Source organism: Psammomys obesus, unplaced genomic scaffold (assembly GCF_907164565.1).
Source record: "Psammomys obesus unplaced genomic scaffold, mPsaObe1.curated_primary_1811, whole genome shotgun sequence".
In the NCBI taxonomy this organism is placed as follows: domain Eukaryota; kingdom Metazoa; phylum Chordata; class Mammalia; order Rodentia; family Muridae; genus Psammomys; species Psammomys obesus.
This window is the reverse complement of record NW_026587032.1, coordinates 2343166-2410051: the sequence shown is the minus strand read 5'-3', so window position 1 is coordinate 2410051 and position 66886 is coordinate 2343166. Positions and strand designations below refer to the sequence as shown.

General features: G+C 45.3%; 2 protein-coding genes across 3 annotated transcripts in view; both read left to right on the top strand.

The window, feature by feature from the left end:
• Slc22a4 (solute carrier family 22 member 4) overlaps positions 1-14588 on the top strand; it is a 45731-nt gene extending 31143 nt beyond the window's left edge. Inside the window, exons 5-10 of one of the 2 annotated variants that reach the window (XM_055602903.1) lie at positions 1748-1874; positions 3386-3480; positions 4654-4868; positions 6254-6436; positions 8939-9074; positions 14069-14588. In XM_055602903.1, the coding sequence (XP_055458878.1) occupies positions 1748-1874; positions 3386-3480; positions 4654-4868; positions 6254-6436; positions 8939-9074; positions 14069-14144 (832 nt within the window). In that variant the 3' untranslated portion in view covers positions 14145-14588. Of the gene's footprint in view, positions 1-1747; positions 1875-3379; positions 3481-4653; positions 4869-6253; positions 6437-8938; positions 9075-14068 lie in introns of both variants that reach the window. The other variant, XM_055602902.1, reaches the window with a different exon arrangement.
• A 2359-nt stretch (positions 14589-16947) lies between these two features.
• LOC129673164 (solute carrier family 22 member 21-like) lies at positions 16948-44510 on the top strand. The gene is made up of 10 exons (XM_055602868.1): positions 16948-17464; positions 22700-22803; positions 26108-26262; positions 27199-27370; positions 28517-28643; positions 30608-30708; positions 31758-31972; positions 33698-33880; positions 43528-43663; positions 43975-44510. Exons 1-10 carry the CDS (start codon positions 17072-17074, stop codon positions 44084-44086), a joined length of 1698 nt encoding a protein of 565 aa, XP_055458843.1. The 5' UTR covers positions 16948-17071; the 3' UTR covers positions 44087-44510.
• Positions 44511-66886: the final 22376 nt, after the last annotated feature.

Below are 66886 nucleotides of genomic sequence, written 5' to 3'. Positions count from 1 at the left end.
GTGTGTGTGTGTGTGTGTGTGTGTGTGTGTGTGTGTGTGTGTGTGTGTTGTCCTGGAAAAAAAAGATAATTGTTTTTCGGCAGTCTCCCGTTATTCTTGGCCTGCCCTGGACTCCTCAATATGAGCTAAGGATGGCCTTGTACTTCTTCTCCTTGTGTTTGCCAGCACACGGGGCTTATGCAATGTTGGGGATGAGCCCTGAACTTTGCATGCTAGGCAAGCATACCCTGAGTTATATTCCCAACTCCCCAAATAAGCTGTAAAGGAGGTGTTTTTTTTCTCCTATGGTAGCTTGCCAAATGGGAGCATTCTTTCTAAGAGGGAGAGTGAACCTAGGGCCCCGCACATTCTGGGAAAGCGAGTGGTATGTCACCGAGCTGAACGCCCTCAAATGGTTCCCCAACCTAGTTTTCCAATGGCAGTTGTAGGAATATCAAAGTTTGGAGATTCGCTGCTAAGTCTTACCATGGGATAACTGGAGGCTTTGGGAAGAGACCAGATTTTAAAAAAAATAAAAATAAAGTTCTAGCCACAGCCCCCTCTTCAGAATTTCCCTTCTTTACTTTTTCTTATTTAAACAAGACAAAAGGAGATTCCTGGCTGTTATTCATTTCCTCTGTCTCTAATTCATCTTGGTTTTATTTTGTTTTACCAAAATCCACTCTTCTAGAAATAACCCTAATTACATGACTAGGCTAATAAAGGTGGTTTTGGTCAGCTTGTGGAATTCGAAGTTTAGCCCTCTGGGTTGGCCTGTGACACCTGCCCGGGAAATGGACTTAGAAAGACCTTCATCTTTTCTGCAGCTGTCATGCAGCCACGGGAGCTGACAAGTGTCCCCTTGGCTCAGCTGGCCTCCTCCAAGCTCTACTTGCTTTTACCTCCCAGGCTGCTGTGGTTTTTACCAGCAGAAATATTTTAGAGTAAAGTGTGTATGAAGATTCAAGTGGAGTTTGTATTCAGGGGGAAAAAATATCTTTTCTGACTTGTTTTGCTTTATTTCTTATTTTACTGGAGTTTGAAAGATAACTTAATTTTTCTTAAATTTTATGTATGTGGGTGTTTTGTCTGCATGTGTCTGTGTACCATGTTCATGCAGTGTGTGGGACAGCCATTAGAGGGCCTCGGATCCCTTGGAGCTGGAATTACAGACACCTGTTAGCCACCATGTGGGTGCGAGGAATTGAACCCAGGTCTTCTGCAGAAGCAGCCAGGGCTCTTGACCTACTGGCCCTTGGAAGACAGCTTTGTAAGAGATAGATATTGTGCTGATTTATCTGGAAGTTTCCTCTGGAACTCAGGATGAGGGTCAATAAGAAACGGCAGGCCGGGCTCCACACAACTCTGTGCCCAAGAGAACCTCTGTGGTAGTTAGTTTCCCTGTTGCTGTCTCAAAAGTCCTGACAAAACCACCTCAAGTAGGAAGGGTTTGCCCTGGCTCAGAGTTTAGGGGTACAGTCCATCACTTCGAGGAAGCCATGGCAGGAAGCGGAGAGCGATGATGGCTGGTGCTCAGCTCCCCTTCTCTTTTTATTCAGGCCACATTAGGCTGTGCCTTCCCACCTAGGTTGACTCAACCTGCAAACTCATTACAAGCTCGCCTGGAGATTTGATATAAATTGATTGAAATGTCACACTGTATCTTAGAAATATAGTTTATGTGCTGATTAACATTTTGCTATATGTATTTGCTAACACCAAATCCTATGGCTATGAAAAATTACAAACCACTGCAAATGAATTCTAGGTTTATTCCAGAATCTCCCCGGTGGCTGATTTCCCAGAGGAGATTCGATGAGGCAGAGCACATCATCCAGAAAGCTGCAAAGATGAACAGCATTGTGGCGCCAGCAGTGATATTCGATCCTCGGGAGGTGAGTGAGTGTGTGTAGGCGTCCCTTTTGCGATCAGCTCTGCGGCCTTTCTTTTATGGAACTTAATGGAATGCTCTGTTAGGTTCCCGCAGTGCACCAGGCGATGCGCTAGGCACTGGGCTGCGGTCATGACGGCTGTGTCAGGAGTAAACCTTGGGAGGCCCGGTGCGTCCTGTCGTCCACCCTTCTCAGGAGGTGAAAGCCGGAGGGCTTGCTTCCTAAGCCCAGGCACTTAGGGCCAGCCTGAGTAACATCTCTCTTTCTGAAAAAAAATCTACCTAAAGGACTATTTATAAATTAGGAACAATGTTAGACATTTGCCTTTCTTTCTTTTTTCTTTCTTCCTCATTCTTTCTTTCTTTCTCTTACTTTCTTTCCTTTCTTTTCTTTATTTCTCTCTGTCCATCCAATTCATATGCCCAGTTGTTGGTTGGCAGTTTTAGCCTCTTAGTAATTAACTGGTGTGATTCTTTGTGAATTCTGTATATCTGCTGACAAAGAACTTCTCCCATTCACTGAGCTGTTGCTCTGTAAATGTTTCCTTTGCTGTGTGGAAACTTAATTTTTTGTTGTCCTAGCTGCTGGTACTTGGGCTTTTCCTGTGATGGAGAGACTCTTGAAAAGTCTTCCTAACCCCAATGTCTTGACGAGTATTCCTTATGTTCTCTTCTGGAAGTTTTAGCGTTTGGGGTTTTTAACTAAGACCTTTGATCCATTTTGAGTTGATTTTTGAATAGGTGGAAGATAGGAATGTGATTTCCCTCTGCACAGGTGGCTATCCAGTTTGCCGCACCATCTGTTGAACGGGCTATCTTTTCTTTTTGCAAGTTCCCAACTTTGGGTTGGCATGTGTGCCTAACCATTACAAGGGTACGTACGGATGGTTTTTAAGCTACCCACCGTACCTGGAAAAAGTGTGTCTGAGGGTTGGTCAATCCTCAGTTCCCATTGTATCCCGAATTACACCAAAACCTGCTAGGGAAGCGGTACTTGTCTTCAGTGGGTGTGTCTGGCATGTCCAAGGCCTCAGTAGTTGAGGGCACAGGCACAAGGCTCCCCTTCTTGAGTGGAGGTGACCATGAGGAAAGCTGATATACCATGGGTTTTGCTGCACATTGTAAGGGTGAGGACTTTGGGGTGTCTGTCATGTGCTGGCTCTTAGAGGAGACAAGAAGGCTAAGACATGGCTCCCACACTAGCTGAAGGAGGCAAGAGGAGTTGATCTGAAGGAAAATGGTCACACAGGAAGGAGATGCTGAGGTCCCCAGGGAATTGACAGGGCTTCTCTGTGTAGCCCTGGCTGTCCTGGAACTCTCTTTGTAGACCAGGCTGGCCTTGAACTCACAGAGATCCGCCTGCTTCTGCCTTCTCAAGTGCTGGGATTTCAAGGTGTGCACCGCCGTGCCCGGCTAAATTAAATTTTTAAAAAAGAGCTGTGTGCCCATGTTTTTCCCATCGGTCCTTCCTACCTGCCTCTTCCTCGTGTTTTATTTATGTTGTTTTAGCTGCAGGAGCTGAACTCCTTGAAGCAACAGAAGGTCTTCATTCTGGACCTGTTCAAGACTTGGAACATTGCCACGATAACGGTGATGTCTGTGACGCTGTGGTAAGCAAAGGGTGCGCGGGGTGTGCATTCACGGGGCACCCAAGGGGGCAGCTGATCTCCTCTAGCTCAGAGGAGAGCGACAAAGCCTAGGCTCCCCCACAGCTAAAGGAGAACCATGGAGCTCTGAGCTCTGTAGTCATGTCTCAGGTCAATTGATTGGTGGGACTAAATACGGGGACAGTTACAGGTAACAGTAAGTCTGCAGTATGGGGACCCCACCATGTGGAAGGTGATGGGCTTGAGGCTGCAGATGCCCCTGGGGACCAAGGCAGAAGTGTTAAGTCTCCCCACCGGCCTCCCGGAACTGAACAGTGGAGTTCATGTCACCTGTCTCCACATGAGTTTAAGACACAAAAGTAATGACCTGAGCTTATTAACTAGATTAGTAACAAATCTTCAAAGAAATAAGGACAAAAATAATAACAATAATAACTACCCCATAAATAACAACACACACACACACACACACACACACACACACACACACACACCCCACAGAGAGACTGAGTACCAGAACTGGCAGACGCTATTTTAAAACCACGCTGTTTTACAATTAGAGAAATATCAGTGTGGAATATCCTGGCCCATACCCTCTGTCAGCTGTCTTCTTCTTAGCTGTCTGCACACATCCCTCATGCAATGTATTCCAATCAATGGCACTAGGGAGCCAGTCATCACCGACCCCTAGCCCCATCCATGCTGCTCTTACACAGGCACGTGAGCATCACCGAATCACCACAGCAATAACGTTTCCTTTTTCATGAGCTGGCTTGTTTGTTTGTTTGTTCTGGATTAGTCCTGTGTCCCTGGTCTAGTAGCCAGAGACCCACCGTGTCTCTGAAAGCCTCCTTCAGAGATGAGTGTTCTCCAGTCATGCTCAGATGTCCGCACTGTTGACTAGTGGTTTGTTCAGAACGCCATTGTTCCACAGCACTTTCTGAGAGACAGAAATGTTTGGGATCCATTTGTCCATCACAGTAGCCTCCAGACTTATGCAGCTACTAAGCACATGAAGTGCCGTTCCAACTGAGAAACTGAACTTGTAATCTCACTTTAATGTAGTTCCATTCAAATAGTCCCACATAGCTAGTGCTCACCTAGAGGACACAGGACCTAGACCAACTCGTGGCCGTGGCCATCTTTTTGTGATTGGATCATTTGTCTTTCTTTCAGGATGCTAACTTCAGTGGGTTACTTTGCTCTGTCTCTCAATGTTCCTAACTTACATGGAGATGTCTACCTGAACTGCTTCCTCTCTGGCCTGATTGAAGTTCCAGCTTATTTCACAGCCTGGCTGCTCCTTCGAACCCTGCCTCGGAGATATATCATAGCCGGGGTGCTGCTCTGGGGAGGAGGTGTGCTTCTCTTGATCCAAGTTGTGCCTGAAGGTAAGAAGTCAGCCCAGGCGAACAGCATCCCAGAAAAGCTGGCTGCATTAATGGCCTAGAGCATCGGCACAGGTCACTACCCCCCTGTACCGATGACCCCCGACCGTCATCAGTCAGATAGGCAGAAGAAGGCTGACTATGACATGTCCTGTGTTCCCAACAACTGTCTCAGCAGGGTATGGTGGCCCATCCCTATAACCTCAGCGCCTGGGAGGTGGAGGCACGAAGACCAGTTCAAAGCCAGCCTCAGCTGTGTAAGCCACTGTCTCAAAACAAAAACAGCAAGGCAGTGCAAACAGTGGGTAAAGGTGCTTTTCACCAAGCCTAAGACCCCAGCTTCCCTCTTTGGAACCTGAAAGGAGAGGACTGACCCCACACACGTGCTCTGACACACACTTGCCCATAGACAGAAACCAGGAACTAATAAATGTGGGGATGGTGCAGAAAGACTAAACAATAACAAAAAACTCCAAAGCTAAAAAGAACACAAAGGGGCACACATTTCCTTTTCCTATTGTGTCTGACTTTCTCCTATTGTTAAACTACAAGTTTGATATATTATGAATACATTGTAACATACAGATAACACTGTTTCTATTTGTCTTTAACTTTTTAACCTCTGCAGTACTAAGGCTTAAACCCAGGGTCTTGCACGAGCCAAGACCTCCCTACCATGGAGCCATATCCCCAACCCTTTATTTTTATGTAGAAGCAAGGTCTTGCTAAGTGACCCAGCCTGACCTTGAACTCATTACATAGCCTAGGCTAGCCTTGCATCTGTAACTTCCCTGCCTCTGTCAGTCACGTATTAATAGCTGGGATCGTTAGCATGCACCAGGAGCTGGGGGGATGGCTCAGTGGTTAAAGTGCATGAGGAGCGGAGTGCAGATCCCCCAACCCACGTAAACGCTGGGCCGGCACGATGGTTCGCCTGTGGTTCTAGCCTTGCATGGCTACACACAGGCAAAAACATGCAAACAGTATATACACGAGCACATCACACCAAAAAAAAAAAAAAAAAAAGAAAAGAAAAAGATTTTTTTTTAAAGCATGCGCCACTGAGCCGAAATAGAACCATATTTCTTAATAATAAATCAGGAAGGAAATGACTGGCCCCCTCTCTTTACAAATCAGATTTAACTGTGTTTAACATCTAACAACTCACTATGAAACACTTGTAACAACACGTACGGGGGTCACAGGATGCATTAACAATCCAAAACTAAAAGTAATGAAAAGTCCAAGGCCACCCATGACCTTCCATCTTCAACCATCTTGTCTGGCAGTGCTTTGTGTGTGAACTACCGTTTGACAGCAGTAAGGATAATAAAATAATTAGGTGTTGATTCTAGGAGGGCCCTGTTTGAAACGAGCCTCTTTTCCAGATTATAGCTTCGTGTCCATTGGCCTGGTGATGCTGGGAAAATTTGGGGTCACCTCTGCCTTCTCCATGCTGTACGTCTTCACCGCAGAGCTCTACCCAACCCTGGTCAGGAACATGGCCGTGGGCATCGCCTCCATGGCCTCTCGGGTGGGCAGCATCATTGCTCCCTACTTCGCTTACCTGGGTGAGATGCTTCTTGTTCCGTCTTTAAATTATTATTTTTTTAATTCTGTGTGTATTTTGCATGTGGGTGTATGTGCGTTGTATGTATGACCTCCTTTGGGCAGTCCCTTCATGTGAGGAGTTGGTTTGGGTCCTGTGCTGATCATACTACAGCTGAATCCCTCTCCATGCTCTGGCTGCTCAGCCCCAATGCAGGCACACTTCTTTTTAAAGCCCTCACTGGTTTCTTTTCGTAATCATTCTCAATGACTCCTTGGGTCTTCTCCTGTGTCTCTGTTGGATTCTCTCTCTCTCATTAGATTTAACAAGTTTTGTATTTTTTTATAACACTATTTTATCTGAATGTGAGTGTAGCACTTTTGTACCTGGTGTCCAGGGAGGTCAGAAGAGAATATCTGAAGTTGTAGAAGGTATCAGCCACCATGTGGGTGCTGTGAATGGAACTTGGACCCTTGGCGAGAGCACCAAGAGCTCTTAACCACTGAACCAGCTCTTTAGGCCTGAATTCCTCTGTGGATAGCATCCTTGGTGTGAACTGGAAGGGGTGGAAAGAGCAGAGGTTCTAACTAGTGGACATGAATTAGGATTTCTTGTTCTTGCTGGAACCTGACTTTGGAAGGGCTGTGAGAGCAGGGAGACAGACACAGTGCAAGGATGAACGGGGCTCAGGGGTGCTGCTGAGTCCTCCTTAGTGGTTCAGTGGCTAGGCTCAAATTTTCTTTGGGATGTATGTGTGTGTGTGTATGTGTGTGTGTGTGTGTGTGTGTGTACACACACACACATATATATGAGTTCTTTATAGTGCAAGGAAGTTAGCTGTTAGCCTTCTCTACACATTTTATAAATATTTTCTAAATAATCATTTACATTTCACTTTATGTTTGTTTTTTGTTTTTTTGTTTTTTGTTTTTTGTTTTTTGGCAAGGCAGAAATTTTTAGTTTTTGTAGAATCAAATTTACCAGGCTTAAGTAATATGCAAAGGGGCTTTAGTGGGATGTTGTTCAGTGTCTGAGCCTGGGCTTCATTAGCACTTGACTGGAATGAACACACCTCCTTATTTTTCTTCCTTATATGTTGGTTACCTACTAGTTCAAACACACATGTGTGCTTACATGCAAGTGTGCATACCTCAGAGATGAATTCTTGGAAAAGGTACACTCTAAGTCCACACAGAGAAAGAAACACATTTTCCTAATTCTAACACACCCTCCACAGCTGCTCTGAGCACAACGGCCCTGAGCACACCGTGACAGCAGGCTGTATAGGAGGAAGCCATGTCTCCTTAGACTTCTCAGCCACACTTAGACGACCCAGGGCTGGACCACTGGTTCACGAGAAGCAGATCCCAAAAAAGAGCCCTGAGTCTAAGAAGCTGTTCCTTTTAGCAACACAAGGCCACAGAGAAGCCCCAAGAGCAGTGTTTTCCTTAACGGGGAAAAAAAAAAAGTATTACATACATGGGTGTATTGTTTTTCTATCCTCTCTGTGTGCAGAGAAGCAGAACAATGAGGGTTCTTGTTCTTCTCTCTCAGTAGCCCCATAAAGAGGAGCAGGCTAGGGCCCAGCATGTGCTCAGTCAGTATGGTCTTGCCTACTAAGCAAGCACAAAGCCTTGGGCTTGAGCCCCAGCATTGCTTAAACCATGGATGGAGTCACAGAGGTAAGGGCAAGAAAACCAGATGTTCAAAGTCATCCTCTGCTACCTAGCTAAGTCCTCTCGCCACCCATGTCAAGTTACCTCCACCCAAAGGAAGATTTGATAGTGAAGACTTGTAGCCAAGAAACATGTCATGCACAGTTGGCAATAGCTTAGAACCTAAGAGTGCGCTAATGTGCAGAAGGATTATTAATAATTAATATTGACTCATATTATTAATAATGCAGCAGTAACTCTTTAACCAGCTATTTACCCAAATAACCACACAGAGAGAACTAAGGTTTGTTTCATTAACCTAGAGAACAATCCTTAGCACTAATTACTCCATCCTAAACCCCCAAGCTAGTATAGCTTCCCTCCCATTCGGATTTCCCTTGTTATATTTGCTTTTTAATCATTTCCTAGGTCTGATTCACTTCTCCTCGTGCTTCCTGGTCCTCTCCTTTTGTAGAATGGGAGGAAGATATGCTAGCTTGGAGGTTTAGAATGGAGTAATTATTGCTCAGTATTATAAGCTCTAGGCTAATTAAATAAATCCGAGTCTCTCTGTGTGGTTATTTGGGTAAACAGCCAGTTAAAGAGTAACTGCTGCATTACTAATAATATGAATCAACATTAATTATTAATTAATAATCTTTCTACACTAATGTACAACCAGGGGGTAAATAATTTTAGGGGAGCAGGCTGTGGCATCCCTCCGCAATAACCCAAGGTATCTTGCTGACTTTCCTTCCTCTAGAAGAGGTTTGCTTAAATCTGCTCCCATGGCCTGTCTGCACCTTGGCAACGTGAGTCCAGGAGCACGCTCGCAGCTGATCGATGTTCTCCTGTTCGGTGCTTCACAGGTGCTTATAACAGACTCCTGCCCTACATCCTCATGGGCAGTCTCACTGTCCTGATTGGAATCATCACGCTTTTTTTCCCTGAAAGTTTTGGAGTGACTCTACCAGAGAACTTGGAGCAGATGCAGAAAGTGAGAGGGTAAGGAGCAAAGTGACTGGAAGAAAGTAAGAATGACTGGAAGAGTAAACACAGTGTCTAACGTGGGTCTGAAGAGTGTTGAGAGATCAGCAGAGGGGTACTGTTGAGACTACTGTTGAGCAAGGCTATCTAAAGTGGCAGGGCAACGGCGTAGAAACAGAAACCCATGGAGCAGGATGGAGCTTCAGGATGAAGCCCGAGAAAATAAGAGAATTCAGAACATGGTTTAAAAAAACAAGTCACTTACCAACTTAAAATCCATTGTGAAGGTCAGGGCACATGGAAAGGTGGGAGGTCACATGAGTCCAGGAGTTCAAGACCATCCTGAGTCACATAATGAACCCCCTCAAATTCCAATCATCCATATATACATGCATGCATACATATGTAAAAATAATCAGTGGGCAAATTCAGTTATCCTGTAAATAGCTGTTAGAATATTCAGCTAGAAATGGTGGGAACTGGAAGAGATCATCCTGAGTGAGGTATCCCAGAAGCAGAAAGACACACATGGTATATACACACATATAAGTGGATAGTAGACATATAATATAGTCTAATCATACTAAAATCTGTACATCAAAAGAAGCTAAGCAAGAAGGAGGACCCTGGGCAAGATGTTCAATCCTCATTCAGAAAAGCAAATGGGATGGACATCAGAAAAGGAAGAAAATAGGGAATAGGATAGGAGCCTACCACAGAGGGCCTCTGAAAGACTCTATCCTGCAGGGTATCAAAGCAGAGGCTGAGACTCATAGCCAAACTTTGGGAAGAGTGCAGGGAATCTTATGAAAGAAGGAAGAGATAGAAGGATCTGGAGGGGACAGGAGCTTCACAAGGAGAGAAAAAAAATTCGGGCACAGGGGTCTTTTGTGAGACTGATATGCCAACCAAAGACCATGCATGGAGATAAACTAGAACCCCTTCACAGATGTAGCCTGTGGCAGCTCAGTGTCCAAGTGGGTTCCCTAGTAAGGGGAACAGGGACTGTCTCTGACATGAACTCAGCGGTCTGCTCTTTGATCAGGTGCTCTTTGCACCTGAGTGGGGTGCAGCCTTACCAGGCCACAGAAGAAGACAATGCAGCCAATCTTGATGAGACTTGATAGACTAGGATCAGCTGGAAGGGAATTAGGACCTCCCTTATCAGTGGACTGGGGGAGGGGCATGGGAGGAGATGAGGGAGAGAGAGTGGAATTGGGAGGGGGCGAGGGAGGGGGCTACAGCTGGGATACAAAGTGAAGAAGAAACTGATTAATAAAATAAATAAGTTTTTAAAAATTTAAAAAAGAATTTTCAGCTATATATTTTTGAATAAAGACAAAAAGCTGAATTCTTCTTAAAACATCAAGATAAACTCTAGAAAGAAAAGAGTATTTAGGAACAAAAAATACAAAATCATGCATCTACGAGAACTTTTTTTTAAAATGTGAACTGAGCAATGAGATCAAGAGTTTTAGGTCATCCTGCATAGCGAAAACCAGCTCCAAACCAACCAACCGACCAACAAAAGCAGTAACAAAATCAAAGATGTCAATAAAGCAGGGGAAAATGTGTGCAGCACAAATGTAGACATGGGCTGATATACCAGCTTCCTGCGATCTGGAGGGAAGAGGGCTCTCCAGCAAAGGAGAGGAAATTTTACTTTTTCCTAAGTAGGCGGAAGGTGGAATCTAAGTAGGCAACATATGCGTTAAACAAACTCTTCATGTATATGTTTAAAGACATACAGGAGCCAGTAACGTGCTCGATGGACGAGGGTGCTTGCCACCAAGCCCCAGCATGTGAGTTCTACTCCTTGAACCCACGGAGTGGAAGGAGAGAATTAATCTCCACACGTTATCCTCTGTTGCTGTGGCTAAATGCCATGACCAAGGGCAGCTGGCACAGAAAGAGTTTATTTGGGCTTACGGAAAAATAAACAACCTTGCATCCATGTAAGAACCAGCATTATGTCTGTTATCACAGGACCAGAAAGGCAGGGGCAGGGCTGACCCTAGGACTTGCTGGCCTGCCAGTCTGGTCAAATCGGTGAGCTCCAGGTTCAGAGAGAGAGACACCGCCTCAAAATCTAAGGTGAAAAAAACAACTTAAAAACTCAGGTGAAGAGCAATGGAGGACAACACCCATCATGCAGCTACATACACACACCACACACACACATGCACACAAATTTTAAAGACTAGACTGTCTTTAGGACTGTGATATTTATGTGTTTTTATCTTTCTGAGACCTTCTGGGCATCCTACAGCTGAATACTGACTCTACAGGTATCATCAGACCCCACAGGTGTGAGGGCCCGATAGCACACCTTTCTCAAACTGCAGGTGCCGGCCACAGGCTACTCTCACTTCAGCCTCACTCGGCTAAAGATGTCTGGGGTCCACAGGGCTCCCGCCTTTGTGTTTGACCATTTGCTGGAAAGCCTCACAGACCTTAGGGAAATACTTCCCTTTCCGTCAGCACTGCCTTACTGGGGATACAGACAGGTGTGTGCTGGAAGGACCCTGAGTGTGGGGTGTCTGCTCTGTGGGTTGGGGCGCTCTACTCTCCTGACAAGGAGGCATCAATGATCCAGAAGATTCCCCCCCCCACAAACCCTACTGTTAGCAGACTCTCCATCCTGTGGGCTTGACTGGTCCTTTAAGGCTACCCCCACCCTGCTCTGCTCTGCAGAGGTTGAGACAGCAAAACTAAAAAGCTCTGTGCTTCTAAACCGAGGCTTCTTCCTTCTGGCAAGCAGTCCCCATGCTGGGGTTAGCTAAGTGTCCCCTCAGAGAACCAGAAACAACACATTGCCCCCTATCACCCAGGGAACCACGAGGGAGGTAGGAGCTCTGTGCCAGGAACCAGACGCAAAGACCAGACACCCTTCTGTGACAGCACAGCTTGGCATGAGAGAAAGTAAGATTCTGAACTGCATCTGCCTGGCTTCAGGTTTCAAATTTACAGCATAAAGTTGGGGAAATTAAGTTTTCCTCAACCCTCAGTTTTCCCACTTAGTACATGGAAATATTTCACATGGCTGTCTATGGGTTCTGTAAGATAAAGTGTTAGCCGTGGCTCACCATAATAAAGCTAAGTCTGTATGTTTAGACACTGCTCTGTCACAGAATTTTACAGGTGCCTGCGTTTAATAAGAGTTCATCTAAACTCACTAATAAGCGGATATTAGCCGATAATATAGGATAGCCATCTACAGACCTAAAGAAGCTAAACACTAAGGAGGACCCTAGGGAGGATGCTTAAATCTCATTCAGAATGGCAAACAGGATAGACACCAGAAGCAGTAGAAGAGAGGAAACAGGATGGGAGTCTACTATACAGGGTCCTCTGAGAGGATTCACCCATCAGGGGATCGAAGCAGATGCTGAGACTCAGGGCCATACTTTGGACAGAGGGCAGGGAGTCTTATGGAGGAAGAGAGGGGTGGGAATAGAGCGACATGGAGGGGACAGTAGACCCACAAGGAGACCAACAAAACTAAAAGATCTGAGCCCAGGGGCTCCTGCAGAGACTGATGTACCAACCAAGGATCATGCATGGAGAGGATATAGACCCTTTGCTCAGATGTGGCCAATTGGCAGCTCAGTCTCCATGTGGATCTCTGAGTGAGGGGAGCAGGGGCTGCCTCTAGCATGAACTCAGTTGACTGCTCTTTGGTCACTCACCCCTGGTGATGTGGCCTTACCAGGCCATGGAAAGAGGATCCAGGCAGTCCTGATGAGATCTAACAAGCTATGGGTGAAAAACCCCCGGAGGGTATCTTTTGTCTGAGAGACCCCTGCCCAAGGATCAACGAGTCCAGGCGTTCGGATGCAAACAGCAAGAGGCTTTATTGGATACACGGGTACCTGGGGCGACAAAGTCACTCGGAGGACTTGCGCGCCCCCTGGGTGGAAAGCTGGGCTTTTTATAGGGTTTTAGAGCAGAAGCGCGGGTACAGAAGCGAGAAGCATGGTTACAGGGGGCTGATTGGTACATTTACATGAGACCACGGTTTGCGTCAAAGTTTGGCAGGGACACCAAGATTTCGGGAACTGGGTGGTCAAAATGGTTATGATGACCCCTTGACGTGGCCCGCCACCTGTTGTTTTATTTTTCCCTATCTCAGCTGGGACAGTCTCACAGATATCCATGAGGGTGATTAACACAAACTGTTTTTAGTTTGACTGGGGCAGCCTGACCACAGATATCCCAAGTGGGTGACACAGCTGGGGGTTTCTTAGTAATTTTCCAGTTTTCCATTTAGCCTTTACAAAACAGTGGTGTCTCACAAAATGGCATTAGCTATGTTTAACTTAGGGTGAGACAGGGGTCTTTCATGGGCAGATGGCAATACTGGCAACCCCCCCCTTCAGTGGACTAGGGGAAAGGGATGGGGGAAGATGGAGGGAGGGTAGGACTGGGAGGAGTTGAGGGAGGGGGTCTTGATGGGGATATATAATGAATAAATTGTGAAGAAAAAAATTAAAAAAAAAATTAAAGCTAAAAAGAAGAAGAAGAGTTCATCTATTCGCTAGGCAGTGGTCATGCACGTCTTTAGTTCCACTACTTAGGAGGCAGAGGCAAGCGAAGCTCTGAGTTCAAGGCCAGCCTGGCTACAGAGTGAGCTCCAGGAAAGCCAGGGCTACACAAAGAAACCCTGTCCCAAACAAACAAACAAACAAACAAACACGAAAACGAAATGAGTTTAACTAATCATTACAATTCTTCACTGTCCACTCATATTGCCGTAAACTTTCTGCCACCCCTCTATCCTTTCCTGAGGGAAACTGAAGAGCTTAGATTGCGGGCATTGTGTTTAATCAAGAAAGTAGCTCTAAATCATCAAACACAGTGGAGTTTTTTGTTTGTTTGTTTTTGTTTTTTCTTATTAGAGTTCACACGCTTTTCATTGGTTGAGTGGGGTAATGTTTCCTGATGTCAGTTTGGAGTTTTAAGAAGAGGAATACTAAGTGTTTAATTTTCTTCAGTGGTTGTTTTGTTTTCAGGTTCAGATGTGGGAAAAAATCAACAGTCTCAAAGAACAAAGAAGAAAACCACAAGGTTCTAATAACTGCGTTCTAAGAAGGTTTCCAAGGCACTTGGCAAAGAACAGATGTGTAAGATGAGTGGGGTGTGTTTGGGCACACCTGTAATCCCAGGAGGATCAGGAATTCAAGGTCGTCCTTGGCTACATGAGGAGTGTGAGACCAGTCTGGATTACCAGCAGCCCTGCTCAACAAGACAAAACGAAATTAAAGCCTTTTCTGCTGAAAGGGACTAATAGAAACTAGGACTGGAACAGAAATACACCCTCTCTCATGAACTCTGGCCGCTCTTCCAGGTGATCTTCTTGTTTTAAGAACAAACATTTCTAAACAGTCTTGACCACTAAACTCTTCAATGAAATAGGTTTGTAAGATTTTTTTTCAACGTGTTAGTCAAGGGTTGGCAAAATCCATATGAAGATTAACACACATTGCCAAACATATAAATGTTATCCAAATAAAATTCATTGTGTTATCACAACTATTAGATGATAACAGTGATTGTGTGTGGGTGTGTGTCCGTGTGTACCTGGTTAAGTGTAGAGGTGATCCAGCACATTCAGAGAACAGCTTTGGAATTTAACTCATCTGGGGCTGTAGCCAAAGCATCGTTTGGACTGCAGGTCTCGAGTCTTTGATGGGGAGTTGCCACCCTGAGCTAGAGACTCTAGTCAGAGAGTCCCATTGAAAGACTCCCGGTGAGCCTCTCTAGACAGGGAGACCCCGCTTCCCAAGGAGCAGCGAAACCAGCCTTCGGATGCAAGCCGCAAGAGGTTTATTTTGATACACGGGTACCCGGGGCGACAAAGTCACTCGGAGGACTTGCGCGCCCTCTGGGTGCAAAGCTGGGCCTTTTATAGGGTTTTAGAGCAGAAGCGCGGGTACAGAAGCGAGAAGCATGGTTACAGGGAGCTGATTGGTACATTTAAATGAGACCACAATTTGAGTCAGAGTTTGGCAGGGACACCAGGATTCCAGGAACTGGGTGGTCGAGACGGTCATGATGACCCCCTTAACTTGGCCCGCCACCTGTTGTTTTCCTTAGGACTCCTATCTTAACTGGAACAATCTTACAGATATCTCATGAGGGTGATTAACACAAACTGTTTTTAGCTCGACTGGGGCAGCCTGACCGCAGATATGACACAGCTGGGTTTCTCAGTAATTTTCCAGTTCCCCACCTAGCCTATAGAGTTTTTCAACACAGTGGTGTCTCACAAAATGGTGTTTAGCTATGTTTAACTTAGGGTGAGGCGGGGGTCTTTCACCAGCAAAAAGATGTGCTCAGAGTCCGCTGATGATGAGCAAACCCTGCTCAACATTGGATCTGACTCACGTTGTGTCACCCGGCCAGAACACCAGCAGACAAAAAAGTCTTTGCAGATCTGGGGAGATGGCTCAGTTAGCCAAGGGATGACGGAGCATGAGGATGTGATAGCGAAACCGAGGGAGGCTGGACCTAACGTATGCCTGCTGTGCACACTTGTTGTCCCTGTTGCTAGAGAGGATGAGGTAGGGTGGTCATCTGTGGTCAAAGTTGCAGATAAAGCCAGGGAAAGATAGTAGGACCCACCTCAAAACTATATAAATAAAACCATAAATGTAACTTCTCTTCATTTGACAATAATATTACTTTAGAATCAAGCATTTGTTGTTTTTTTTATAACTTATCTTTTTTATATTTAAGGATATATTATTTGCATAAAATAATGAGTTTCGTTGTGAGGATGTGTGTATGTTTTGAGACAGGGTTTCAATGTGTAGCCCTGGCTGGCCTGGAACTGACTATGCAGGTCAGGCTGATCTCAAATTCACAGAGATCCACCTGCCTCCGTCTTCCTAGTGCTGGGATTAAAGGCCTCTGCAACCAAGCACAGCAGGTCCCCCCCCCCTTTGATATTTTTACCAGTCATCCCGAGTTAACTGTAAAAATGACCAATCTTGGTTTAAGCCTAAACTGAGATCCTTAATCTTGAAGCTAAATTTTTACATTTGCTTAAATCAGTTTAATGAAGGGCAGAATGAGTTCTTAAAAACATAAAGAACAGAATAAAGACTGGGAATTAAAATTCATTGCCCACAGCCTCACGATCACGGTCTCAAAATTTGCCTCAATTTCTAAAATGATTGTTATAATTTTATTTTATGTGAAGGGGCGTTTCGCCTGCATGTATATCTGTGAAGTAAATGTGTGTCTGGTGCCCAGAAGGCCAGAAAGGGCCTCGGTTCCCTGGAACTGGAGTTACAGAAGGTTGTGAGCCACCGATGCATGCTGGGAATCAAACTCAGGTGCTCAGAAGGAACATTTCCAGCAGGCTTACAGTGCCTTCCTGACCCATAAGTAAAAGCCGAGAGGGGAGGCTATTCCACACTCAAAATTCTAAGCCTATCTCTAGTGAATACCCAGCTCGGTCACCGTTTCCCCCAAAGGTCCAGGGGCCCTTCTAAAGGGTGTGGCCTGAGAAGACCCGCCCCCTTCCCCACCCGCGGCTTCCTGGGGCGGGGCTACAGAGGCCCCGCCCCCAGCCCTACTCTCTGGGGTCGACTAGACCAGCCCCCCCTCACCTCAGGGCTCTCGGCGCGCGACCAGGCAGGGGTCGAAGGACTCCGAGCCTCCCTCGCTGCCCACCCAATTCTGAAGCCAGGCTCTATCCCGCGCCGCACTCCGCCCCGCCCAGCCAGTCCCGAGTCCCCAACCCGGATCTCCTCAGGCGCACGCGGCTCCGGAGCCCACGTCCCGCCCGCCCCACGTTGCTCCTCGGAGCCCGCGGCCATGGCCTCACGCCCGAAGCCTCGTCGTCTGAAGCGGCGGGTGGTGTGAAGGAGGTCTCCGGAGCCCTTCCTCGCGCCCCTCTGAGCCGGCTGACCGGTGCTCCGCGCCCACGCGCGCTGCCACGCCGCGCCCCGCCCCCTGCGCCCGAGTGACTTCGGATTCTCCAGAGGACACGGCGAGCGGCTGACCCTATGCCAGACTACGACGAGACGACCGCCTTCCTGGGCGAGTGGGGCCCCTTCCAGCGCCTCATCTTCTTCCTGCTCAGCGCCAGCATCATCCCCAATGGCTTCACTGGGTTGTCCTCTGTGTTCCTGACAGCGGCCCCGGAGCACCGTTGCCTGATCCCTGACACGGTGAACCTGACCAGCGCGTGGCGCAACCACAGTATCCCGTTGGAGACGAAGGACGGGCGGCTGGTGCCTCAGAAATGCCGCCGCTATCGACTGGACACCATCGCCAACTTCTCTGCCCTCGGGCTGGAGCCGGGAGTAGACGTGGACCTGACGGAGCTGGAGAAGGAGAGCTGCCTGGATGGCTGGGAGTACAGCAAGGACGTCTTCCTGTCTACCATCGTGAGTGAGGTAGGTGGCAACCCCTGTCAGGGTTTGGTGACACCACGGGCGACGGTTGTAGCCCTTCGTCCAACGCACAGGCTCCCTGGTGATGGGTATCCTCCAGTCAGGTGGCCCAGGAACATTTTATGAGATGACTTCTAGCCACAGGGTACCCCTCAGAGTACAAGTGTCAGGCTGGCCATTGGTCCTTAGAGCCACACTGAAGAGAGAGTCCAGAGGATGCTGCCCCTAGATGCCCTGAGACCCTGAGTGGTGGGACTTTCTCTAGGGATGCGATTCAGAGGGGCGGAGTTAGGGCTTGGTCCAGAGAAGTGCCGCTGCCATAGCCTCTGTTCAGAAAGGAAGTATTCTTTGCAGAACTTTTTAAAGTTAAGAAAACACGTGTCCCAAACTCTCTTCCCTTTCTCTAGTTTCTCTTCCTTCCCTCACCTACCCTCACCCCCAAATGAAGTCTTGCCCATGCCCCACGAGATCGGTTTGCCCTCGATGGATTGTTATTTCTTAAGGACCCTCGTGTTGAAGATCTGTTCAGGGTGACTTGTTGATACGGAGTCTTTCCCCACGGTGTTCTGAGACGAGATCACCAGAGAGGTTGGTTAGGGCAGGTAAGCGTCTCTGTAGAGCAGTGGAACCTAATTCCTCATCCCATTTGCACTTTATTCTTAGGTGACTTTGACTCTTTGCAGTCACCCAGCTGGGGATGCTGTTTGGGGGAGTTAGGCACCAATAGTAACTGCCTGGAGTCTCAGCAGTACTGAGTATGCTGACAATGAAAAGACTCTTCCGTGATGGTGATTTGAATGAGAATGCCCCCTCCCATAGGCTCATATATTTGAAGGCTTGGTCCCCCATTAATGGAACTGTTTAGGAAAGGTTAGGAGGTATGCTTTGTTGTAGGACCTATGGCCTTATTGGAGGAGGATATGTCACTGAGTGTAGACTCTGAGGTTTCAAAAGCCCATGCCATTCCCAGTTACCTCTCTCTCTCTCTCTCTCTGCCTGATGTGTTGTCTGAATATGTAAGCTCAACTCCGCCTGCCTACCTGCCAGTCTGTTCCCATGCTCCCTGCCACAATGGTCATGGATTTACCCTCTGAAACTGTAATTAAGCCCCCAATAAAATGCTTTCTTTTATAAGTTGTCTTGATCATGGAATCTCTTCACAGCAATACAAAATTAACTAAGACATATGTCATCCAGCTGTAGGTTCACTGAGTCAGAAATGAGGATTCACCAGTTAGGCTTCCTGGGAAAGAAAGCCTCTCAGTGAGTCAGGCCATTAGGTCATAGGCAACAACAAGAAATGATAATGGGGATGTATAGAAAGGAACGACGGAGAGAGGCTAGGAGTCCTGGTGTAACATTGAAGCCGGGACTGAGTTTCCCTCCTTATGAGGGCACCACAGACTCCAGGTATGTTGCTTCAGGGTAGATTCTGAGAGCAGTACCTCTACATGTATTCTATGGATGTTTGGAAATTTGATGTCCCTCAAACCTGTGCCCACCTGCTATGTAAGTAAGTCATGAGAGTGAAACCTGAGCTCAACTGGGGTTTTTGAACCTAGTGACATGCCAGGTCTATGCATCACTATCTAGCAGAAGTAATGAGATAGGTAACTGAGTGCAATAAATTAGGAATTGTGAAAAGATGCTGGATGAGAGAGATTTTTATTGGAATTTTTTTATTGAAATAATGAACGAATAAATTTTGTACCTTTTTAGAAGGTATAATTACTAACTGATAGACAAAAGAGAAACTTGAAGAGCCACAAAATTGGCTGTAATGTTTAAAGAGAAATGTGATTCCTCATGCCACTGGCTACAACTTGGCTCTTTGTGTGTCTAAAACCAGACAGTAGGGTTGGACAAAGAAAAAGTCCCTACTTAGGAGGTCAAAGAGCTTTGTGTGTGCATGTTTCAGGAAAGCTTGGTGAGCTACGTGACTGTAGGCTGGCCCCTCTTCTTGCTCATCCCCTGGCACACCTGGAAATCTTCAGACCTGTCTCGTCATAATTCTCAATCCAGGACTACCCCTTTCTGAGAACCTGGGTGATTTCTTAGGTTGCTGAGCCACCTGCTCTGTGGTTTCACAGAGACCAGCCAAGCCTGCAGGCAGAAAGTTTTCTTAATAGCTTTCTGGTGCCTGTGACTTTGAACTCCTTGAGATGAAGTCTGGCATGGCTCTGCATTGTCTACTCCATGCCTGTCTCTGCTTTCCCTAAGTTTCTTGCCCAGGCATTAACAGGACTCCAGGGCACTCTCTGCTGCTCCAGACTAGCTTTTCTATTAGTCTTGTCTCTTGCTTAGATCATCTTGGAAAATGGGAATTCCTTCTCACTGTTATCCACAACCACCTAGATGAAAATTCATAGCACCTTAGGTGGTAGGGCTGGCATGAGTCCGAACTGTAGAAGCCAAAGACACCCAGGACCTCACTGCCTGCCTGTGCTACCCCCAAGCCCATCTGTCTCTGTCTCTTTTTCTGGAGAATCACAGATCTTCATTCTTACAAGCCCCAGTGTTTCTATTATAATATAAACTGGTATTTCCCTATGGTGAAATAAGACATTTTTATCTTGTTTTCTCTGGACAGGAGTCAACATTTTTTTTTCACAGAGGCTTTTGATTATTTGAAATATTTAATAATACTTTAGGATATAAGAAACTGGTTTATTACCTAGAAGCTGTGCTTTCTCTCTTACTAATGTCAAATAAGAACTGCCATGTAAGGTGTTAGAAAGAAGCAAATTCTCTTCAAAGGCATAGCCATGAGATTCAGGAAAAAGGTAGACTGAACAGTCAGATGCAAAGAATGCCCAATGCTTGTGGTAACATCTTTACCATTGCTTCCGAAGGGTCTCACTATGAGTTCCAGAAAACCCTGGAGTTCACTGTGTAGCCCAGACTGGCCTCATATTTATGATCCTCTTGCCTCTGTCCCAAACACTAGGATTATACATGCACCATAACACCTGGCTCAGCATAGTTTTATTTTAAAAATCTGTGGCATGGCAATGTATATATATATCCTTGTCTAAGATTGGATGGCAATGCTAGATTCCCCCATATGTTTTTTTTTTTTTCAGTTTAGGACATAGCCTATATTAAATAGTATTAGGATTGTATTGTTTTGTTTTCCTTTGTTTTGTTTTTAAGCAGACTAGAATGCATAGGCCCTAAGTTCAATCCCCAGGACCACAAAAACAAATAAATAAATAAAATGAAATAAAAACAGAAAAGAACACTTTAATAAAATACTTTAAAAGGCATTTTCACAAAATAGGGATATGTTGTAATGTTTAAATTACCAAATTCTTAAGGGCTTTAAAATAGTACAACCTAAGAAGGTATCCATTAACTAAATAGATGGTGAGTATTTAAATGTGTGCCTCACCAGAGTCAACTGAAATGTGCTTTAAGTATGGCTTGGACTCCAAAGACTTAGTATGACAAATGGGATTAATGATTTTTTAATAAGAATCGAATGCAGGGGCTGGAGAGATTGCTCAGCAGTTAAGAACAGTGGCTGACAGCTGTTCTAGAGTCTCCAAGTTTGGGTTCCCCTCTTAGAGCTCTCCAGCCATGAAGCTCATGGCCAGGTTTGCGCATCCACTCACCAAGTAGAATCCCTGATGGTCTGGTCTTCCAGTGCTTTAGCTAGAGCTGAGTAGCCAGTTGAGTACAGGAATACTAAGTCCCTGGCTAAGCTCATCAAGCAGGGATACTTAACTCTAGAACTCAACTGTGGAACCCTGTGTACATTTCCTTTTCCTTTTTCATCTTCCTTCTCCAGCTCCTCCTTCTTTTTTAAAAGGCATCATCTGATATAGCCCAGGTTAGCCTTGATATTAACGTGTAGCTAAGGATGACCTCCAATGTTGACATTTTCATCATTCTTCCAAAGACCTGGGATTATACACATGAACCACCATCCCTGGTTTGTGCGGTACTGGGTGGGGATTGAAGCCAGGGCTTCGTGTATGCTAGGCAAACACTCTACCAACTCAGCTACATCCCAGCCCCATGAGTGGATTTCTTGCCTAGCTTAGATATATCAGTCCCCAGCCATCACAAGGGACATGTTGATAACAGCTTCCAGCAGCTTATCCTTCATGCCATCTTTGTTGCATCAAAATTAGTACATTTTAACATATTTAAGAATGACAGGGGGCTGGAGAGATGGCTCAGCATTGGCTGCTCTTCCAGAGATCCTGAGTTCAATTCCCAGCAACCACATGGTAGCTTACAACCATCTAGATCTGGTGCCCTCTTCTGGCACACAGGTGTACATGCAGACAGAACATTGTATACATAATAAATATATATATATATATATATTTTTTTTTTTTTTTTTAATGACAGTGGCTGTAACTTAGTCTTCGGCATACAGCTTCACAGAAGCTCAGAAGCTGCTGCCAGTGCTGATTCCTTCAGCTTTATGACCCCACCCCCTCCCAGTCTTGGCTTTAGCAGCCATGTGTGGATGCCGACTATAGGAACATTTATTTGCCCACCTGCCAGGTATCTGGGTGCTGGCACCACCAAGGCAGGTGGAGCCTGGAGGAAATAGAGCATCTGGGTCCTGATGCTCAGAATGCTTGACTCCTACTGGTCTCTGCTTCCTCCTTGACCTGCAGGGCCTTACGTGAGGTTGGAAAACCAATTAACACTTGATTAAAACCCAGAATCCAGACTCCCCATCCAGAGCCCACTGGGTTTAGTCCTGTTGGTGTGTGGCATCAGGTATTCCAGCTCAGAATATCACAGGGACTGAGGGGCCATTGGCCTTGGTGGGAGCCCAAGCCAAGCTGAAGGATCAGGTTTAGACAGAACACCCTAGGCCCTTTGGCCTCAGTCTTTTGCTGGATGCTTTGGCACTTAGGCTCCCTCAGTTCCAGTGGCCTGAAGGGCACTGAGCAAGGGTTCTTTCCTCTTGCACAGCCCTCGGCTCAGTCTGGAGTCTCAGAAGTCAGCACAGCAAAAAGTGGCCTTGCTAACTAGAGGTCAGTGTCTGGGTAGAGTGCTGCTGTTTGCCCCTCCCCCTCCTCAAACTGAAGCAAGACCTGGGAGAGGGAGAAGCCACCTGCTTTCTCTGCATTGCTGTCCAGGTGAGCCATTGCCTAGCTTATTGAGCTCGTATACTCAAAACATTCGGGGATGCAGGGGATGCCGATTCGTTTTCCAAGAAGCTTTCAACTTCAGAAAAGGAGTGAGTAATGCATCCCTTTGCTCCTCCTACAGTGGAACCTGGTGTGTAAGGATGACTGGAAAGCTGCATTCACCACCTCCTGCTTTTACGTGGGTGTGCTCTTAGGCTCCTTCATTTCGGGACAGCTCTCAGACAGGTAAGGTGTCCACTACTGATCAAGGAAGTTTGTGCCTGGACTTGACTTCAATTGATGGTGTTCTCTTAGCCCAGGGCCATCCATTTCAGAAGCAGCAGCAGCTATGTCTAGAATAGACTGTATATCAAGGAAAACTGGCCAATGATGTCTCATATCATTTGCCAATTCTTGCTGAACAAAGAAACCAAAGCTAGCCTAACCATGTATATCCATGGTCCAATACCAGTTACTTTGCCATGACTCACTCCTGCACAAGTGTGGCCTCCTTTCCCTGGGAGAATATAGCACTCTCCTATCCCTGAGAGGTTGACACTACACATGTGTGGAAGACTGTCTTGTAGACATTAGGCAATACCATGGTGGCCACTTCTGTGTTCCCAAGAAGATCAGTTTTCCCTCTGAGCAATGTGAGAGAACATGGTCCCTCTAGTCCATGGTGCTGTGAGGAGCAGAGCTCTGGTGTCCCTTGGCCTGAGGTTATGGCACTTACTGTAAGACCAAGAGAATGAATGTTATTGTTACAAGCATAGAAAAGCACAATTTTAAAGCCTTTATCTAAGTTCCACTAATGGTCCAAAGAAATCAAGAAAATCTTTGAAATTAAAGCAGTGGTGGTGCACAGCTCCAAGCCCAGTATGCAGATGGCTGAGACCAGAGGACTGAGAGGTCAAGGCCCTCTTGGCCTACTTAGGGAGACCCCGCCTTAACAACCGAAGGCAACAGTCCATAAATTAGAGGTTGTATATGAGGGTGTGTTGTCTTTATTGTTATTTCATTCGGGTCAATAGCTTTGGTGAAGCTCTCAGAAGGTTCCCGTTATGCTATGTCCCTTTACATGGAGCTTTGGAATCTATCAAGACAGCTGAAGTCAGCAGAGAGGACTTCAGCAGATCCTTGGCCATGGTGGTACTGATCAGATACTCTTAGGCCCAGGAGAGAGCGCTGCAGCATCCTCCTGGCCAGCTAGGAGTGCACAAAAAGTACAGTTGAGATGGAATGTCATCCTGTCTGGGGAGCTGAGCTGCATTGCTCTGTCAAGTACACTCGGGGTTATATGATTGCATGCTTATATCTATGGAGCATTTTCACATCAGGAGTCAAAAATTTTTTTGTCTTTAGTTTTCTAAATTTTTATTGTCATTTTGTATATGAGGGAGAGGTGTGCAAGCAACAAAATGTATTTGCAGGTCAGGAGACACCTCTTACAGTAGTTCCAAGGCTCCAACTAGGATATATCAGGCTTAAATAGCAAACATTTTACCCACTGAGCCATCTTTCTGGCTCTTCTATTTCAGCTGATTGATTAACTGAGGCATGGTCCTTCCTTCTCTGCCTGAACTGGTCCTTGCTATGTAAGCCATGCCGTGCTGACCTTAAACTTGTAGCAATCCCCCTGCCTCACCTTCCTGGTACTAGAATTACAAGGATCTACCACCACTCTCGGCTAAATTTATATAACTTCATATCTCATTAGATTTATTTTTCTGGTGTCACCACAGTTACCAGAGTACATTAAAAAGGTCAGTAGGCTGTGAGTATAGATAGTCAGCTCTGGCTGAGCCTGAGGTACCGTCCTATTGGGGAATGATGCTTCTCTTAATCTAGTAACAAGCATCAATTGCTTGCTTTCATTTTCAAATATGTAGTATGTAATATATGCCAAGCTCTGTTCTAAGTACGGCCCACCTTAACAACCAAATAGGTAACCATATCCTCACAACCCTTTGACAAGATCTGTTATTCCCATTTTATAAGTGAGAAAAGTAAAAAAAAGCACGGAGGTTAGGTTATGTCCCTGAGGTTACATAGCTGGCAAGTGGCAGGCTATGTTGAAGCCCATAGCTCTTTGCTCCTCTGATTTTCTGGACTACTGCTGAAGATCTCTGCTCACCTAGAACTTGCCCTTTGGCAAGGCAGATAGATAGATTCAACTTACTGAGGAAGTGACTGTTTTCCTTGGCCATGGGAAGTGATACCAGAAAAGGTCAGGGTGCATGCACCACCACACCCAATGTTTTGTTTGGTTTTTGTTGTTTTGTTTATTTGTTTGTTTTGTTTTGATCCCCAAGAATTAGATTGGGGGCTAGAGATACTGCTCATACATTGAGAGCACTGGTGGCTCTTGCAGGACCTGGGTTCAATTTCCTACAGAGAGGCTCACAACCACCTGTAACTCCATCTGTAGGGGATCTGATGCCCTCTTCTGGCCTCTGAGGTCACCAGGCATACATATGGTGCCCAGGCATATGTGTAGGCAAAACTTGTACTCATAAAGTAAAATTACAATTTAAAAATTTTAACTCAAAAAAAGAAGTTAGATTGCTTGCTTGGCTGGTGACCTTTTACCTTCTCAACAGGTAAATGTGCTTGCTGCCAAGCATAATGACCTAATTCAGTCCCCAGCCCTCATATGGTACATAAAGAGAATCAACTCACACAAGTTACCCCCTGATCTCCACATGGCTACATCCCAGTAAATAAAAATGAAAGAAAATTTAGAACAAAAAAGTTAGAATTATAGACTGGGCTGCACGTCAGTGTAGAGCATGGGCCTAGAATTAGGTTCTCAGCCCTGATACCATGGAAGAAAGACTCAGGTTCATGGCTGCTCCAGCTCACTACAACAATAAAAGAGCACACACAATTACCAGGCAGATTTGTTAACACATTCCAGATTTGACCAATGTGACTGTTTTATGTTTATCAAACTGTGTGTGATTATCTATTTAATTGTGTAAATGATAGGAAATGTTTTATCATGTTTATTTCTAAAACCCCTCTTCAAAATGGAAATAAAGTTAAAATTTTTAATGTGAGAGGGAATATATTCTTTATCTTAAAAATGTCAAATTGTCAAGGGCACCGACATTTGTAAAAGAAACATTAATAAAACTTAAACCACACACTGATTTCCAAACATTAATAGTGGGAGACTTCAACATCGCACTCTCACCAAAAAAAAAAAAAAAAAAAAAAAGTCAAATTGTTACATAGTTACCCATTTGGTTTTTTTACATGTGTATTTTTTAATCTGTAAAAAATATGAATATGTAGATTTCATCATAACAAATCTCTTTCTATCCTCTACAGTCATTAGCCTCATTTTGGCACTGCCTTTGAAACAGCCTGGGTGTCCAGGCTATGCATTCATCCTGGAAATTGTGGAATTGAGTGTCAACATGGAGACTGAGAGAGTAGGGCTAACCTGGTGCCAGTCCTTGTGGCCCGAGAAAGCCCCTCAGAGTGGAGCTGGTTGCTGCTGCCTCTCCCACCTGCTTCTCTGTGATTCTCCTTTCTTCCCCAGGTTTGGTCGGAAGAATGTGCTGTTTTTGACCATGGGTATTCACACTGGATTCAGCTTCATACAAGTCTTCTCTGTGAACTTGGAAATGTTTATAGTGCTCTATACCATTGTTGGAATGGGTCATATATCCAACTACGTGGCAGCATTTGTCCTGGGTATGGACATTAGGTTGGAGTTTAGTTCTAGTTCCTGTGTTCCCCTTTACTGGAGACAGATTATGTTGTCCCTTGTGGAGAAATTTGCTAGAATTCCCTAGTAAATAACGTAAAACCTAAGTTATCAGCTGAGAAATTGGGCCTGGCTATGGTTCCTGACTCCTGATGTCCAGTTCTTGTCTGACTCTGACATGGGCCTCTTGGCCTTATTAGCACTTTAGTTATTAACTAGGTTTCACCACTGAGCATCCCTTTTTAAAGGCTCGTACAGCTCATGCATAGGAAGCTGAGGAAAGAAGGAGGCCCACCAAGGGGAGATGGGCCATGACAGGCAGCATCCCCAGGAAAAGGAGCTGCTGCAGAGCATTGGTGGCTGTTAGTGTCTGCCAAGGAGAGTAAGTTGAGCAGGCCAGTTCAGGTTTTGATCTCTGACCTTCAAGGCTCTGACTCAGACAAGCTACCTTATTCCCACTGGAAAACTTAGAGTCTCCCAGTTTGGAAGAGCCTTGCTCTAGCCAAAGAGATCACTGCATTCCTTCAGTTTGTATTGTGGAAAGGATTACTATTTTCTTTTCACAGTTACTAGAACATTTTTTTTCCTCAAAGGGGAATAGTTAGCATGTGTGTCTTTAGTAGTGATTTTGCCTTTGGTGAATTCTTCCTTGTGTAAGAACTTACAGAGGCCTAGCATCTTTAGCATGTGTCTGAGGGTGATGATGACATTTTCAAGAGAGCACTGTTGCCTAGGGAACTCAGAAAAACACCCCAGGAGCAAATCAGAGCAGACTTAGTCTAGATGCCACCCCTCCCAGAGCCTAAGGACACAGAGCTAATTCTGGCTCCTTTCTTGTCTGTGTTGAAAATGATACCATTAAAGATTCATAAAGAAACAACCCTAATTAATGATTAACTTGATTCCTACCTTGTTTTGAACAGGGACAGAAATTCTTTCCAAGTCAGTTCGAATTATATTCGCCACCTTAGGAGTTTGCATATTTTTTTCATTCGGCCTCATGTTACTGCCTCTGTTTGCATACTTCATCAGAGACTGGCGGATGTTGCTGCTGGCAATCACTATGCCAGGGATGCTGTGTGTGGCTCTTTGGTGGTGAGTGTGGCCCTGCCCTTTGGGCTGCCTACCCTGTGGGGTGGGGTGGCTTCTGTCTCATGTCCAGTAGAGGTCAGCAGTAGTTCCCAAATCACAATTCTAGAACCCAGAAGAAGGAAGTGACTGTTATTTAGAAATCAGTTCAGAACATCTCTCCATACTAAGAAAAGCCAAAACAACACAGAATCCAAAAACTTAAGTGGCCATCTCCTCTGCCCCGTTCTAGGTTGAACTGAGAATTTGCTGCAAGCAGATAGGGACCAGCTGAACCTCTGGGAAGTTCTCAGATCCCAACAAAGCCTAGGCTGCAGCTGCTGGATGCTGAGGCCCCAGGCCATTGTGTGTTGGGAGGTAGAGAGGGAGAGCTCAAAATTGAGCTTCCTTGAGTGGCTGTGCAGAGGAAAGCAGGCCCCAGCTGTGCTCCAACAGATGGGGATTGGGCAGGCAGAGCAGAAGCCATTCTGAGCCAAGAATGGACCCTGTCAGGAATGAACCCTTAGGCTAGACTAAAGTGACATCCTCATCCTGTGCACATTGGAGAGCATCCTGGAGAATAGTGGGAGAAGGAGAAACAATGCATCATGGTTCCTGATTATGACAGAGAAAAGAGGGCTGCCTGGTCACAAGGTTAAGGAAAATATGCACCAAGACTCCATACACCAAGTCTCCAGCCTTGGCAGCCATGCTGTTTTATGTAGAGAGAGTGACAAGTCTATTGACTAAATCAGCCATGGAGTGAGGGAAAATGGACAGGATCGCTACAGAAGTTTCTGTGGATCTCAGGGACAGAGTAGAAGAAAGCAGGATCTGGCAGAGCTAACTCTCAGCAGAAGCCAGGCATCAGGCCCCCATCTTGTACCTGTCTCTAAAGCCATCACTGCACCATCAGTGCAGACATGGCGGTGGGGATCCCCTGGGATGTACAGCACGCTTCAGGTTCTGCTCACTGCAGTCAGTGCTCAGCAGAGCTCATGCCTCAGGTAGTTACTAGGCCATCTCTATTTCTGGCTTATGAACACCTGACATTCCACACACTTACCTCTGCATCTGAAACCTCATTTCCCACCTGTAGTTGAGCCGCGTCCAGCCTCTGGGGGAGCAGGGGAACAGGAGGCCTCGCGAGAGTGACTGCACATGTCCTTCCAGGTTCATCCCCGAGTCCCCCCGATGGCTCATCTCGCAAGGACGAATTAAAGAGGCAGAGGTGATCATCCGCAAAGCCGCCAAAACCAATGGGATCCTTGCACCTTCCACTATCTTTGATCAGAGTGAGGTAAATGCCACGTGGAAGCCGGTAGGAGACTCACACTGGCCATTTTAGGTCAGCAGCATACAGCAGCACAGCTCACAGCAGCTCAGTCCTTGCCCTACCTAAGCCATGGCCACCCCTAAGGCAAGGGCTGTTAAAATGCAGACGCTGACAGAATAGAAAGATGATGATTCAATCTGTAAGTGCTTGCCATACAAGCATGAGGGCCTGAGTTCAAATGCCCAACAACCAACTAAAAGCCAGGCATTTAAAAAAAAAAAAAAAGCCAGAGCAGAGTGTGCCTGGAGAAGTCACATCCCAGTACTAGGAGCGCAGAGACAGCCAGCTAACCAGTCAATGAGAGACCCCGTCTCAAAGATAAGGTAGAAAAGTCAGTGACAATGACATCCCAGGACAACCTTCAGCCTACACACACACATACGCACTCAAACACACACCCACAGTACATACACATAGGCACCCATGAACATGTATACACACAAAACTCAGAAGATAAGAGCAATGGGTTCCAACTACCTAATTCTCTCCCAGGAAGTTTTGTTTTTGTTTTTTGGCATGCTTCCTATATTTCATACTGAAGTAATCATATTTTTTAACAATTCCTTTTTCTTTATTATTTTATTTATCTATTCATTGATTCATTCACTAATTTATATATTTATTGCATAGATTTTTACTATGTAATACTGAGAGGTCTGAAGATCTCTGGATAGACCAGGTGACCCTCAAACTCACAAGGATCTGACTGCTTCTGCCTCTCAAGAACTAAAATTAAAGAGATATGCGACCATCTCTGGCTTACCCAGTACTTTTAATAATCAGTACCTTTCATGAGAAAGAGGCCTCCATCAGCTTTAGCATTTTGGAAAGTTATTGTTTCTTACGCCTCAATGATTGTCATCTGAAGATAATCAGAGTGTTGGCAGACATGCACTCAGCGGTGTTCTGTCTCTCACTGCTTTCTTACCCTTCATCGTAGATTCAGGTCCTTTCTAATGGCCACCTCTTACCTGTTCTCATGCACCGTGAGTAACTTCTTGCAGTGTATGCACCAAGCATGTTTGAGATGCTCTGGACTGATGAAGACTTGGGCCTTTGGTTTTAGGCAGCCAAGGTGCTGATAGCCACAAACAGCCCTGCTAGCATTTAAGTGGTGGCTGAGCGGCAGCATGCTCAAGAAGGGCTCTGAAGCACAGAAGTGAGGGCTGAGAGCATTTTAAGTGAGGTGACTTTGGTTGCATTTAAGTCAGAGGATCAGTCTGAGAGAATCTAAAAGCCTCATTGACATCACTGAGGAAATGAGGCTTTTCAGAGGATTCTTTGAGTGGCAAGGTGACCTTTTGGCCAACCACTGAACTGGTAAAAACAAGCTCCCAAGCTGGGTTACCTAAGAACACAACTTCAGTGTACTTAGACATGTGGCTTAGTGATGGCCTTGGCTCTGCCGAATCTCATAGGAAGTTAATCTGGGGGAAAGGCAGGTCAGTTCTCCTGTTCAGTTAGATTTTTTTTTTTTTTTCTGGGAGAAGACCAGTAACTACACAACATGAGGACTCACAGAATTCACTCCACTTCCACATCAGCTGAGTAAAATGCATGCACAGCCTTTTCTTTTTCTCTGACCAAGAGAGCAGGGAGTCAGCCCAGCACAGGGATTCCCAAGGCCTCCCTGGGAGGTGGCCAGTGAGGAGGGGCAGGAGGATGCAGTGAGGTGGCTGTCAGCTTGGGCCTCTGCAATTGCTGTACACCTCTCTATCTCTCATTGGTTTTCATTCCAGTTTGTCATTGACTAAGGCTGCAGGGGGCTTGGATGTCTCCTGTGAGTCTTTTCAAGGAAGAACCTTAGAATTCTACCTAACTCTTGAGAAGTAAATAGTGAAAATGATGGGTTCCAGGTATGTGTCGATATGAGGCAGACCTCCCAACTCTTTCCCCTTCCTATACCATTAACTATTTTGTTCCTGCAGTTACAAGACCTTAAACCCAAGAAGGCTCCATCACATCATATTTTTGATCTGATCCGAACCAGAAATATCAGGATCCTCACCATCATGTCCATATTGCTGTGGTGCGTAAGTGAGACCTTCCTCAGCCTCACCCACTCCTGTCTGCAGATGTGCCTCAACCAAAGCTGCAAGCTTTGCGTCATCACGTGACACAAGGATGGCAGCCACAGGGACATAACCATTTTTAATGCAGTGGAAACTCAGAAAAGGAGAAAATGAGCATGGAGGCTGTTTGGGATCTAGGATTTTCACAAGGTCCTTGCTTAGTTGTTCCTGTCCCTTGTCCCCTCCTTCAGTAGATTATCTGTGGTACCTGGCCAGGAGAAGGCTGACAACAACTCTGCTGTGTTCATGGAGACAGAGGGAGCTCCCCTACAGGGGGATCACGTTGTCTATCATTTGTACACAACATGCACATCTTACTACCTTCCCTCATCTGCTTATTTCTTCTTAAAACTATTCTGTTGATGACGTCCATACTGGCCGGGACAGTCGGGGGTTTGAAGAAGGGCCTCAATGAAGACACTTTATTCTTTAGGTTCCAGAGGCTGCTAACAGCTTTCTGGAAACATCAACTGAGGTATGGCCCTTCTGGCACGTTCATAGACCAATGGTTCTCAATTGTCCTAATGCTGTGACCGTTTAATAAAGTTCCTCATGTTGTGGTGACCCCCAACCCTACAATTTTTTTCATTGCAACTCCATAACTGTAATTTTGCTACTGTTTTGAATAATAATGTAAATATTTTTAGAGCTAGAGGTTTGCCAAAGAGATTGGGAAAGAGGGCTTTTGTAAATGCTTAAATGTAAGATTTTAATGTTGAAATGGCAGTCAGGATTTTTTCTCTAGTGAATAAGTCAATGTGAATTATATAAAACATTTTTGCTGAGAACTTTCTTTGTGGGAGGTTCTGATAGAATAAATCAGCAAAGGATTTACCCAGGGAAAGTTTACTTTTGTGCTGTGAAGGCACAGTGTGAGGTCTACTACTGCCCTCCCATTCCCTGCATCAAGAGCAGATCAGAATTCTCGAGATGAATGTTTGTCAAGGTGTGTGGGTCTAGAGAGATGGATGCTGTTTCTCCAGCTGTCTTCCGTGCCCTGTTACAGGATGACCATATCGGTGGGCTACTTCGGACTTTCTCTTGATACTCCTAACCTGCATGGGAACATCTATGTGAACAGCTTCTTTTTGGCGGCTGTTGAAGTCCCAGCCTATATGGTGGCCTGGCTCTTGCTGCAGCATGTGTCCCGGCGCTATTCCATGTCTGGCTCCCTCTTCCTGGGTGGCAGTGTCCTTCTCTTAGTGCACCTTGTGCCTTCAGGTATGAACTACATTGATTTGCAGACCTGAGTCTTCTCGGTTTCACTTTCCTTGAACCAGGCTATCAATGGCGTGAATACAGTCAAGACCATTACATCTGTGCCACGTGTATACAATGCTCCCTTAAAGTCAAGAGATGCTGTCACATAGCCAGAGCATTCTTCACGGCCTGGGCTTTGTTCAGTGTGAAGAAAGCAATGAGCTGTTGGTTAATGAAGCCCTAATGCCAAGTTAACATGGTCATATATGTTTCCTCTCTGGAATAAACAGGAATGAGAGTCATCCTGCTATTTCTCTCTTACTTTGTTATTCAAGGAATAGCTGGAGGGGGAATGCATGGAGGATGCTTCTAGTGGAAAAGACAACAAACAAATTAGATGCTGTTATTCTGTAGATGTTGTTACTGTGTGTCAGCAGAAACAAAGGGAACAGGAGCTCATCTAAAGAGCAGTCATTGGTAGCACCCTGAACAAGAGGCATTCAGTAGAATTAAATGAGGTAACAGAACACCATGAGAAAGTCAGAACATTTCCGACCATTTGATAGAAAAGAATGAGCAAGCCATGCTGGGTCATGCCTGTAATCCCGGCACTTGAGAGGGAGGATGCAAGACAATCAGAAGTTCAAGGGCATCCTTGGCTATCTAGAGAGTCTGAGGCCAACCTAGGTTACATGAGACCTTTAAATACATACATACATACATACATACATACATACATACATACATACATACATACATACATACATACATATGTACATACATACATCAAAGTTCTGACAGATATTGAGCCCAGTGTGCTTCAGGGCAACAAATGAACTAGTAACAAGGAAAGAAAAGAAAGGTCTCAGAGTCTACAGACAGGATTTGGCTGGTAAAACTGCCTTGGTATCCCACAAGTGGGCAACTCATCTGACAACTCATAGAACAGATGGCAAGTCTTCATTTGTCCATCACATCCCAGAATCATTCATGCTCCTGTGGCTTTTGGAACCTGTGGTAGTCACTTTGAGGCCTGTGACACTGAGACCCTCTTCACAGGAATAGCCCATAATGTGCCAGAAGGAACCTAGGGGTGGCTGTAGTGGCTCTCACCTGAGTTCAGAGTGACCAGTGGACACTTCCTTATACTCACCAGGCAGTGAAGTCAACTGAAGGATCATCCCTAAGTTCAGATGGTTTATAGAGTTTTTCAATGATTTTATTGCACTTACTTATTTGGAACAGGGAGACATGTTTCTCAGCACACATGTAGAGGTCAGAGGACAACTTGCAGGAAGTGGGAAGAGTAGATTCTCTCCTTCCAGTGTGTAGATCCTGAGGAGCAAACTCAAGTTTCCAGGCTTGGCTGAAAGCTCTGTTGCCCACTGAGTCATCTCAAAGGCCCAGATCTATGAACTTTTTGAGTAGACTGCAAGCATGAGCTGAGCTTGAACTAAACTCCCCCTCAGTATCTCATTCCTAACACAGGATGACTTCTGGAAGGCAGGTGGACTGGGCTGATTGGGCACTTCCCATCTTGGCCTCTGAGTTGAGGAACAGCTGTATGCTCACATAACTGAATGTCCAGTCTTCGTTTAGTAATCCCCTCAGAAATCTTAGCCATGCTGCTATAGAAACTAACCAACTTTCTGTACCCCAAGTCAGGAAGAAATGGGAAGAGAATTCCTCAGGAGCAACCCTTACACTGATCCCTCTTGCCTTCGCTATCTTTCTTTGTCTCCCCAGACTTACGTTATTTGTCTACTGTCCTGGTGATAGTGGGAAAGTTTGGAATCACCTCTGCCTACTCCATGGTCTATGTGTACACAGCTGAGCTGTACCCCACGGTGGTCAGAAACATGGGTGTGGGGGTCAGCTCCACAGCATCTCGCCTTGGCAGCATCCTGTCTCCCTACTTTGTTTACCTTGGTAAGTACTGTGGTGCACCGGAGCAGTGGAACAGAAGCTCTAAGCGGCCTTAATGTGAACTGGAGAACAAGCACTGTAGTCAGCAGGATGCATCAGTTACTGGATCCCTGGCTTGGAGAAGTTCCCTTTCCAAAGGTAGTGTGTAGACGCTAATTTTTAACTCTATTGGGGGAAGGAGTCCTTAAAGCCTGTACCTCGCTTCCAAAGTCCCCCCAACCCTAGGTAGGAGAGAAAAAAAGTTAGAAGGGACAGGGAACATAGGCCTTTTTAGACTTAGTTCTGGCTGGTGAGGGTCACTGGGTTCTTTGGAGAAATACAAATCTCAGTCATCAGGGATTCTAGCAGTCCAGCAACAGCAAATGGCAAACATAGCTGGAGGAGCGGGCAGCCTTCTTCCTCCTCTTTCATTCTCCAAGCTTTCTTCCTCTCTTTCTGGGCTCTGGTATTTATACCCTCTCAGAGTCCTCGGAATTAAACTAACTGCAGTTGGCAAAGACCACACCCCTCTCAGAGCTGGTCAAGGCTGTTATCAGCTGTGGGAAAATTAAAAGTGTCTCCATATCCCCCACTTGGGATTAACACAAAAACCTGTTTTTATAACATAACTGAGTTTTTAAAGAAACCAAAACTTCCACTACATATCCCCCATTTTATTTTTTTAAATGGCATTTTTTTTTTCTCTAACACTAATAAACTTTATACAATGAGAAAATTATCAGGTAAGAATTACATCTACAAAAAAAATTTTAAAAAAAGAATTACATCTACAGTATCCAGTCCCTTTGTATTTGGCACCTTTGGAAAAAGTATTATGTTATATATCCACCCTGGTAAGTCTAAAGTTCTATACCTAAGTTACTTTCTCTTATAACCTGCATCTATCAACCAAGAAACATCTTTTTAGACTTAAAAATTGTCTTAGTTCTGTTGTTGAATATTAATATTTACTATTGATTTATCTTTTAGTTAAACAATGGTTATTCCTAAACCAGCCATATACCCAAATCACCACACAGAGACCAGGATCTATTTCATTAACCTAGAGCACAGTGCTGGGCAATAGTTACTCCATCCTAAACCTCTAAACCTGCACAGTTTCCTCCCATTCAGATTTCCCACATTGTACTTGCTTTTAGTCATATCTTAGGTCTGGTTTATCGCTCCTCATGATTCCAAGTCCTCTCCTGCCAATCTGTCCTCTCTTACTCCTCTCCCTCCCTTCCTTCTCCTCCCCTCTGGACCAGGATGTCCCACCCTATTCTCTCCATTGCACAGCATTGGCTGGTTGTTTAATTGCAAATACAGAGAACAAATGGTGGCATGTTTACACAAACCTGAGACAGATGATGCTTAGAATAAACACCACAATGAAATTGAAACCAGATAGTGGGGTAGAGAAATCAGCATTTGAATGAACAAGGGTAAATTGTGTACATTCCACTAGAACATTATACCAACATAGTTCCTAAACAACTAAGCTCAGTAGTCTTCAACCCCATCAAAGATTTTAGAAGAAAATAACATTACCTAAATATATAGGAAGTGTAGAGCAAATAGCTTCCAGAGCGATAGAAATGACAGAGAAAGCTGACTGCCTGGACAGTCACCAGAGGTTTCTCAATGTCACTAGGGCATCCAATCTTCAGCCTACCAGCCCCAAATATCTGACAAACTTTTCTGTGAAGCAGGGATTTTGAGGAAAGGCCTACTTAGTGTCTGCAAAGTTAGACTATCAATTTCTCAATGTCCTGCTTGTTCACAGTTTGGATAGACTGCTCTTGGCAGATTTTTCTTTAAACTTTCACTGTTAACATTGTGTTTTTCATAAAATTTGGAGGCTTCTAACACACCTATTATTAATAATTGGTCAATTTCCTCATTTCCTTGTGCCAGTGGTCCTGGCAAACTATATGAGACCAAATATAAGTAATAGACAATGGATAGTTTCTACTTCTGATGGCCTGTTGCAACTGCATAAATAACAAAGTTAATTCTGAGTGATCAAGAATAAATTCAAAAGTTTCTATATATAAAACAACTCTACATATTGAGAGTCAGTAATTATATTAAGAGATTCAGGAAAATCTAATAATACCATAAGTATTGCATAACTCTGATTTTTGAACTGAAATTCACCTTGCTTATTTTGTCTGACTTATAAACTGCCATTCTCATATTGTTTATATCAGTATGTTATGCCCAGTTCGTGAGACCCGCATAGACCACCAGGAATCGACTCCGCTGCAAATACATGAGGGTTTATTGTATATGTGCTCAAACCTGGGTTGCAAACTTCCTGTGGAAGCAGGAGAGGAATGTGGCCCTGCAATCTGGGGAACAAGGTTTTTAAAGGAAAAAAATGCAAGCAGGGAGTTACATGCCTTGGTGTTACATGATTGGGTAAGGGAAATTGGCTTTTGAAATGATTGGTTTACTTCAGGTGCCAAGACCACAAACAGTCTGGCCTGGCCATCTGGGCTGGTTTCTTAGCAACTGTATCTCTAGTGGGCAGAAAATGAATGTAGTAAAGTTAGTTCCTTTCCCCAGGTGGCTGGATGTGTCTACACCAGGCTAGCCTTCACTCAGGCCCGTATTCCAAACCCAAACTAATACCCAAAAAAAACAATTTTCAATTCTTTGGTCTCTTAAGTATAGAATGTAAGTGCCTCAAGAATTGGTGTCCTTTTTAGAATACATGGATTAATCCAGTTAGTTCTTTTTATAAACTGTAAATGTTTGCTTTTAGGATATTTGTTATTAATTTCTTCCAAGTAGTTACTAGAAGCTCTTTGCCAATCTTCATTGATTACCCACAATAACATGATCTCAGCATTAGTAAAGAGTCACTACAATTTCACCTGGTTCTGTTCCTAATAATTGATGTAGTCTAATTCTACCTTTTATAATTAATTCAGAAATCTTTTCTATGTATGTCTTCAAATTTTTACTTTATGTGCTAAGAAAATCAATTCCATAATATTATCTTCTCTTTGCATAATGAGCCCAGTAGGAGAATGACTTGAAAACAACATAACCGAAATACAATTAAGTTTAGGATCAATTCGATCAACATAAGGATCTTGCAGTCTGTTCTACCAGAGTTAACTCTTTTTCTGCCTCAGCTTCTGCTCAACATCTTTGACTATTTAAATCTGAATCTTCTTTTAATGTTTGAAATAAATTACTTAACTCATATGTAGTTAATTCAATTGTAGGCCTCAGCCAATTAATATCTCCCCCTTTATAATTTTTGGAAATCATTAATAGTTTGCAACTGATTTCTATGAATTTGTACCTTTTGTGGTCAAATTTTTTGTTCACTTATTTTATAACCCAAATAGCTAATAGAATCTCCTCTCTGTATTTTTTTTCTGGAGCAGTCTGTAACCCCCAACATGGCAGAATTCTTTGTGTTTCCTTAAACTTTTTTTCTAAAGTATTTTCATCAGAATCAGCCGACAAAATATGATCCATGTAATGGTAAATAGCAGATTGAAAAAATTGCCTACCAATTGTTTCTGGCAGTTGTTTCACAAAATATTGACCTAAAGTTGGCCTATTTAACATTCCCTGTGGTAAAACTTTCCAGTGGTATCACTTTATTTGACCACTACCGTTAAAAGTAGGTACTGGTTAAGCAAACCTTTCCCTGTCCTGCTCATGTAAGGTAATTGTGAAAAAGCAATCTTTTAAATCAATTACTATTACATGCCATGACCTAGGTAACAAAGAAAGTAAAGGAATTCCAGGCTATAAAATACCCATTGGTTGAATTATTCTAGTCACTTCTCTAAAATCTGTTATCATCCTCCATTTTTCTGATTTGTCTTTTACAACAAACACAGGGAAACTCCGTGGGCTGGTAGGTTCTTCTGTATGTTGAGCCTCCAGCTGCTCTTGTATCAGTTGTTGAAGCCTGCAATTTTTCCTATCTTATGGGCCACTGCTCTTGCTACACAGGTCTGTTTGATATCCGCTTTAGGGGTAAGGTTGTTGGTATTTCAGCAGTGGCCCCCTTTATAAATTTGGAAACTCAATGCTGTGATGTCCTGTGTTTGGACAATGGACACAGCTTGTGATTGTTTTTTATTTCCCATATTAATACCTTCCCTAGGAGCATCTACCTTCATCCCTAATTTCATGAGTCTGTCTCTGACATTATAAGAATGTTAATTTGAGTACCCCATAATTTTATAGGTATGTCATCCACATAGGGCCTCAGCTTCCATGTTTGCCCTTCTTGTGCCACACATTTAATCCATCAGAGACGTTGTCTTATTTGAGATAATATATCAATTCCTATAAACTGTGTATAAACCTTCTGAAGTGACCATTCTGGATTCCAAGACTTTTGGGAAAGGATCATGACATTAGCTCTTATATCTACCTTAGGTCTCTGATCATTAACCACTGTTTGCCAGAACACACGTTTTCTAATACTTTCAAATGCCCCTGTTTTTTTCTACTGGAGCATCTTTGCCCTTCATGTAAGGAAATGGCAACAGCTAAGCAATTCTATACCCTGCATTAATTTACATTTCCTTTTTTACATATGCCATGATTTTAATTTCTTCCTTGCAATACCCAGCTATACTGTCTTATTGTGAATGCACAATAAGTCCTTGAGAAATTAATCTACTTCTTCCCAAGATCATTCCTACTGTCCCTAAATACAAAGGACATAAACATCAGTGCTCATTTTGCAACATTCAACTTTTGGGGATAGGGTTAGAGGTTTATCCATGGCCAGATATGAAGCCGCATTGCTTTCAGTACCATGCGTGAGATCAGCAATACTTAATTGCCATTTAACTGCCTGCTTGTTATCTCCTGGCTGACCAAAGGAGGAATTTTTTGCTGTGGGGTCTCAAGCGGACAGGCCCCTCAGTTCATTTCCTAATGGCAAGGGGTTACCTTGTGTGTCTCTTGTTGTGGGTTATTAATATTTATTATTGATTTATCTTTTAGTTAAGTAGCGGTTATTCCTAAATGAGCTATATACCCAAATCACCACACAGAAACTAGGATTTATTTAATTAACCTAGAGCATAATGCTGGGCAATAATTTTTCCATCCTAAACCTCCAAACCTGCATAGTTTCCTCCCATTCAGATTTCCAACATTATACTTGCTTTTAGTCATATCGTAGTTTCGGTTCATCTCTCCTCGTGGTTCAAAGTCCTCTCCTCCTCATTTCCACTCTCCTACTCACCCACTCACTTCCTTCTCCTCCCCTCTGGACCAGGATATTTCACCCCATTTTCTCTATTGCACAGCATTGTGGCTTGTTTTATTGTCAACACAGAGAACAAATGGTGGCATGTTTACACAAACTTGAGACAGGTGATGCTTAGAATAAACATCACAATGCAATGTCTGGATTGAAACCAGATAGTAGGATAGAGACATCAGCATTTGAATGAACAAGAGTAAACTGTATACATTGCACAAGAACGTATACCAACAGACTGTCTTGGATTCACACTCATTACTACAATGTTTTCCCTTTTTACAGCACCTACAAACCCTGGGAAACCTGGGCATCCCATTGCTATGAGTATTTCCCAGAGTTAATGCACCTGCCATTTTGAGCTCTAAAGCTTTTAAGCCATATAATTTCTTTGTAAATGGCCAAATTCACCACAATTAAAGCACTGAGTATTTTGATATCTGAGGCTTCTAGCTATGGCTTGTCCGATGATATTGGCATGATACTCCTTGGAGCCAACATCAGTTTCATCTCGTATCCATTCATCTGTTGGTGCTATTTGTGCCTTTAATGGTCTAATTATATTTAGTATTTGCATTCTCAAATACCAAGGTCTCTATTAATACCTTTCTGGCGTCAGAGTCTGATACAGCTTTATTTACAACTGTAAGGAGTCTGTGAAGGCTTCTCCAGAGCCTTGTACTTCTTAGTAAAATGAAGTAGATCTTTCCCAGGCTCCTCAACCATATTCCAAGCTCTTAAAGCTAGCAAGTGATATTGTTCTATAATGACATCCTCAAATCAAATTTGTTCTTGTAGGTCAGCATAACACCCTTCACCATTAATTATCTCTAACAACATTTATTCTCCTTGTTATATTTTGTTGTTGTATTTTTGTGGCCTTATCCCTCCACCACGATAACCATTGCTATTGCTGACTGACTTCAAGCACAGCTGAAATCAATCCCTTCCAGTCTTGCGTAGCCCGGTACTTAATATATTTTTAACACATGGGGAATGCATTTTGTAGATTTTTTTTGTTTTAGTTTCTTTTTTAATTTTTTATTAATTACACGTTATTCACTTTGTAACCCCTATAGTTCCCACCCTCCTCCCCTCCCAACCCCTCCCTTCCTCCTCTTTCTCCACGATTGCCCCTCCCCAAGTCCACTGATAGGGGAGGTCTTCTTTTCCTTCCTTCTGATCCTAGTCTATTAGGTCCCATCAGGAGTGGCTGCATTTTCTTCCTCTGTGGCCTGGTAAGGCTGCTCCCCACTCAGGGAGAGGTGATCAAAGAGCAGGCCAATCAGTTCATGTCAGAGACAGTCCCTGTTCCCATTACTATGGAACCCACTTGGACACTGAACTGCCATAGGCTAAATCTGTGCAGGAGTTCTAGGTTATCTCCATGTGTGGTACTTGGTTGGAGTATCAGTCTCAGGAAAGACCCCTGTGCTCAGATTTTTTGTTCTATTGCTCTCCTTGTGGAGCTCCCGTCCTCTCCAGATCTTACTGTTTACCACTTCTTTCATAAGATTCCCTGCACTCTGCCCAAAGGTTGGCCATAAGTCTCAGCATCTGCTTTGATAGTCTGCAGGGCAGAGCCTTTCAGAGGCTCTCTGTGGCAGGCTTCTGACTTATTCCCTGTTTTCTCCTTCTTCTGATGTCCATCCTCTTTGCCTTTCTGGATGGGGATTAAGCATTTTAGCCAGAGTCCTCCCTCTTCATTAGTTTCTTTAGGTATACAAATTTTAGTAGGTTGATCCTATATTGTATGTCTATATGAGTGAGTATATACCGTGTGTGTCTTTCTGCTTCTGGGATAGCTCACTCAGGATGATCTTTTCCAGTTCCCACCATTTACCTGCAAATTTCATGATTTCCTTGTTTTTTATTGCTGAGCAATATTCCATTGTGTAGATTTACCACAATTTCTGTATCCATTTCTCAGTTGAGGGGCATCTGGGTTGTTTCCAGCTTCTGGCTATTACAAATAAAGCTGCTATGAACATGGTTGAGCAAATGTCCTTATTGTGTACTTGAGACTCTTTTGGATATATGCCTAGGAGTGGTATGGCTGGATCTTGAGGAAGTGCTATTCCTAGTTGTCTGAGGAAGCGCCAGATTGATTTCCAGAGTGAATTTTGTAGATTTAAAATGCTTTAAATCAAACATTTCTATTGAACACCATGTTGTCTTATATTTATGACCAGCATCATTAGCAGGCATGTGCTGCACAGTTCCTGGGAAAACTGCTGGTGACTTAGTAATCCCAGGCAACTCCTCTCTCTGGCAGCACACTTGGCTCAAGATTAACCCTTTTGCCCTGTACAGCCTCCTGATCTTCCCTGCCACTTGCCTCAGGCAGGGGCTCTGGGCACTTGGAAGCAGAAGTGTATGGAACAGGGTGGGAAGAGCAGTAAACTCTGGCTCCCAGTTACCAGGTATGAACATTTTTTTTTCTTCCCGCTCTAGCTCTTTTTGCTTTCCAAGCGCTTCAGCCTCTATCTAAAAACGCTTTAGTTGCACAGCCAATTCTGTAATCCTTTTCAAAACAAGAGAATTGAGTGACATTTCCGGTTTTCCTTTTTTTCATTTTTTGTTTCTCAGACCCCTCCATATTCACTCCCACCTTTTTTAGTTGTTCAGTCATTCTCCCAACCTTTTTAAAAATGGAATATAGAAAGAAGACAAAGCAAAAACAGAAAATCACCCCTGGGAGCAATGCAGAAGAGAATCCAGCAGCAGTAGGTGCCATTTTGCTGACCTCCTGAAACAGTATTTTCATTCATTCATAACCTGCCCTCTCCTCTATGACATTAGAAGCCAAGTTTCCCATTATGCATAGCCATGTCTGGGTGCCACTTGTTGATGCTATTTTTTTTTTATCAATTTTATTTGGGGTACCTTATCCCTCTAACTCCTTTCTCTACTTCTTATCTCTCCTAATACCTTCCAACATCCCAACATTAGGTAGGAGAGAAAGAAGGTTAATGAAAGAGGGGACAGAGTTCTCTTTAGCTACTTCTGGCTAAAGAGGTTCTTTAGGGCAATACCAATCTAAGTCATCAGGATATCCAGCAGTCCAACAAAACAGCAAACGAAGCAAACAGCAAACCATCATAGTCTTCTTCCTTCTCAGAGCATCCCTCGAGGCCTCCTCCTTCTCTTGTGGCTCTGGTATTTTTACCCTCTCAAAGTCCTCAGAATTAAACTAACTGCAGCTGACAAAGACCACATCTCTCTATGAGCCCCACAAGGCTGTACTCAGATGTGGACAAACTAAAAACATCTCCATATCCCATACTTGGGATTAAAACAAAAGCCTGTTTATATAACTGAGTTTTTATAGAAACCAAAACTTCCAGTGCAGTAGTGTGGAGAAAGCACTCAATTGCAAATAGAAAACAACTCAGAAACTAGCTAGATGGGGATAAGAAAGTGTGCAGATTCTATTTCAGTCTTCCCATACCCTCCATCACAAACTACAACTTCTTTACCCTAAGAAATGCTTTAGGGAGTCAGTGTACTTTACTGAAGGAACTTCTTGGAGTTAGGAACATGAAGAGACTCATCTCCATTCAAGATGTCTGATGGATTAACAGTTGCCATAACTTAGAACACTTCGTTCATTTGATGTATATGTGGAGGTCAGAGGACAATGTAGAGGAGTCAGTTCTTTTCTTCCACCATGTGGATCCTGGGGATCAAACTTAGGTCACCAGGCTTAGCAGCAAGTAGTTTAACCAGCTGAGCCATCTCCCTGGCCCCCACTTTACTTTTTAAGATACTAGTTCACTGAGTTGTGTGAGCTGGGTTTGAACTTGCTCTGTAGCCCAACAGCCCTTGAACTTTTGCTCCTCTTGCCTCAGCCTCCCGAGTAGGGGCATACAAGCCTGCATGGCACACTTGGGGGAGGGTGTTTTATGCCTGTAAAGATCTGCCGTTTGACCTTGTATCTAGCAGGACAAGTTTCTCTGGCTCAGAGAAGTGCTCCCTCCTGGCAGCTTCTCCTCCTCTGCACATCTGTGGCTCTGGAGAGGACCTGCCAGTGTCCAGAGAGTAGCAAGTACTCTGCACACATGCTACATGGTTCTAATAGGCAATGGGACCCTGTCTAACCTGCATGCATAACAAACCGTGACACATATGTAGAGGGAGAAAGTTGTTCCTGTCCTAGAGAAGTACGTTGTCTTCCTTGAAATCCCTGTAGCTTGCTGTCTCTTCCTCTATACCTCTCCCCTGTCCATTGTGGTCACTGCCTGACCTCTGGGCACATCTGTGCTAGGTCTGGGCTCTGAGACTGTCTAGATGCCAGACTTCACTCGGGCAGCCCATGCTTTGGGAAGCGCTAGAATCAATATAGGAGTGCTGAGAGAATAAAAGGCCAGAATGAGACCAAGTCTCACTGTAACCTGGGTTCTCTGTTCAACCACAGGTGAGATAAACCGCTCCCTGCCTTACATCGTCATGGGAAGTCTGACCATCCTAACAGCTATCATCACCTTGTTTTTCCCAGAGAGCTCTGGTGCTCCTCTCCCAGACACCATTGACGAGATGCAAAAGATCAAAACGTAAGAGACCTCCCTGTGCAGTGTAGATGGACTGAGTCGGGTCCTGTTGGGGTCTTACGGCCCCAACTGCTTGAAGTCGTGCTCCCTGCACACTCTGTCTCCCGTACAGCTGGACTGCTTTAACCATGGTGCTGTCTAGAGCAGTGGTGTGACTTTGTGTGAACACGTGCATGCCTGGGAAAGCAGCAGCTCTTGTGTAGTACAGAGACTAGAAACTTAAGAATCCACCATGTGTGTGTCTTGCGTGTTTTGCAGCTGGTAGACAGCTTTATACCATCTGTAAGTGACATTTGTCTTTCGTGTTTTGTCAGAATGAAACGTGGGCAAGCCGTAAGCCACAGACACGCCTCAGAAGGCAAGAGAGCCAAAGGCCAGAAACCCGAAAAGCACAGCCGCTTACACTCCCAGAAGCCGAAAAACTAAACTGAAAGGCCGCATATGGTCAGAAACACTGTCAATGACCCAGGGCTTTTCTGTTCTGTTGACCTTGTGTCTAACGTGCTCATGGATGGGGACATCCATCCTAGAGAGCCACCTTCCTCCAGGGACACCACGGCTAACCACAGACAGCTTGCACATCGCATTGCAGTGGTGGACTTGGGCTTTCCAAAGAAGTTAATGAGTTTCTCGAACCAGTTTGGACTTGGAAGACTATGAAAACATCTGCTAGACGTGCTATGCTATTTTAGAAGACCTGAGAAGGACCAGATAGAACTGCAGGTCCGTTTTTCCCTCCTTTCCCTAACTGGAGAACTTACAGGAAAGGGAACGGATGTGGCTCAGTGGCAGTGTGCTTGCCTAGGATGCACAGGGCCCTGGGTTTGATCAATTGTACCAGAAGGAAACAAAAAAAATTTTTTTCAAAAAATAAATTATTCCATGAATAGTTTGATTTTTTTTTTTTTTGTCTTTTCTCAGTTAAAGTTTTAACTGCAATTCTCTTAATTCATGATAGAACACAGGACCTAGGGAACCTCAAAGGAGACTAAGGTGGAAGCAGGTACATAAAGCAGGCAGTGTATGGACTGTGAAGGCTCAGTCCCACAGCCTTCTGTGCTGTGTGTGTCTGGTCAGAGTCCTGGGCTTGTTCAGACCCTGTGAGAAATCCACAAGGCTTGGCTTCCACTGCTGTCTCAGTCAGAATTCTGGCTACCAGACAGAATTATCTGTGTCTTGAAGGAAATGTATGGACAAGAAAGTGTCCCTTCCCTCTCAGCACTGTTGTGGGGGTATGTTCTGTGTGTCATCTCTGTGTGCCTCAAGTTATTCACCCTTCATCAAAGACTTGGGAACTGTCCGTGTGTTTCCCAGCCCAGGATCACCCTGGCTGGTGGTGCGCAGCTGCCACCATACAAGGCCTTCCCAGCCTTACACTAGAGCTGCTCTGAGTGCCAAAAACAAAACACTATGCTTGTTAACACTATGTCTAATCATGGGGAAATACAAGGAAGAAATGGAAATTGTGTTCGCAGTCGCTCCGAGTTGCTGTCTGCAGCCGTGTAACATCGGTGGGTATTTTGTGTTGAGGGTGATTGTCTTCTCTTCTGATTATGTCGCTATAGTATACCTACTTGCACATGCCCCGCCTACTTACAAAACAAACAAAACCAAAAAAAACTTACCTTTGTGAAAGCTGTTGAAGTGCCTTGGGCAATGAGATGGTTTTAATAAACAATAGTATTTTTAAATGATAGCTTTATTCCTAAAATTGGATAGGCTCTAGTGTGATGGCTAATCTTGATTGTCAACTTGACTACATCTGGAATTACCTAAAACCCAGGCAGCTGGATTCACATATAAGGGATTTTTCTTGGTTGGATATTTTTATGTGTAGACAAATTCTAAATCCATATCATTTAAGATCAGAAAACACACCCTAAATCTGGGCCACACCTATTGACAGCTCACAGGAAAGAAGGAAAGTTTTTTTCTTTGTCTGCTTGCCCTCACTCACACTAGCTAGTTCATCTATCCTATTCCTAAGCCATTCCTTCACTGGTGTTAGAATGCACATCTGGTTTCCAACACAGACTAAAAATTGACAGTTCTCTGGAACCTCCTTGGGACTCTAGCACCAGATGGGATTGCTGAGGTACCTAGTCTTGTGGAATGAACAACTCCATCAGGAGATAGCCAGTGTGGAATTACTCAGACCACAGCTGCTAAACCACTCTAATGACCGCCCCCCCCTTTTTGTTAAATATGTATTAGGCATTCTGTTGTTTCTGTTCCTTCAGAGAACCCTAACTGATCAACCTGTCTGGTTCCAGGCAGTCACGACTTCCTGAAGCAAACACTGTACTGCCTGAATACCTTGCACTTTCTCTGAAGGAGAGGGGGCAACAGCCCAAGTCCCTTCTCCTGAAAACCCTCACCCTCTGCACAAGCCTGCTGAACATGCATAGCCTGTTTCTATTGGAGCCATAACTTCAGAAGGACGGTCTTCAGGAGAGCAGCATACAAGTGATGAGGCTCTGAATTCCTGTTGTCACTAGGAGCTGGCAAACACAGAGATGAGGAACAAGAATATATGGACAAAGAGATCTTAACAAAAATCTCACCACAGATAAAGGTGAAGACAAGGATCCCAGTATAGTGATGAACATCTGTCATCCCAAAATTTAAGATGATGAGACAGGATCATATGTTTAAGGCCAGCCTGTGTTATATTACAGTACTCTGGCCTCAGAGTTAAGATAAGGTTTGCCTTCTCACTGTTGTCTTCCTTTTTATTTATTTTTTATTAGTTTATTCACTTTGTATCCCAGCTGTAGCCCCTCCCTCATCCCCTCCCACCCCCCACCTTCCATCCCTCTTCTTCCCCCATGCCCCTCCCCCAGTTACTGATAGGGGAGGTCCTCCTCCCCTTCAATCTGACCCTAGTTTATCAGGTTTCATCAGGACTGGCTGCATTGTCTTCCTCTGTGGCCTGGTAAGGCTGATCCCCCTCAGGGGGAAGGTGATCAAAGAAATAGCCCCTGAGTTCATGTCAGAGACAGTTCCTGTTCCCATTTCTAGGGAACCCTCTTGGACACTGAGCTGCCATGGGCTACACCTGTGCAGGGGTTCTAGGTTATCTCCATGCATGGTGTTTGTTTGGAGTATCAGTCTCAGAAAAGACTTCTGTGCCCAGCTTTTTTTGTTTTGTTGCTCTCCTTGTAGAGCTCCTGTTCCCTCCATGTCTTCTATCTCCCCTCTGTGGTAGGCTCCTGTCCTGTTCCCTGTTTTCTTTCTTCTGATGTTCATCCCTTCTGCCTTTCTGAATGAAGATTGAGCATCTTACCCAGGGTCCTCCTTCTTGCTTAGCTTCTTTATATGTACAGATTTTAGTATGATTATCCTTTATTGTATGTCTAATATCCACTTATAAGTGAGTATATACCATGTGTGTCTTTCTGCTTCTAGGATACCTCACTCAAGATGATCTTCTCTAGTTCCCACCATTTGCCTGCAAATTTCATGATTTCCTTGTTTTTAATTGTTGTGTAATATTCCATTGTATAAATGTACCACAATTTCTGTATCCATTCCTCAACTGAGAGACATCTAGGTTGTTTCCAGTTTCTGGCTATTATAAAGCTGCTACAAACATGGTTGAGCAAATGTCCTTGTTGTATACTTGAGCATCTTTTGGATATATGCCTAGGAGTGGTATAGCTGGATCTTGAGGTAGCCCTATTCCTAATTGTTGTCTTAATTTTGGCAGTTAGCTTTTTTAACTCTATACTCATGAATTACTAAACAACTGTTATTTGACAGCTACTTAACAGTTCTATAAGTGATGCTGCATAAGATGGAAGAGATTGCTGTTCTCAGAAATATGAAGATAATGCTTTTCAGTGTTTGTCTTTACTTATTTGTGTTTTGAGATGGGGTCTCCATTATGCTGCTCCTCTCATCTCAAAATCATGGGCTTAAGTAGATCCTACCACATCATCCTCCTGAATGCAGGTTTATGGCCATATGCTACTGTGCCCAACTTAGATTTCTGTATTTAGTTGCTTTTCCTAATGGGCTTTGAGCTGATGAAAATTCTGAGGCTATACATCATGAACCTTGCTATGGCTGGAAACTGACACATCCTCCACAGGCTGGGAGTTTGAATACTTGTCCTCTGGCTCGTGGTGCTATTCTGATGGGCTGTGTTCCCCAGAGAGAACTGTGGCAGAATTATACCTAGGTTTGCCTTTGGTACTTTGAGTGGAGAAACAGATGTTGGTTACATTTTTAATTATGTTTTCCCCAGGGAAGGAGTTTATCAGCAATTGTTGGTTATACATTTTTTTCTTGCTTACTCAGTTGCTAGCTTCTAGTGTTAATAAAGGCAATCAATTGTTTTTAGTCTGGTCTCACATCTTTCTACCTTTCTGAACACATTCATTCTGATAGTTTTTCTGTTGATTATTTTGAGACTCCGTGTAGATGATCATGCCAGTCAATAGTGATAGTTTTTGTCTCTTTTTATATCAGTTGTTTTCTTTTCTATCTCCTTGTAGTCTCTCCTGCCTCTGTAATTCTATGACATGACAGGGAGAGCAGGTGCCTTGTCTGGTGCCATTTCTTAAGAACACAGTTTCTTTGTTAAGTAAGATGTTAGCTGTGGATTTGTAGAAGGTAGCCTTTATCAAGCAAAAGAAATCCTTTTCTTTGGTACCTAAAGCCCATTGAAAACAGACAAAAACAAAAACAAAAACAAAAACAAAAACAAAAACCAGCTTTCTTCTTCAATGTTCTTCTATGTGAGCTGCCACCAGAAGATGTGGCCCAGATTTAGGGTGTGTTTTCCCTCCTCAAATAATACAACCAATAAAAGCCCTTATAGCCCTTAGGTTTTAGTTGATTCCATGTAGTCAAATTGTCAACCAACATTGATGATCATAAGTAGTAAGTCTCCTAATGCTAAACCATTGGTCATTTATGTGACAATTTTATAACTTTTAAAATGTCAGTTGTATTTTTCACTTCCTTCTTTTCTGCATAGACTCTTTAATTTTGTATGTATATTGGGGGGAGTGTTCACATGATTCAGCACACATATGAAGGTCAGAGGACAACTTACAGTCATTGATTTTCTACCATATAAGTCCCTGGGATTGAATTTAGGGTGTCAGGCTTGGCAGTAGACACCTTTACCGTCTGAACCATCTCACCAGCTCGTTGTTGTTGTTGTTGTTGTTGTTGCTGCTGCTGCTGCTGCTGCTGCTGCTATTTTGCAGTGTTGAGAACTCTCTTAGGGTTTCTATTACTGTAATGAAACACCATGACCAAAAGCAAGTTAGGGAGGAAGGAGAGACTGGATTTCTAGAGCCACCAAACTAGGTAGATTGGTTAGACAAGTTTTGGTGGATTTTGAGTTTGAACTCGATGCCATTAAAAGAAAGAGAACACACATGTGTGTTGTGGGCGGGACTGCAGCTGTGGAAACCTTGAGTCCTCACAGCAGAAGCTCACTGGGGGAATCTGTTCTGGGCCAGAAGGTGGCCAAACACAAGAGCTCAAGCCGGGAAGTAGTAGCCACACAACAGCTGAGACACATTCTCAGGAGCAAGGAGCTTGGGACAGGAGGTCCTGGGGGAGAGACAACAGGGTATGAAGTCCTTGAGCTGGCCTATGAAGGCAGAAGGCTGGTGGCCCACAAAGGGAGAGGGGCAACAGGGAGCCAGAGCAGTCCAGATCGAGGGGAGTAAGGGGTCTGAGCCTGGCAGTCCATCCTCAGATGTTTGTTTATTTCCTGTGTGTGTCTATGTGTGTGTCTGTGTGGTCATACATGTGAGGATGTATGTAAGCATGAGCACAGGCGTGTGGGCATGTGCAGGCCAGAGGGAATTACTGGGTACCTTTCCCAGTTGTTCCCCAAGTGATTTTTAAGTTTTTAAAATGTTAATTTTGTATGTGGGAGGCAGTGAGCACAAGTGACAGCACATGTGTGAAGGGCAGAGTAACATGTGGAAGCTCATCTTCTCCTTCCATCCTGTGGGTCCCTGGGATTCAGCTCGGAGCTCAGACGAGATGATCAGGACTGGCGCTGAGACAACCAGCTAGCCAGCCACCATTATTTATTTATTTGTTTGTTTGTTTATTGTTTGACCTTAGTTCTTACACTGAACTTACATGGGGCTCTCTCAGGCTAATCTATCCCATGACAACAGCTGGGCCACCACAGTGGAGCCTTGATCCATTGCGGCCTGCCGCCTCAGCTCAGAGACGGTCACCTCGATGGAGCCACTGCCCACTGCCTCAGCAGCAGCCCACAGCAAGCCCCCCTCTCCCCCCGAGGCTGACAAGTGATCTCTATGCGGTGCTCTCTATGCGGTGCTGCAGCGGTCGCCGTCCCAACCCGCCCCGAGGTGTGGAGGGACCCACCGAGGTGAAATGGCCTGTCATGATGCCCCAACAAGCCATCGTGACCCACTGCTGCCCACCCCTCCCCTGCGGCAGTGGGGACACACACACACACACACACACACACACACACACACACACACACACACACACCAAGAGCTGTGTTTAGAGGCCGCTTAAACACACAGTAGCCCTTGAGCAGCCGCCATGTTCTCCTTCCCACCCTGGGCCTTGCAGAGGCAGGAAGCAAAATGGCCGCTCTGGCCAACGGTTCAGCAGGAGCTGTCCATGGTGACTATGCCCGCCTCAGCTGACTACTTTTCCTGTCTCACAGCGCCTACTGCCGCCACCATGGCAGCTGTCCGTGATGACGACAACCTTCCCTGCTGAGAGCCGTGGACACTTTCTAAATTCTGGACACTTTGTAGACTGTCTGACCCCTCAAGCCGAAGAGTGGCCAGACCTCTGCCTGAGGAAGCTCCAGCAGCCCAGCTCCCCCTGCCCCACCGCAGAGCTCCGTGACGGTCATCTCCAGTTGTGTCATCCCAGATTCTAGAAACTTGAAGCGAGAAGTCTGGACACACCCCCACCCATCTTTGAGCGGGAAGGCTGACCAACCCCTGAGCTTCCCACTAAAATCCACCTGAGCAAGAAAACCGAGCAATCCCTGAACAGGAAAGCCCACCAATCCCTGAGGTCCCCAAAGTTCAGGAACTTGAAATCCCACCAATCCACACTCTGGAAATCCCTGCCCCAGAAAGCTCCCCCACAAGAATTCCTGTATGAAGGTTGTGTCTGCCCCAGTTCTCTGCTGCCTTCTCCCTGGATCCATCACTTCAATAAACCTTTTAAGAGACTTCCTGCCTGCTGTGACCCACTCTGTGAGAGAAGAAAGAAGGAATGAAGAGGGAGCAGAGCCCAGGCCCCTGGGCTCCTCAGTTCATCAGGGTTGGGGCGACCCTCCCCTGGAAGCTGCAGCACCTCTGTTGAGGAGGCCTTCTCTCAGAGCTGTGTGGTTCCTGGGCTCCTGCGCCTCAAGATACCCCTGGGACACTGTTCCACCTCAGAGCTCTCCACCTTCCCAGCCCTTAGAGTTGTGGGTTTCCTAAACACTTTTCCATCGGATTACCAGAAGGCAGGCCAACAAAACAATAGCATTAGCAACGCTTTTAACTTGAACTATACCTTTGCCCTTTCTATTTAAATAGAATGGTATAAGCAAATGCCACAGGCTGGCTTAGCTCAAAAACAAAGATTTCATTTTCTGTGTCATGGCAGCAGAAGTTTGAGGCCCCTGCTCACACTGTGTCATCACTCAGGAAGCAGAGGGATGTGTAGGCCCAGCTCTTCTCTTGCTTTTTTTTCTCCCTGTCAATAAGAAATTAACTTATTTTGCTAGGCATTCATGGTACATGCCTTTAATCCCAGTACTCAGGAGAGAGAGGCAGGCAGATCTCCAAGTTCAAGACCAGCCTGGTCTACAGAGGAAGTTCCAGAACAGCCAATACACAAGAAAACCCTCAAAAAAAAAAAAAAAAAAAAAAAAAAAAAAAAAAAAAAAAAAAAAACAGTAAGAAAGGAAGGAAGGAAGGAAGAAAAGAAATTCACCTTTTTTTTTCAAATCCAAATATGGTATTGTCCATAAATTTCTAATAGGTTTATAATTGTTATAAGTTTTTAACTATTGAAATGTGTTCATTGAAGCATTTTGTTGGCATTAATGCTTTATATCTTACATTTATTTTAAAAAGTCTCACACAAATGAAAATGGGAAAACTGTCAATGCCTGGTTTCTGCCCCCTATTTTTTCAATCACAGTTATATACTTAGGTAGATTTTGACCCCATGAGGAAAAAAAAATCTAACATTTAGAAATACTGCTAACAGGAAGAAGAACTAAAAATTAATTAATTAAGGGAACTGAGACAGGGTGGACTTGCTTTATAGACTGGCCTCGAACTCATAGTGATCTGCCTGCCTCTACCTCCCTGAGTGCTGGGATTACAGGCATGCGCCACCACACCAGGCTAAGAAAAAATTTTTAGAATGAAATGTTTCTCCTCATAATGGATCCTTAAGCACATTGCCCATGCATGCGACATGCTAGCTGGGTATCTTTTGGCACGATTACGATTGTTACATGTTTGGCATGGCTAGCTCACAGATTAGTACCTTCAAAAAGGTCAACCAGACAGGCCTCACTTTCCTCTTGCAGAGCTCGAATAGCTGCACCCTGGAAGCCCAGATCTGTTTTGAAGTCCTGGACAATTTCTTGCACCAGATAATGGAAGGGGAGCTTGCAGACGGCAGCTGAGTGGACTTGTGAGAGCATCTGATTTCAGAGTGCCGCAGGACCACGCCTGTGGGGATGAGGTTTCTTCACTCCTCCAGCAGAGGGCTCACTCTGAGAGCGGCTTCGGTAGCCTGTTGTCTCCCGGGTGCTCCACCACCTGCCGGGTTTGCAATCTGCTTGGTACAGCCATGGCATGGGCGCCTCCTTATTTGCCCCACCCCGCTTCGGTTTCTTCGGCTGGAGTTCAGCTAGCAAGAAGCAACGCTGAACACTCTTTCACTCTACTCAGCCCAGCAACCTATCCCATACCCCGCTGCCACCCACATCTAGGATGGATCTTTCCCCCTCAGGTAACCCGATCTAGAACCCCTCACAAACATACCCAGAGATCTGTATCCAGCTGAGTCCAGATCCCATCGAGTTGGCAAGCAGCACTGACTGTCACAGGCGGCTTAGCACACAGGAGCCCACACTCCCCACTGTGATGTGGGCCATTCCTTAGCCCAGCTCAGCGGGTGCGTTTCCCAGGCTTGTTGCTGAGCTAGAATCAGCCGCATTGAGGTCCATGCCCTGCTGCCTCCTCATAGAGCGTGCCTAGTGCTTCCTGGGGCTGAAAGGCAAAGCTCTGATGCAAAGGGAAGGAACCCAGTTAGCGGCATGGTCTCCTGGGGCTGCTCATGGTCTCCCCAGAGCCAGGATTTGGCTTTTGATGTGGCTGTGAGAATTTTTGCTCTCGGGAGACCCTGAGAAGCCAGGCTTTGCCTAGGATCACGAGCCTATGGGGCAGATGAGGAGGGCAGAGATCTGGGTGAGCGGAAGTCTTCTCTGCCATGGGTCTTTTTTCCAGGTGAGCACAGAGAACTTGTCGCCTCTGTCAGACTTGGGCCCTCTCCTGGTGCTCCTTAGACAGAACTGCTTAGCTTTTAGCCAGTTTGATTATCAGCAGGACTAACTAACATTCCTGGCTTCTCCAGTGTCTGTGTGTGAGCATAAGTACTTCATGCCTTCTACACTTACAGTTCCATAGGGTTACAGTCCATGGTGGACCTCAGGCAAGGTGGCAGGAACGGCTCTGAGCTCTCATCTTGATCCATGAGCAGGAGGCAGAGAGCGCATTAGGAATGATGCAAGTCTTTTGAAAGCTCAGGCCCATCCTCTTTTGCATACACCTTTAACCTCCTAAATCTTCCCAAACAGTTCCACCAACTGGAGAAAACGTATTCAAATATATGAACCTATACATCACCACAACTGTGCTCCCCCCCTGTGGTGGTGAGTACTGCCGCCATTCCCAGCCAGCCCTCTGCTGAGGCAGGCAGGCTCCCCAGGGAGAAGCCCAGTACTCACCCAGCTGCATCTGCATGCTCTCTGCTGCAGCCCCCCCTGCTGCCTCCAAACTCCTGGCACTTTCTGGGCCTCAGTGAGTGGGCACACGCGCTGTGCCAAGCCTGTTACTCGGGAATTCCAGCCTCCTTCCAGATGCTTCCCACACCGGCTTCATGCCCGTTTACTTCCACATTGTCTGTGGAGCTGGTGCTGCTGGGCTGTGTTTTTAATTCTGTCCTCAGGTTGGGGCACTTTCCTTTCTTTAGAAATCCTCTTTTCTCTGTTCAGCCACAGTACAGACCGTGCCTGCTCCACATGCAAATTCCATATGTATGGCTGCAAAGACCAGAACCAGAAAATAGTGTCCTGAGCATGCTCAGACTGTTTCTCTTGTTATTCCCCCAAAGGATATACTACAGCCACTCATCTGCTGTGTTTGCCTTTTATTAGGTGTTGAGGGGCTGATGATAGGTAGCTCAGAGGCAGAAGGCTTGCGTGGCATCCCCAACGCCTATCTCCAGCAAGCTGCCCCCAAAGGAGTGTTACATGTTGTGTTGACTACTGTAAATAATCCAGAGAGATATGTATACACAAGGATGTACCTAGATTATATCCAAATCGTACAAGGGTTTTTATTGATGTTGCTTGGTTTGAAATGCTGGGGATGGAACCCAAGGTTTTATACATGCTATCAAGAACTCTACCACTGAGCTACACTCTAGTCCCAGTTTTGTTTTAGATGAGGGCTTACTGTGTTGATTAAGCTGGGCTCGGGCTCCTGAGTCCAAACGGTCCTCCCACCCCAGCCTCCTTTTGAGAGTTTCCCATTTTTACTTTCTCACATTTAAACAAGGCAAAAGAAGACTCCTGGCTCCGTTATTCATCCCCACCTCTCAGATTCATCTTGGTTTTATTTTGGTCTATCAAAATCCAGTCTTCTAGGAATGACCCATTTTACTGAACTGTCAATTGCCACCTGCTTACATGACTAGGCTAATAAAGGTGGTTTTGGTCAGCTTGTGGAATTCACAGTTTAGCCCTCTGGGTTGGCCTGTGACACCTGACCGGGAAATGGACTAGAAGGACCTTCATCTTTCTGCAGCTGTCATGCAGCCACGGGAGCTGGCAAGTGTCCCCTTGGCTCAGCTGGCCTCCTCCAAGCTCTACTTGCTTTTACCTCCCAGGCTGCTGTGGTTTTTACCAGCAGAAATATTTTAGTGTGTATGAAGGTTCACATGAAAGTATTATTTGGGGGAAAAAATAAGCTTTTCTGGCTTATTTCATTTTGTTTCTTATTTCACTACAGTTTGAAAAAGAACATTTACTTTTTTGTAATTATGTATATGAGTGTTTTGTCTGCATGCGTGTCTCCATGCACCATGTGCATGCAGTGTGTGACAGCCAGAAGAGAAGCCATCATGTGGGTGCTAAAACTGTACACAGGTCTTCTGGAGCAGGAGCCAGGGTCTGTAAAGACAACTTTTTTTTTTTTCAAGACAGGGTTTCTCTGTGTAGCCTTGGCTGTCCTGGACTCTTTGTAACCAGGCTGGCCTCAAACTCACAAAGGTCAGCCTGCCTCTGCCTCCCTGAGTGCTGGGATCACAGGCGTGCACCACCCTGCCTGGCTTAAAGACAGCTTCGTAAGAGCTAGATATTGTGCTGATTTATTTCCTCTGGAACCCAGGGTGAGGGTCACTAAAGAAGGGCAGGCCACCCTCCACACAACTGTGTGCCCAAGAGAAACTCCGTGTTAGTTGCTTTTGTTGTTGTTGCTGTGACAAAAGCCCTGACAAAACCACCTCAAGTAGGAAGGGTTTGCCCTGGCTCAGAGTTTAGGGGCACAGTCCATCACTGTGGGGAAGCCATGGCAGGAAGCGGAGAGCGATGACGGCTGGTGCTCTGCTCCCCTTCTCCTTTTGCTCAGTTCAGCTAGGCTGTGCCTTCCCACCCAGGTTAACTCAACCTGCAAACTCGTTACAAGCTCGCCCAGACATGTTGACTCCCGGGTAACTCCAGGTGCTGTCAAGTTGATGATGATATTGGCCAACACAAGCGTCTGGGCCTACAAGAGTAGAGCAGTGCCCTGCAGGAGGTGAAGCCTCTGTCGTTATCACCATCATGACACATCCATGTCGGTTTCCACAAACCCGTGCCTAAGCTAATGGGTTCATCTGAAAAGAAATTGGTGTCCAGTAATTCTCTTGAAACACAGGTTATTTTGTGCCTCTGCAGAAGAATGATCTTTGTTCTAGTTGTCACTTTCGCCCTAAGGTTTCCGTACTTCTGAAAAATGTTATGCTCAACGTCATAGCTTACCATATCAGAGGCAGAAAGAGATGCAGGGGCAGCAGTCACAGAGTCCATACAAGGGTTAGGAGGAATCTGCCTGAGGACCACAGCGGGGACCTCTGGTTCTCTGCCCACGGAGTTCAAGGAAAGCCTGTTGCAAAAGGCTGCCTTTTTCTTGCTTAAGAGAGTTCTTCTGTCACCCATGGACTGGTCCAAGTGCTCCTGGCAATGGGCACATTACCAAGGACAAGGCTGCCGCAGGCAAAGGGCAACCAGAGGCCAACACTAATGAACTGAAGGTTTACGAACAGTCTTTCCTTTTCCCTCTAAAAATACAAAACAAAAGAATGCTTTCCTGGACGGCTCATTTTTGACGGTTAGACTTGCAAAAGCATCAGCCGCTGGATGGGGTGGGGAATGGCTACGCTCAGAAAGTGCCTTGCTGCCTTCTCAGAATGAGGCGGACTCCAGCAACACCCCACCGATTCCATCTGAAGAAACTCTACATGCGCAGCCTCAGCAGGCTCCACCGGTGTCTGCAATAATCATCTCCGCTTGAGATGTCACACCAAATATCAAGGCAATATGAAAACATGGCCCTAAGGAGCGCAGGCTGAGATGGGAGAGCTGCCTATACAAAAGCACTGCAGGTGGTTTGGGTTTTTTTGTTTTGTGTTGTGTTGTTTTATGCCCCAAGTTTCCATTAAAAGGCTAGGCAGTGAATGGTCCCAGATGTCAGCACATCAGCACATGCATGTGTTAGGGAGGGGGCAGGGGCAGCAGTGAGGAAGGAGGTCATACAGGCACTCTGCAGCCATCTCCACAGTGCTGAGCTGGTCAAATGTTTGCAAGCCAAGGCCAGTGACGACCTAGACCCTTCAGAAAGGAAGGAGGGAGCCATGTGGAAGCAGGGGACCAGCAGTCCAAGGTTATCTTTTACTATACAGCAAGATTGGGGCCAGCCTGAGCTACATGAGGCCTGAAGAAAGGGTTGTGGGAGGGGAAAAAGGAAAGGAGGAAGAAGAAAGGGGGAAAAGGAAGGCAAAGAGAGGGAGAAGAGAGCAGGAAGGAAGGAAAACAGTAAGAGAAAAAGCAGACATTTCTAAGCAAAACCTGGCAAAGGAAACAAGATGGAGCCGGGAGAGTGGCCAAGGTAGTCAGAGAAACACAAACTAGGAGTTGAGGGGGGATAGCTCAGGGGATAAACTGTTGGGAGCACAAAGGTCCTTGCACCCACAGATCACTAGGGAAACCAGTAGTGTTATTCACACACAGTTGTCTTCTCAAAGGAGGAGATCCCTGTTTTCCACCCAGAAAGCTAGGAGAGGGTATTGTTAATGACCGTGACTTCTGCTATCTGTACAGCCAGACCTCACCCAAACACCCCACAATGTCTATCCCAGACTCTCCTACCCTAGTCCTTTATTTTCAGCTTTGTTTTTCAGTCAGTAGAACCCATCCTTATGAGAGCTGTCACGTGTACTTTCTAGCCTGCCGACCTGAGTGCTGTCTCGGTCAGAGACCACACCAGCTCCTAGGCACTTAGGCTACAGAGTCCATCTCCATGGTCTCGTGTACTTTGAGCTGAGTTTCTATGAAATTATGCCTCAGTGTGCACCAGGGGTTGTATTACACCAGGAAACTTTTGTCCAAACTGTACTGTTTCAATAGACTGACAATAAACTGTCTGGTGTCAGACCCTCTGGAAGTCGGAACCTGCACCGATTAAGTTGAGCTGAACCAAAGTTCGCTTCTTGCCTCTTGTGGTCTGTTTCCCTGCTGCCCAGCTGTGACCCTTGCAAAGGCACACACTCCACCCCCACCACCCATGCCCTCACTTGTGCAATAATCTACTTGCCCTGCAAGTGTGAGAACCTGACATCAGGTCCCCAGAGCCCACATCAAGCCATACACAGTGGCACGTGTCTACAACCCGGACACGCCTAGAGCAAGGTAGAAAGCAGTGACAGGCGAATCACAGAAACCCATGGGCCACTGGGCCTGCTGTGTGCAGGGCTGAATAAAAGATTCTGTCTCAAATAAGGTGGGAGATGAAGAGCAGCCCGCCCGCCTTCCTCCTGATCCCCGCACAGGCACCATGACTGTATCTGCATCCGTACCCACCCACGGATTTAAAACAAAACAAAATACAAGTTAACAAAGCAATAGAAGTTTTTATTTATGAGTTAATCTGTAAGTTAAGTAAGCTAGTTCTTTTAGATGTGTTTTAGCATTCAAAGAAAGACAAGTGTGCACAGCACTCTAGAAGGGTTGGGGTTCTGATCTCAGAAGCTGTTGGGAGCCACAGAGACCTTCCCCAGGTGGCACAGCTGTGACCACTTGACAACCTTGGGGAAACAGGTGTCCTGAGCATCCTTGTCCCTAATAGACAGGTGACAGCTGGGGTACAGCACATCCACACGGGAATGGACACACTGAATGGACAGGCTCTTTCCTCCAGGCACATACAGTCCAGTGTAAAAGAACCAGTAGCCATGGCTCTTTCAGGGATCACGCTGACATTTTGAGTGTTTACGAAGTAGACCTGTCAAACACCCACACCTGAGGTCATTTCTCATGGTCTGGACCTGGCCTCAAGCACAACTTACAGACTTTCTTGTAACTTGCCCAGAGATTTGAACTAGGAGGCTGGGGTGACAGCTCAGTCTTGTAAATGTGGTTGCACTTTGCCAGTAGTAAGAGCCTGAGTGTGACCTCCAGAACCCTCCTGAAATGACCAGAATAGCACAAAAGCCAAAAATAACACAAAGGGGTACACATTTCCCCTTTCTGGTCTGTCTTTCTCCTGTTGTTAAAATACACGCTGATACATCATTGATACGTTGTAATACGCAGAGAATGCGGTTTCTTTTGTCTCTCTTTAACTCTTCAACCCCTGCAGTTTGAAACTCAGGCTCTTGCAGTAGCCAAGCACTCTTTCCATGGAGCCATATCCCCAGGCCTTTGTTTATTTTTATATAGCGGCAAGGTCTTGCGAAGTGACCCCACCTGACTTTCAATTCATTACATAGCCTAGGCTAGCCTGTAATCTGTAACTTGCCTGCCTCAGTCAGTGACATATTAATATCTGAGATCACTAGCATGCACCAGGAGCTGCAGGGTTGGCTCAGGGGTCAAAGTGCATGAGGAACAGAATTCAGATCTCTGAACCACATAAACACTGGGCAGGCACAATGGTTCACCTGTAGTTCTAGCCTTGCGTGACTACACACATGCAAAAGCATGCAAACAGCATATACACATGAACAACCCACACAAATAGAAAAATATTTTTTTAAAAAAAGCATGTACTGCTGAGCCCACCAGAATTGTAATTCTTTTTTTTTAACTTTTATTAATTACACTTTATTCACTTTGTATCCACCCATAAACCCTTCCCTCCTCCCCTTCTAATCCCACCTTTCCTCTCCCTTCTTCACGAATGCCCCTCCCCAAGTCCACTGATAGGGGAGGTCGCCCTCTCCTTCCTTCTCAGGAAATAAAAACCAGGAAGGATAGGACTGGCTTGTCTCTTTAAAGATTAAGCTTGACTGTATTAACATCTAACAACTTGCCCTGAAGCTGCTCTAGCAAATAAAAGGCATGTGGACAGAGGTCACGGGGTACATTAATAATCCAAAGTAAGAGGAGCTCAGAGTCCAAGGCCACCACCCATCACCTTCAGTCTTCTACCATCTGTGATTAAGACATTTGAGGGCAGAGTCCTGTCTGGCAGTACTTTCTGTGTGACCCGCCATATGGCAGCCAAAAGGACAAGACATTCAGTGTCGATTCTAGAAGCACCCTGTCTGAAATGAAGCCCTTTGCCAGGTTATATATAACTTCGTGTCCATTGGCCTGGTGATACTGGGGCAATTTGGAGTGACCTTTGCCTTCTCCATTCTGTACATCATAACTGCAGAGCTCTACCCAGCCCTGATCAGCAGCACGGCTGTGGGCATCACTGCCATGACCCCTTGGGTGAGCGGTATCATGGCTCCCTACTTGGTTTACCTGGGTGAGGTGCAGTCTTCTCTGCCTTTAAGTTAGTTTGTCTGGTTTTGCATGGTTCTTGTGTGTGTCTGTGCATTTATGTCTGTGAGTGCAGAAGACCATATGCACATGCTTGTGCATGGATGTAAAGGTCAGGGGACAGTCTCTGGGGTCAGTCCTTCCCTGACACCTTATTTGGGACAGGGTCTTTATTGGTTATCACCTGAGGATGCCAGGTGAGCTGTGTAGAATGAGAGACTTGCCCTGGGGATATGCACTGGTCAGTTTTAGGGACATCCTGATACTCTTGAGTTGTTGACTTCCTTAGTCTTATACACACATCTACTCACCTCAGAAAGGAGAGCCACAGTAGACCAAAGTGTAGAGAATTTTTAATTCAGATCGTGGCTGCTCTGGCAAGAGATCACGTCCAAAGACCTTCTGTGTTTGTGTGATTGGCTGGAATGCAGATATGCTGGGTGGTGATGGCACATGCCTTTAAACCCAAGGGACAGAGGCAAGCAGATCTCTGAGCTCAAGGCCAGCCTGGCGTAGAGCAAGTTTCAGGTAAAGTACCACGCTTAGATCTAGGCGTGGTACTTCACGCTTTAATTCCAAACAATGAAGGTAATATTGGTTAATGGAAGAAAGTTTGAAAGTGATGTCTAATTGAGTGACAGACAAAGTAACAAATCAGAGAAAGATTTGACAGAATAGGACTTGCCCAACTCTCACAAGAAGAGAGAGGAAAGGGAAGCTACTTAAGGGAGCAGCACAGAGAATGAGAGAGGGAGGAAGTAGTTTACAGAGAGAGGTTAAAGAAAGAAAAAAGTAGATACTGGTGAAGACAGAACAAGCCAGAGAACAAGAAGGAATCAAAAGATTAAAACATATTGTCAAGCTTAGTATGAAGCCAAGCTGAGCTATTCAGTTAGAAGGCAAGAAACGCCAGAAGGCAAGAAAAGCCAGTTTGAATCACTCAGCTAGGAGAGGAGTTTGAGCCAAAAGAGCTTAAGTTGAACCAGTCATCCAGAGCTCAGAAAGAACAAGAAAAGGTGAGCTTATTCAGCAGTAAGTCTCCAGGCCTAGAAGCGTCCAAGAATAGGCCTTGGTTAGTCAGGCAAATAAAAGTTACTTTTACACCAATGTAACCAAAGTGCAGTCTTGGTGAGCCATGATTTTATTGGAGTTGCTAACAGGAGTGTGGATGAGGAGTTACTTACGGGAGGAAGGATGATTCAAAAGCAGCTGCATTACTGAAAAGCTCCACCCCCAACACACTGGAGACAGACTGAACGCTGAAGGCCTGAAGATCTCTGCACAGCTTGCAGGTGGCTCAACTGGTCCCAGAATCCCTTCAAGGTACCTCAGTTAGACTGTCTCCTTGACAGCCCTTACTGCTTCCATAACCCTGGTAAATAAAGGACTTGTGTATCTGGTCAGTTTTAGGGACGTCCTGATACTCTTGAGTTGTTGACTTCCTTAGTCTTATCAAACTACCCTTTAGAACTTCCACAGTCTTTCTTGAATATTGCCACACAACAAGCTTGATCTTGATCTTCCAGAGATTCAGACATGCTTTGTGTAGCATAAATATACTCTGAACTATCAAAATTATGCCTTAGGTATAACTTTCTAAAACATAACATAGTCCCAGAATTGCGTCCTTTCATGTGGGTGTATATTACTCTGTGCTTTCTTTTTAAAAAGTACTATCTTCTAATATATGCATGTAGATAATTTACTGAACCTGGTTCCCACGAGCTGACAGGCCAGTTCCAGGCTTTTGCATTCCAAATGTTCCAAAATCAGGACCTTTTAGTGTCAATAGTTATGTTCTAGAAGAACCTATACAAATATTCCAAAAACAAACAAACAAACAACAAACTCTGAAATCTGAAATACTTTTAGCACCAAACCTTTTTTTAAAAGGTTTTTAGAGGATTGCCACAATGGCTGTGCGGGGACCGCTGAAGGTTCTGTTTAAGCTCAGCCTGGTGAACAAAGGCAGCATTGGGAAGACAAAGTTCATGAAGCACCACTTGATGGGCTAATTCAAGAAGTATGTAGCCACCCTGAGCGTGGAGGTGTACCCGCTCGTCTTCCATACAGTTTGTAAAAGGTCCCTGTTCGCTATGCGTTTTCCATTATAGCACATGCTTGTTCTCCTGTTTCTAGTCCTGGCTTCAGATACATTCTGCTGATCAACAGGAGAATCGGGAAACCTGCGCAAACTAGTTCAATAGGTAGAGATGGCCGTGTGCACCCATCAGCCAAGAAGAACGGGCTCCAAGAGAGACAGCTATAGAGGCCGAAAACTGTCCTCGTGAATCCACACCTGCCTTGGCATCACCGGTAGCCGCAGCTTTCAACCAGGTGGCTGTGCGGTCGCCGGTAGCAGCGCCAAAGCCATGATGGATGATGTAATAGCATCAGCCACGTGTCAGCAATGTGTCTCGTGAAACACTGAAGCTGAGGCAGCAGCACAGAGCGCTCCTGAGACACGCGGCGTGGGCGCGTGCGCTTTCACAGGAGTGGCTTCCACAGAGCAGTCCTGTAACAAACCGCTGTCCCTTGACTCTGATTTTTAATATGCTACCAGTTGACATCGCCTCCTAAAAAACAGAGGCCTTGGAACATACATTTTTTTTTCATATCACTGTTTTACAAAAGACTTTTTGATGTACCATCTCAATAAACTGACGTTTTTTCAAGCTGCTCGCCTAGAGCATTTCTGCCTAATTGGGAGTGGTTTCCTCTCTGGTGTCCTAATTTTAACAGTTTCCGTGTAAAGCATTGACACTCTAATTGTGTGTGTGTGTGTGTGTGGTGGGAGAAGGAGGAAAGGAGGGGCTTTCCTTCCACTATATGGGTCCCAGGTGGGTCCCAAGGATCTAACTCAGCTCATCAGACTTGGCAGCAGGTTCCTTTACCCACTGAGCCATCTCTCTGGCCCCATCTTGTTGTTGTGAGAGAGACAGCATCTCTCACTGGGACTCTAAGGATCAAACTCAGGGTCCTCATGCTATGGAATAAATACTTTACTAACTGCACTATCTCTCCCAGATCCTGATCCAAACAGGCAAGCATCCACAGAATTGAGCAGAGAGATGGCTTAGGAGGTAAAAACAAAACACTCATCATGTGAGATTGATGACCTGAGTTTGATCCCTGAACCCAGGTAAAGATTGCTGTCCTCCAATCTCCACCTGTGCGTGATGGCGCATGCACACCAAACACCTCTCTCTCACTCTCTCATTCTCAATAAGCAAATAACAATACAGATTTAAAGTGAAGAAAGAAGAGTTTCTGATGCTCACCATGCTTGGCCATGTGGATGCAGGCCCGCAGCCTTGGCCTCGGTTGTTTGTATCTTGTTCTTTACCGTTCCTAGGTCACCATTCCCTCTACATGCAGCCACAGGGCTGCCTTGCTGCCTGTCCTGCAGAGAGGTGATGGCGTGGCCACCCAAGGCGCTGTCCTTGGCATGTCTTCCTGCTGGCGGAGGCTGTTGACGTCTGTGTTCTCTTGTACCTCTTTGTCACCCTCACTCAATCGCCCCTCAGGATAGTTCTTGGCCTTGGGAGGCAGGGACCTCTCTTGCTTACTCTTCATCTTTTTCAGGGAGGCTTAGCACAGGCATTGTTATGATATGAGCTTTTTGTTTGTTTGTTTGCTTGCTTGCTCTTTTTCTTTCTTGAGACAGGGTTTCTCTGTATAACAGAGCCCTGGCTGTCCTGGACTCACTTTGTAGACCAGGCTGGCCCCAAACTCACAGAGATGCCCATCTCTACCTGCAGAGCGCTGGGATTAAAGTCACATGCTACCAGGCCTGGCTTATGGTATGGATCTTAAATGGCTGTAGACATGGTCCCTAGCTGATGGCACCACTGAGAGCTGGTGGGACCTTTAAGTGTGGCTTCCTTGGAGTAAGTAGATCACTGAGGATGAACTGTGTCTTCTAATAATAAGAAAAATGTTCAGTTTTCCTTTCCTTTTGGCTTCCCAGCTACCCAAAAATGAACAACTTCATTCCACTAGATTCTCCCCGCTGTGATGTTCAACCAGGGACCCAAAGTGATGGGGTAAAAGAACCACAAACCAAAGCCCCTGAAAATTGAGCCAACATAGACCTTTCCTCCTACAGGTCTTTTGTCACTGTGACAGAAAGACATCGAAAACTGGATTCAATAAATAACTTAATTTAAATACTTTTTCATTAGCCTGATGAAAGTATTCTTTTTGATATGTTGACATTTGAAGTGTATATATGTATAGAATATACGTAAGTGTTCATGTGAGGTTGTGCACATATACATGTAAGCACATATACACATATACACATCTGTGGGGGTCAGAGGTCACCCTCAGTTGTCCTCGGTTGTTCTCTGTCTCATGCCTAGGGATCTCAAGGATCCGCCTGTCTCACCTCCCTGGTGCTGGGATTATAAGTGCATGAGCTGCATCTGAATTTTATGTGATGTGGGAGGTCCAAACTGGGGTCTTCATGGTCATACAGATGCCAGCTCTCCAGCCCCCAACACCTGAATTTTTATACAACTATGCAGTTGGCGGGGCAGGGATCTCTTTGACCTTCACTAGTCTTGTGACTAACTCAATCCCAAGTTCACAATAAAGCACACCTAAATCTCTCCGAGGAGCAAAGTAAGCTAAATACAGGTCAGATTCTATAGACTGACTGAGAAAAGCAAGTTTACAAGAAGGGTCTGCAGGAGAGACGGGTGCTGGAAAGTCTCCGGCCACACTGACTGAGCAAGGATCCCAGGTAATGAAGCACGCCTGCTCCAGCCATCTGGACAGAAAACGGATTCTGCATTCCTTCCCTTGAAGGAACAACCCGATGCGAGTTTCTCTCAGTCAGCCTATTGGGCCTGTCTTTATGGAGGATGTCAAGTGTACTTTACGAAGAGTTTTTGAGGTCGTGGTGTCTGAACTGCATTAAAATGGTCTCCACCACACCGTGCAGTTTAAATACACCTAAAATAAATAACTCTGGGCCAGACTCCTAAGGTTTGCCCCAACGCTGGCTACTGAGTTGTGTTACACTAAATGACTTTTTGGCAGCTCCTAACCCTGCTGCCAGTTAAGGTCCTGGGGGCCTCTGCAACCTCCACATAATCCTCCAGGAAAGTCTATGCTTACAACTTCCACATCCCTAGAACCTAGTTCCTTGCCTGGATTCTGCTGGCTTCTTAACAGGGCCCTCCTCCCTCGCGTGGCCCCGCTTCCCTTTAATCTACTCTCCTCTTTCAAGTGACCTCAACCCGATCTCGTCCTTTCTCAACTCAAAAACTTCTAACGCCTTCTCCTTTAAATCAGATGGGGGGTGGGACGTAGGTATACATGTATGTGCAGGTGAGGCACACGTGATCATGTGTGCGTGTGTGAATGCCAGAGGTCAAGGTCAGGTGTCTTCCTGTACTGCTCCGCGCCTAATGTTTCGAGGCATGGTGTTTCGCTTCCACGGGCTCACCAGTTGACTGGAACAACTGGCCAGTGACCCCTGGGGTTCTCTTGTTTCTGCCTCTGGTCACTGAGACCACAAGAACATGCCATCACAGCTTTTTACATGGGTTCCTTAGTCTGATTAAAAAAAAAAAAATCACGTCTTGGGTTAAATTTCCAGCACTGTGTAAACCAGGTATCTAGAATCTGCCTAAAATTTAAAAACCCGGAGGTGGAGGGAGGGTTAGAAAGAAGTCAAAGTCACCCTCGGCTGTGTCGTATGTGTTAGGGTAGCCTGGACTACCTGTGACATGGTCTCAAGCAAACCAATAAGACAAAACAAAGCAGGAATCCTTACAGTGCCACCATTGGCTCAGGACAGCCCTCATCCAGGGGCTAGTGTAACGGTTCCCAGCGCTCGCTCCCACCCTTCACGCTAAAGCCTCCCAGGGATGACGATAAAGTGCAAATGGTCACCGCGCTTTATGAGGCTGCAATCGCTTACTCCCGCTCCTGTTAACCTTCGTGGCATTTTTCCTTCGGGGCCCCCTGTCTTGGCGCGCATAGGACACATGTTACAAGTCCTCTCTGCCTGAAAAAGATCTTCCAGGCATCCTCCCAGCTTCGCCTACGCTTTGTGTCTTTGCTCGAATAAATAAATCTTTAGCTGGCCACCCCATTTAAGACTGAGCCCTGTTCTCTTTCTGCCCTGCCCTGCTTCCTTTTTCTCCACAGCAATTATCAACCCCCTGATGTCTTCACTAAGTTGTTCCTTGATTTTGTCCTTTGTCTTTCTCCCTCTACTAGGAGGTATGCTTGTTGAGGAACACCTCGATGTTCAGACAGTACTTAGGATTCTGGCAGTATAGCTCAGTGGTTAAGCACCTGCCTAGCATGTCTCAAGAGCCTGAGTCAGCCTCCTACTGTCCACCCATGTACTCTCAGACACTCACAGATTGATTAGCATGCAGTAGGTATTGAATAAACATTTGGTGAGTTGTTGGGCAGAGTACACACCTATAACCACAGCACAGAGACTAGAGGATCACAGCCAGCCCAGGCTACCTAGCAAGATCTGTCTCCAGAAAACAAAGGTGAATAAGAAAAGGGATCCAGTAGCCTCAAGAAGAAACTGAGGCCAATAAGCTTCCTATGTAATGTTCTATTTTGCAGGTAATCAAGAGTCCTGGGCTAGGGAAATGGCGTAGTGGGTAAAGCATTTCCTGCATAAATATGAGGACCAGAGGCTGAATTCCCAGAAGCCATGGAAAGTGGGGTGTGGTCATGTGCCTCCGGGTAAAAGGGAATCTGAGAAAAAGAAAAACAAAACAAAACAAAAAAAACTCATGGGCCATCTAAGCAGGCATAGGTGTCGGTGAACAAAAGACCCTACTAGTCCCAAGCAAAGTGAAGGTCAAGGATAGCCAAAGTTGTTCTCTGACCGCCACACAGGCACCATGGCGCAGGCGTGTGTGCCTTCCTCCGTAACTACAAACCCACATACACAGATGCAC

Excerpts from the sequence above, each read along its gene's own strand:
- LOC129673164 (XM_055602868.1), top strand. The coding sequence starts at position 17,072 with ATGCCAGACTACGACGAGACGACCGCCTTCCTGGGCGAGTGGGGCCCC. Across the intron at positions 22,804-26,107 it reads TCGGGACAGCTCTCAGACAG|GTTTGGTCGGAAGAATGTGC; the intron begins GTAAGGTGTCCA and ends TTTCTTCCCCAG. Across the intron at positions 31,973-33,697 it reads AGTGCACCTTGTGCCTTCAG|ACTTACGTTATTTGTCTACT; the intron begins GTATGAACTACA and ends TTGTCTCCCCAG.